Source organism: Chiloscyllium punctatum, chromosome 15 (assembly GCF_047496795.1).
Source record: "Chiloscyllium punctatum isolate Juve2018m chromosome 15, sChiPun1.3, whole genome shotgun sequence".
Lineage (NCBI taxonomy): Eukaryota > Metazoa > Chordata > Chondrichthyes > Orectolobiformes > Hemiscylliidae > Chiloscyllium > Chiloscyllium punctatum.
In genome coordinates, this window is record NC_092753.1 from 69,810,761 (window position 1) to 69,861,778 (window position 51,018).

General features: G+C 40.3%; 1 protein-coding gene across 2 annotated transcripts; it reads left to right on the forward strand.

Annotated features, from left to right (window-relative positions):
- Positions 1–421: 421 nt before the first annotated feature.
- zbtb11 (zinc finger and BTB domain containing 11) lies at positions 422–38,934 on the forward strand. Of its 2 annotated transcripts, none has more exons than XM_072585399.1 (11): positions 422–971; positions 3,796–4,034; positions 8,910–9,141; positions 10,461–11,365; positions 14,115–14,291; positions 16,861–17,067; positions 24,412–24,556; positions 26,669–26,786; positions 31,059–31,217; positions 34,869–35,044; positions 36,700–38,934. In XM_072585399.1, exons 1-11 carry the CDS (start codon positions 662–664, stop codon positions 37,350–37,352), a joined length of 3,321 nt encoding a protein of 1,106 aa, XP_072441500.1. In that variant the 5' UTR covers positions 422–661; the 3' UTR covers positions 37,353–38,934. The 2 variants fall into 2 exon arrangements, with proteins under 2 accessions (XP_072441500.1, XP_072441502.1); XM_072585401.1 differs by lacking the exon at positions 422–971 and adding an exon at positions 1,134–1,292 and having other exon boundaries at positions 36,700–38,933.
- The last annotated feature ends 12,084 nt before the right edge of the window (positions 38,935–51,018 follow it).

Genomic DNA, 51,018 nt, shown 5'->3' on the forward strand with positions numbered 1-51,018 from the left:
AAGAATGGGCCATTCGGCCCGTTTCTCCTGCATCCGCAGTTCTTTTGTTTCATCCCGTTCTAACAGATTTCTCAAACTCTTCAGCCCAGGCAACATCCTGGTCGGGAGAGACAAGGTAAGAGTCATAGGCACAATCCTCCAGTGTACATGGGGTGGGGAGGGGAGGGGAGGGGGGTGTTAAAATAGAGTTGTCATGGTCCCGGAGGGCTGTTCTCTCGTTAGAGAGAGACCGGGGGGGGGGGGGGGGAGAGGTTAACCCGGCGGTCTCCGCAGCTCGGGAGAAGTGGTGGGGTGAGGGGGAAAAGAACCTACACGGTAACCGCAGCCGGAACCGTGCACCAACCGCTGGCCCAACGTGGTGAACGGAGCCAGCAAGAGTACATCCGGTGCGGAGGTCACGGCCTGATGTCATCTCCGGTTGTGCAGCAGCCATTTTGTCAATCCGAGGAAACCTTTCCCGCTCCGTGCGTCCGAAACCGAGCCCCCCTTCACAACACCCGAATATATTTTGAAAAAAATAAATAAAAGCAACCACTGGAAAGAACTTGTTGGTCGGAGAAAAAAACCTCCTGTTACTTTCCTTTCTCTTTGTTTGACTTTAGTCGACCGCCCCAGCGAGGCCTCGGCTGGTAGCCACAGTGGGGGACGGTGGCTGAGTGACATGTCGAGCGAGGAGAGTTACAAAGCCATCATCCGCTACCTGACCAACGAGAAGGAACCGTATGCGCCGGGGACCGAGGGAAACGTCAAGAGGAAGATCCGCAAGGCCGCCGCCTGCTACGTGGTGCGGCGGGGGACCCTGTACTACCAGAAGAAGCGCAAGGACCGCGACGAGTTCGACGAGCTGGAGGTGGTGCTGGAGGCCAAGAGCCGGCGGGAGCTGATCGCCTCCTTCCACCAGAGCGCCAAGGGCTTCCACCTGACCCGGGAGCAGACCTGGAGGAACATCTCTCAGAACTACTGGTGGAGAGGTGAGCGATTTTATATATTTTTTTCCCACGGGAGATCCAGCCAGCCATCCCTCCCTCCAAGCCGGCACGGCGCGTCCTCCCCGAGCTGTGGCGGAGGGCAGTGGGGAAGCTGCAGCCAGGGACACTTATGGGCGGGGAGAGCAGGAAGAAGAAGAAGAGAGGACGCGCACATTAATCAAGCGGCGGGGCCGCCGAGTGCGTGAGAGACTCCGGCCGTCCGTCCGCTCCGTCCCCCCCCCCCGTTCAGCAGAAACCTCACTCCCAAAACGCAACGAGCCTATTGTTCCGCCCGACCCACACTGACCAGGATTAAACATTTATGTAAGATCATAAACAATCATTTCACATGGTACCGCTGAACTGCCGACATTTTAATTTTTCCATTGTGTTTCTGCACAAAACCTTTCTTTCAATAAATTAAAATAACTGGTATGAATGCTGCTAACGTGTTAATTTTTTTTAAAAAATCAGATCAGCTTTGATCGGTCGATTTCTTCTATTTATGTTACTGCGTTAATGTTGATGATTCTTAAAAAAATGCTTGTCAGCCTGCTTGAAACATAATGATTGCTAGACAAAAAAAGCAGTCCAAGATTGATCTTATTTTCTCTGCCCACCGTCCCAAAACTGTCATGGTAAAGTACTAGTTTAGTTATTGACTGTTCTAGGATTATCTGAAAGTGTAAAGGTAATGTCAGAATGCTTTCCTTTATTTGAAACCATCTGAAATCCCTCTCCTAAACTCTCCTCCTCTGTTTCCTCTGCCCTGTGAATTGTTGTCTTTCAAACTGGAACGAGTTACTCAGGAATTAGTAGTTGTTAGGTCAGCATTTTTCTTAATTTATATTGATGAATGGGCTGAGCAGAATTTCAAAATTCACAGATGAGACAAAGCTGTGAACTGTGAGGTTTGTGATCGTCTTTCAAGGGTGTGGTCACATTGCACAGGGCAGATGAGCTTAATCCAGAGAAATGTCAAGTTTTATCTTTTGATAAGAAGACTGAGGAAAAACAAAATCAAATATCAAATACAATTCTAAAGGGTATATAAGATCAGAAAGACCTGGTTTTATATGTAGAAAGGGAGAGCTGGGTATTGTTTGTGTACTTGTGAAAGCCAGGCGTGTTTACCCTGAGGAGCAGCAGGTACTCAACAAATAAGTGAGCCAAGCATAGATCATTGTCGAACGTGGATTCCTTCCAAATATATTATGGAGACAGTGGCAAACTTTGGTAATACCACCGGACTTGTAATCCACAGCACCAGGTTAGTGTTCTGGAGATGTTTGTTTTCTACCATGGCAAATGTTGAAATTTGAATTTAATAAAAAAAACTGGCCTAATGGACACCATGTAACCATTGTTGATTGTCATAACAACCCATCGGTTTCATCAATGTCATTTAGGCATGAAAATCAGCTACCTTTATATGATCTGGCCTGCATATGACTCTAGACCCCAAAAAATATGATTGACTGTTCTCTGGACAGTTAAGAATGGGCCATAAATCCTAGCTACTGATGTTCACATCCTGTGAAAGAATTAAAAATTTATATAATTTATTGGTAAGTGGGTATTGCTGATGAGGCCAGTATTTGTTTTGCTTCCCTAATTGCCCTTGGAAAATGTGGTTAGTTAAATGCTATCACATTGGAAAATAGTTTGAGAAGCACTATTGCAGACCTTTGCTTCACATATGGATAATCCAGGCAAGGCCATGTTCTGTTGTTAGTATGGAGTTCACTCTTTATTACATGGACTAATTGTGATAAATGTTGATGAGATGAGATCACTTTGGTTTGATACAATGCATTGTTCCATAATCTTTTTGGTAATAAATGGGGAAACTGCTGTTTCCGCCCACTTGAAGTCTAATAATTCCATCGATGTGAAATGGCTGAGAATCATTTGCAACTATTACAAATCATTAAAAATGGTGTAATCATACAATTTCTTGTCATAAAAACCTTCAAACTTTTAAAAAATTTTTGGCCACTCTCATTCCTGTTCTACAAGGGTCTATGCTTGACTCACTTTTATTTGTCATATATCTGTTGCTCCTCGGGGAACTTAGCCCTGGCTTCCACAAGTACACAGACAAGTACCCAGTTCTCCCTTTTACTACTCTTTCTGACCCCTCCACTGAATCTTAACTGTCCAATACTTTGAGATTCGATTCTGGCTGAGCAGGAATGTTTGTCAGAGATTATAAAGGCTGAAACCATTATTTTGATCACAAGTCCAGCTCGGTTATCTCATCAATGCCATATATGTTCATGGTGACTACCTTTGGCTGAACCAAATTGCTCACAACCTTGGTGTCATATTTGATCCTGAGATTAACTTCTAACCAGGTGTCCACACAATCAACAGTTTAACAATGTTCAACTCCATTCTGCCTCAGATTATGTGCTGAAACCCTCAAGCCTTAGCTTCTTGATTACTATTCCAATGACATTACCACCATGCCATTGTCTTCCGGGATTTGAGGTGGAAAAAAGAATATTTTGCATGATTGTGATTAGGTTATTGAAGTGGTATCGTCCCATACAATGTAATTTGCAATCTAAAAGGTTTTGAAATCACATTATTACTTTTTCAGTTATCCAGCCGGTAAAGAAACTTGTGCTAAATATTTCTACTTGTCGTCATTACATTAAGTTGAAGGAGCTTTGAGAAGTTAGGATGTGCTAAACCAACTGAGTCTGTTCTTTTAGATCATTTTTTTAACCTCTTTCAAACTAATTTAAATCTGCCTTTCAAAGGCAAGTTGTCAGTAAATCATTTTTGTTTTTATTAATTTTAACTTGCATCTTATTTTCAGGTATATTTAAGCAAGTGAAAGATTACATCAGAGAATGCATTCAATGCAAAGAGAAGGTCGATCGAAACAAGGCAGTATCTGCCGATACAATGGAAATCCTGGAGCAGTTGGGAATAGATACTCCAGTAATGGAGGATAGCAATGAAACTGATGATGATTTGAGTAATTCTGAGGGAAGATCGGGTGCTCCTCCAAGGCCTATCAGAAAAAAAAACATCTCAAAGCAAGAATTGGTATTTGTAAGTAATGCTTTAATAGAAAACATAGCTGTTAAAACATCCTTTAATAACTATTGCCATGAAGATAGTCCAATTACAATATGGGAAGGAGATTAAATAACTTACAAACTGCCGAGCAAAAAGAACCAGGAAGTAACAAATGTGCTGTTGATGTGAAGAAAAACTGCTATTTCTGCTTGATTTGTTTGCAATGTCAAAACACGAAGGTCCTAAGCAGGGTGTTAATTAAACTAGAAAGTGTACAAATACTCTCTAGTAAAAATGCATTTTTCTTTCTTCAACCAAATTTCCTAGCCTATCCTTTTTTCTATCCTCTCATCGTATGATCTGACAAAGTCTAATATAGTTTTACAAACAGGAAGTAGTGTTTGACAGACTTTTTTGAGAATTTTATCAATAGAATAGTTAAAGAGGAACCACTAGATGTGGTATAACTGAATTTCCAAATGGCAATTGAAAAGATACTACACAAAGTCATTAGGTAATATAACGACTCATGGAATTCAAAGTAATGTATTATAGTAGATAGAGAATTAGTTAACAGACAGGAACCAAATAATGGGCATGAATGGAACATTGCTGAAAATGTGTTGTTGGAAAAGCGCAGCAGGTCAGGCAGCATCCAAGGAACAGGAGAATCGACGTTTCGGGCATAAGCCCTTCTTCAGGAATGAGGAAAGTGTGTCCAGCAGGCGAAGATAAAAGGTAGGGAGGAGGGACTTGGGGGAGGGGCGTTGGAAATGCGATAGGTGGAAGGAGGTCAAGGTGAGGGTGATAGGCCGGGGTGGGGGCGGAGAGGTCAGGAAGAAGATTGCAGGTTAGGAAGGCGGTGCTGAGTTCGAGGGATTTGACTGCGACAAGGTGGGGGGAGGGGAAATGAGGAAACTGGAGAAATCTGAGTTCATCCCTTGTGGTTGGAGGGTTCCTAGGCGGAAGATGAGGCGCTCTTCCTCCAACTGTCGTGTTACTATGGTCTGGCGATGGAGGAGTCCATCGCCTGACCTGCTGCGCTTTTCCAGCATGCTGCCTGACATGCTGCGCTTTTCCAGCAACACATTTTCAGCTCTGATCTCCAGCATCTGCAGTCCTCACTTTCTCCATGAATGGAACATTCTCAATTTAGCAGACTTTGACTAGAAGAGTGCCATAGGGCTAGTGCTGCGGCTGCGACTATTTACAATTAATGATGGACAGAGAGGACATAATGCATCTACATTTGTTGGCAATACAAAGCTAGATGGAGACAGAAGTTGTGACAAAGACACGCAAAGATGTAGACAGGTTAATTGAATAGGTAACATGGCAGATGGAGTATAATGTCATTTTTCACTTTGATCACAATAAAGTATTTTTTAAAAGGTGTCAAATTTGTAAATGTTAATGTTCAGAAAGACTTCAATGTAATAGTTTAAGGAACTCAATGTCAGCATTCAGCTTTTTTTTTCATTAGTCACAGGGTGAGGGCTTTACTGGCTAGGCAGCATTTCTTGCCCATCTCTAATTGCACAGAGGGCAGTAAAGAGTCAACCATGTTGCTGTGGGTCTGGAGTCACATGTAGGTCAGTTAGCAAGCAAATAAGGTGAATGGCATACTGATCTTCGTTACAAGGGTATTGGAGTACAAGAGTAAGGAAGTCCTGCTAAAAGTGATGCAGAAAAGGCTCACTTAATTTTTCCCAATGATGAAAAAATTATCTTACGTTGTGAGATTAAGTATGTTCCCTGGAGTTTAAATGAGAGGCAAACTCATTGAAATATACAAGATTCTTAAGAACCTTGTATATTTCTCAATTTAGAGAAATTGTTTCTCTAAACTGAGAAGTTGTTTCTGCTAGAAAATCTAGAATGCAGAAATTAATCTCAGGATAAGATGATGATTATTTAGTATTGAGGCGAGAAATAATTCATTCACTCAAAAGGGTTGTGAATCTTTGGAGTTCTGTATTCCAGGTGCACCATTGTTCACTACATCCAAGGCTGGGACAGGCAAATATTGTAATCTCTCAGGAAATCACTGGATATGAGAAATGGATGGGAAAATGTAGTTGAACCCCATGATTGTGCTCAAAGATAAAGCAAGTTTGCTGAGTCATATCATCATCTGTTACTTCTATCTTGTGTTCTTGTATTTTACTCTTATTTTCCTGGAAATAGTGTTTCTCTGACTTATGGTTTTGTAGATATTCAAATGATAATTCTTCATTTGTAAGTGTGACCAAACATTGTGTCAGCCACCAGTATGGGCAGGAAAATTTCAACAAAGTGTGTGTGTTCCCCCCCCCCCCCCCCCCTCACTTGTCAAGGTAAGAGTTTGGGGGCAGGAAGGAAAGAATTGCTCCAGCTGAAATGTGTTAGTAGAAACTTAAATACAATCTTTTTGCATGTATTTACGATATTGCTGCTCATAAAACATAGTAGTTTTCTTTATGTCCACATTTATAGATTTCAAAAGAATCAATGTTCAACAGTCAGGAGTTGGGATAATTTTTTTCCTTCTCTTTCATTATTCTTGGTCAATGTGCAGTACTAAAATTTAATACTCCTTTGCTGACCCAAACAACATTTAACTATTTCTCTGAACACCCAAAAGTTTTGTAATGTATATAACTTGGCTTCCGACCACATGATTCATTTACCTAGCTAGCAAATTTAGTGAAGGTCAAGAAACAAAATGTTTACAAATTTGTTTCTTTGAGTGAAGTTTATTTATTGAACCTGAGATATCTCAAATAATATAAAGCATTTACAAACGAAACAGGTGAAACTGAGGAAAACTGTTTTGAGTTGCCATTCTAGAGTTACTGTTCCAAAGTCTTTATCTAACCTGTTAAAAAAATCTTATCACAGTGTCTATATGTAATGTGCTGTGTTTGACCAGGTCACTATTTGTGCATGTACAATTTTTCTGAATTAGAGGTTATAATCAATGTATAATTTACAACATTTTTGTTGATTGATGGAAAACAACATCACTTTTAGTCATTTTTCCTCACCTTCACTTTTCATCCAATGTCATCATCCCATAAATAAATTAAATCTTAATGAAAGTAGTGCCTAGCATTTTCATATATGCTTTCGTGCAGGGATCTGAATTGTGATGAACATTCACAGGTTCTTGATGAAGCAAACTCTTGTATTTCATCATTTCTGCTGTTTGTTGTTTTATTCAGGTCTGCAATATATACTTTAAATTCTGTTCATCTGTATCTCTTAACTTCATATGAAACAACTTAATGCAATGCTATGATGAGGAAGAATGCTATTCCGCCTCAATTGGCATTTATGTTCCACACAGACCTCCTTCGCTTCAATTTATCTAACCTATCAGCATTTCCTTCTTCTCTCTTCTCTCTCATTTACTTAATAGCATTCTGTTGTGGTTCTGTTCACCGAGCTGGGAATTTCTGGTGCAGACGTTTCATCCCCTGTCTAGGTGACATCCTCAGTGCTTGGGAGCCTCCTGTGAAGTGCTTCTGTGATCTTTCCTCCGGCATTTGTAGTGGTTTGAATCTGCCGCTTCCGGTTGTCAGTTCCAGCTGTCCGCTGCAGTGGTCGGTATATAGGGTCCAGGTCAATGTGCTTATTGATTGAATCAGTGGATGAGTGCCAAGCCTCTAGGAATTCCCTGGCTGTTCTCTGTTTGGCTTGTCCTATAATAGTAGTGTTGTCCCAGTCAAACTCATGTTGTTTGTCCTCTGAGTGTGTAGATACTAAGGATAGCTGGTCGTGTCGTTTTGTGGCTAGTTGGTGTTCATGGATGCGGATCATTAGCTGTCTTCCTGTTTGTCCTATGTAGTGTTTTATGCAGTCCTTGCATGGGATTTTGTACACTACATTGGTTTTGCTCATGCTAGGTATCGGGTCCTTTGTCCTGGTGAGTTGTTGTCTGAGAATGGCTGTTGGTTTGTGTGCTGTTATGAGTCTTAGTGGTCACAGTAGTCTGGCTATCAGTTCGGAAATGTTTTTGATGTATGGTAATGTGGCTAGTCCTTTGGGTTGTGGCATGTCCTCGTCCATTTGTCTTTCCCTTAGGCATCTGTTGATGAAATTGCGGGGGTATCCGTTTTTGGCGAATACATTGTATAGATGTTGTTCTTCCTCTTTTTGCAGTTTTGGTGTACTGCAGTGTGTTGTGGCCCTTTTGAACAGTGTCTTGATGCAACTTCTTTTGTGTGTGTTGAGGTGGTTGCTTTCGTAGTTCAGGACTTGGTCTGTGTGTGTGGCTTTCCTGTATACCTTTGTGGTGAATTCTCCGTTCGGTGTTCTCTGTACCATCACGTCTAGGAATGGGAGTTGGTTGTCCTTTTCTTCCTCTCTCTAGTGAATCGGATTCCTGTGAGTGTGGTGTTGATGATCCGGTGTGTGTTCTCTAAACACCGAAATAGAGAACACACACACTGGATCATCAACGCCACCCTCACAGGAAGAACGACATCTGAGGATCCAAGCACTTAGGATGTCACCTAGACAGGGGATGAAACGTCTGCACCAGAAATTCCCAGCTCGGCGAACAGAACCACAACAACGAGCACCCGAGCTACAGATCTTCTCCCAAACTTTAATAGCATTCTCTTAGCTATATCTACACTATTTGTCTCAGCTTTGCCTATTCTCACCTTGCTAAATATAGAAACTTATCTAAATTTCTAATTGAATTTGTTAGTTACAAAATTACACTTAACATTCCCAGTTTTGTATTCCATCGCAAGTGAAGATATCTTCTCTAAATCTATCCAATCGACCTCTAATGGAGCCAGATGGATGATAGTTAAAGATGGCATTATATTCTTCAAATAGTTGTTAACTAGTCAGTTATTGATTGACTTAAATTATTGCAACACATTTTAATATATATAAATAAATCAATTTATCCAGGTGGACAGCAAAGGACTTGTAAAACAGGAATCTGAAAAGCACTGTCAAGTAGTGTTAGAGCAATTGAATGTTCAAAGACTGTTCAACCAGTTCTGTGATGTCACGCTGCTGATTGAGGGAGAGGAGTACAAAGCACATAAGTCCATTCTTGCAGCAAGCAGTGAATATTTTCGAGAACTCTTCATTGAAAAAGGGGCAGTCTCCAGTCATGAAGCTGTTGTCGACCTTTCAGGTATGAAATCATTGAGTAATTTTGTAAGTGACAATTATAACTATTAATTGAAGTGTTTATTATCAGTATAACATAAAGTATTTCCACATTTACTAAAGAATGAAGGTAAACTTCACCTAATGACGTGAAACAAGTTTTTTTTCTTTTACTCCATCATTGCTCCCTTTTACTTGATCTATCTTGGTTGCCTTTCTATCCTGAAGATGTTAACATTTCCAAATGACCTCGGTATAGTATAATTTCATGGAGGCTGATCACCCTCATGTGCTGCATCCAGATAACCTAATGACAGCTCAGCTATTCATTTGTAGACTGAACCATCCGAAGCTCACTCAGTCACTCCTTGGCTCCTTGTTGCAAAGTTAGGCAGAGGGGGTGTGATGAATCCTATATTATTGTTCAATTTTATATTTAATATATGAGGTTTCCTTTGTAATAACAAGTCCATTTCTTTTGATAACTCGTTTATGTGTAACTTTTTATGCCTCTGATGAATTCCTGCTTATTAATTTTGTTGTCCTTGGGCTTCTAAGTTTAGCAGCAGTCCTCTCTGTTTAGCCGATAATACCTGAAAGAATTTGATGATCAGTCTGATTTCAAAGATGAATAGTAATGCTTTGAAGTTCATAGTCTTCCTGTTTTTCATTGCCATTTCTTACTAGAATAAATTAAAATGATTGTAGAAACTGAGGTTTGATAGGTCATTAATTTTTAAAATTGTGTAATCTTCCAACTTAATTGCATAACTGCCAAAATTGAACAGAACTCTTTGAGAATTGAATTACGTACTTAATTTTATTTCCGTGTTATAATCTGTTCTGGTTACCTTGATGCATGCGCAATATATGGTGTAGAGCCATGTTGGTTCTTGGTCAGTGATTTTTCTTTCTTATTATGCAGTGATTTCTGCAGTGTCACAATTGAAATTGAGATTATCAAATCAAACCAACATTTTTTGTTAATGCTGTTAAACACAGCCCCCATCTAATTTGAACTGGTGTGTATATAAAATTAATTCCAATTTGACATGGTGGTTTACATATCATTCCATTTATGTTAAACAAATTCAACTTTTCTTCATATCGTAAAGTGAATTAGGTTGTTTTCATAACTTGCTGAAATGCAGCATTTTTTTCCCCACCTGGTAGATGGCTGCTCATTAATTTTGTTGTCATCAAGTTTCAACATTTTGGCTTTTTGTGTACTGCAACAAATGTCCCTTAGTTTATATCCTACGCTACCTGAATCTGATGATCGCTCTGATTTTATAAAATGAATGATGATGTTATTTGAAATGCTGTATTTTTCATTCCTTCTAGGGTTTAGTAAGACAAGTTTTTTGCCATTATTGGAATTTGCCTACACATCAGTCCTGGCATTTGATTTCTGCCACATGGCTGATGTTGCCACATTGGCACGACATTTGCTGATGCATGAAGTTCTGGAAATATGTGAGCATATACACAAACAACTGGAGGAAAGAAAAATTACAGTCTACCAAAAAGGAGATGTGAAAACTGTCAATTCTAGAGACAACACACAAGATGTGGAGATTCCAATTAATGTTAATGCCGTAGAGCATCAGGAGCTTGAAACTAATGAAAACACTGATGGCTCCATAACAATGGTACTTCAGGAGTCTGAACAAATTCCTGTATCTGCTGAAGGCCCTCCATCGAAGAGGGAAGATGAGACCCCAAATGAAGCAGTAATGCACGATTCAGAAGAGGCACAGACAGCTGAAGAATTATCAGTTCAGCAAAACCAAGATATTCTGGACTGCCCTGCAGAATGTAGTAGTGATGAAAACCAGGCTAATGTTAATGAACAACCTGAACCCATGGAGTCTAGTGTAAGTTTGCCAGATCAGGAAAATACAGAGACTAAAGTTGAGGGTGTGACAGAAATTCCCACAGCTGATATGCAGATGGACATACCAACTGTTAATGGAAATGAGAATGAAGACCAAGTAAAAGAGGAGTCTGCAGATGTGCTCGGTAATAATGTGCCAAAACGAAAGCGTGGTAGGCCACCAAAATTACATGACAAACAGAAAGCTACAAAGGTTGCTGTTGCTTCTTCTTCCAAATGTCTCTTAGATGATACTTACAAAAGCAGATTACGACAACGTACGCTAGCTGAAGGTGGATACATTCGGTTACACAAAGGTACAGAAAAAAAGCTGCGAGCCAGAAAAACTAACCTAAAATCTGCAACACAGCAGGTATGAAATTTCAACATGAAAGTTTTGCAAAATAGGAAGTTGAAAATGAAATGTTGATTTAATATCCCAGTCTAGAATCATGTTTGCTGGATTTTTCTAGTCTGATACAGAAACTCCTTTGCTGAGTTTTGGAGAAAATAGGACTTAGCAATATTTAGATTCTTAATACTAAGTTATAACAGTGAATGATGGGGTATATTTGATTATAAATGGTACAGAATTGATTCAGTTAGCTGCATCTTGAGATTCTCAGAACTTGGTAAACCTTTTCGACCTAAAGTATTTATTACATCAGTCTCAAATATTCACATTTCCATGTTTCTTGATTTCAGGATTAATATCTTTTGTCATCTAGATTGGTGGTTTTGATTAACTTATTGAAAGTTTTGTAGCTTTAGCTTTACTTCATTCTCTGCACCTGAATCTCATGTTAGCTTGACAGTGGGAGAATAGCAGATTTCTTGACCTGTTCTCAAATTGCTGTGGTGGGGTTTGAATTCTCATTTTCTGGATTATTAGTCCAGTTGTACAATTGCTATGTTAAAGTGAGATGATTTGCATATTAAAAAAATTGATGATTATCAACTAAAATTAACAAAAGCGTGGATTCTCTATCAGTGCTTCCATGAAATATTCATGAGTAGCTAAGCCACACACCAGGAAGACCCTAAAGTTACTAACTGAACGTGGGTGGATGTCACAGGTTGCGTGACTATCATATGCTAAACAAGAGAAATTAGTCATGATTCTTGCTGTTGTTCCAGTTCCTTTTGTTAGAATAGCACAAAAAATAACTTCCAGAGAGGAAAGTATTAGTTTCAGTAGCTTTACACACACTGTCCAATAATTTTAACAATGGATATCGATAACCTGTGACATGAATAAAAGGCACTGAAATGAGAGAAACTGGACAGCGCCTTTGCAGTTGGAACTCAAAGATGCAAAGCTGATAACACACCAGTAAGACACTTTTAGTGAAGCAATGTTTGTACTTCCTTCATCTTAGATGTCAGTGGTTGATTGTAAGGGCAGAGGAAAACATGTGATATGGATTACTTTATTTATTGACATATTTCACTTCTAATTTATTTGAAACCTTATCAGTGTTTTAGCGAGCTCCTCAGTCTTTTATAAGATCAATAGTTTCAAAAATTAACTAAGAGATAACTAAAAAGGTTTGTTTTGTGAACTTTAAATGATCCAGTGTGACCTTTTTTTTGTTCAAAGGCAATAAATCCATTGAAGCAGAATACATTTTTTGGGCAGCTTTTTTGCAATTATACGTGTAGCTGAGTAACCACTTCAAAGAATGTCCATAATCATATTCCTTTGATCAAATGGTATAATTTAAAGTCAAAGAACCTGTGGAATGGAAACATTTGATTGACCATAACAATGTAACATATTTTACATAGGCACTTCAAAATAGTTTGATTTTTGAGAAACTGTTTCAGTAGAGTTGAAGCAAGAACATAAAATATAAAGTGTAGTATAGGTTGATTCTGTTGCAATACTGGCTCAGAGTCAGAGGCTTGTAGCTTGAAGCTAAATTAAATGATTTTAGTATGATATTTTAATAATGCAGGTGCTCTCTTTCTGATGGTTAAGCCATCTTTGTGTTGAGAAAATTTTGTGGTGCCTTTTGAAAAAGAACAAAGTGCTCTTGACAGTAAATCTCTGGCTGAACCAGACTTCAAAAATCTGGTGTCATGCTTGATGTCAAAATGAACTTTAAACCAAGTCCCTAGGCAATATTTCCACCTTCTTGACATCTCAATGTCTCCACTCTTCTCTTAGTTGTTATGGTGCTGAAGCCATTATCCATGCCTTTATTAACTCATTTGTTTATTCATCAAACCCCCGTGGTTCATTGACCTGTACAGGTTCCTGGTTGAGCAACAATTGAATTTTCAAATTCTCCTAAATTCAACTATTTCCATGGCCTGGACCTCCTCTCTATTCTCTCACCTATAAACCTCCAGATATCTGTTCCTCTAATTTAAGTCTTAATCTCCCAAAACTTCTACATATCTGACTAGGAAACTAGATTTTCCATAATCACCTGAGTAGGCCGAAAGGCCTCTGACAGTGCTCTGCTGAAATATCGTATAAGTTGATGTGCTTATTCTGATATAGATTTTACCTGCAGCCTTTTGACACTGACGCTATTGTTTACATTATAATGGTGAGTCTTATGAGAGTGGTAAAGAAATGTCATTTAAGATCTTTGATCATTTTCACTCTGTGGAATGAATATGAAAGAGTCTGCATTCCGGTCATGTCCTGAAGAAAAGATTGATCCTACTGAAACTAATTTTCCTCTTCCATTATGAAAACGAGCTAGCACCATTTTTGTTTTCAGCAATTCTTTTTTAGTTATGGATGGCATTTTAGATTATTGTGTCAATGATTTCCAGTTTTCAGCAAAGTTGTTGCAAAGAAGCATCAAGCAAACAGCAGAGATCTCTCCCTGCAAAACAAAGCATCATTTATTCTCTGACTGCTATTGCAAGCATCTCTGGGGAAATTCTGAGCAGTATTCCACAGGCTTGGGAATAGCTTTCTGCAATCATCTAGAGATAATACTTGGCCTTGAATAAAATAGGTACTAGGTAAATTATATAAAAATGTATGTCATCTCAAGAAAAGATTATTAGTGTGCTCCAAAAGCTTATGAAATGACCCGTATGACTGCTTTACTGGTCTCTGTACTTCTTAATTCAAAAATGCTACATTATTTCCTCCACAGGTTGCCCAGAAGTTGGTGAAGAGAGGGAGAAAAATGCAACCAAAACGAACCCCAATGGAGGGAGATGATGTAGAAATGGAACATAAATGTAATGAATGTGGAAAGGCATTCCCAAAACGTTATACTTTGATGATGCACATCATGACCCACAATAGAACCAAAGAATTTAAATGTCCGGTAAGAATTCTGAGGAATTGAGAAATCAAGTGAAATATTCCCTAATTGTTTTATGTTACTAATAGGGCCAGTTATTTTAGTTTTTGTGTAATGTATATGTACGCTGAAATCAAATTCTAGACTCAGAATAAAGTTGTAAAATAACTTTACTGTCCTTAGTCCAATGGAGCTGGCAATTTGATGTAATTATTGTTAACTTAGCAGCGCTGCAATAAAAGGTGTTTTTTGCACCAATTAGTTGTTAAAGCCTGTTACACAAAATCTGCCTTAGGAATGGCAAGAAAGAGGAAGATCTAAGGAGATATTTCAAATTAGAAAAATCAGAAGTTAAGTTTTGTTAATGGCTTAGCAATGGAATTCACAGCTTGTTGTGGTCATAATCCATAAAGATCTAGACCTAGTTTGTTCTGATTTAACTTTTCTTAACCTGGAACGAAAACAGTGTGTATTGGAAAAAAAAACAAAGCAGGCCTGCAAATATCTGTAGAGAGAAAAACAAAATTAACATTTCAAGTCCAATGGTTTACTGGATCCAAAACATTAACTCTGCTTTTCTCTGTACAGACCTGCTGTCTTGCTTCAGCACTCTCATTTCCAGCACCTGCAGCTCTTTGTGTGGTTCTCTTATCATAGTTGGTCATATGTGTTAATATCAGTGACTAGATTTGTCTCTGATGTCTTCCTATGATGAACCAACTCTCACACTTCATGTCCACTAGTAAGGAATGGCCACTTGAATTAGGTATCAAAAGATTATTGATCTTTCTGGAGGTGCAATCCATTATTGAAAGGAGGAAAGATGGAAAAAAGGAACAAACTTAGAGTCATAGAGATATACAGCACGAAAACAGACCCTTCGGTCCAACTCATCCGTGCCCACCAGATATCCCAACCCAATTGAGTCCCAACACCAGCACCCTGCTCATATCCCTCCAAACCCTTCCTATTCACATACCCATCTAGATGCATTTAAAATGTTGCAATTGTACTAGCCTCCACCACTTACTCTGGCAGCTCTTTCCATACATGTACACCCTCTGAGTGAAAATGTTGCCCCTTAGGTCTCTTTTATATCTTTCCCCCCTCACCATAAACCTTCCCACTCCAGGGAAAAGACTTTGTCTGTTTATCCTATCCGTGCCCCTCATGTTTATAAACCTCTATAAGGTCACCCCTCAGCCTCCGATGCTCCAGGGAAAAAAGCCCCAGCTATTTCAATCTCTCCCTATAGCACAAATCCTCCAACCCTGGCAACATCCTTGTAAATCTTTTCTGAATCCTTTCAAGTTTCACAACACCCTTCCGATAGGAGACCAGAACTGCACACAGTATTCCAAAAGTATACTTAAGAGAGAAATCAGGAGGGCAAAAGACAGAGGGTGGTGGTGGAGGGTGGTTTTTCAGACTGGAGGCATGTGACCAATAGAGTGCCACAAGGATCAGTGCTGGGTTCACTACTTTTTGTCACTTGTATAAATGATTTAGATGCGAACATAAGAGGTAGAGTTAGTAAGTTTGCAGATGACACCAAAATTGGAGGTGTAGTGGACAGCGAAGAGGGTTACCTCAAATTACAACAGGATCTTGATCAGATGTGCCAACAGGCTGGGAAGTGGCAGATGGAGTTTAATTCAGATAAGTGTGAGGTGCTGAATTTTGGGAAAGCAAATCTTAGCAGGACTTTTACACTTAATGGTAAGGTCCAAGGGAGTGTTGCTGAACAAAGAGACCTTTGAATGCAGGTTCATAGTTTCTTGAAAATTGAGTCTAATTTAAATAGGATTATGAAGGAGGTGTTGAGTATGTTTTCCTTTATTGGTCAGAGCATTGAGTACAGGAGTTGGGAGGTCATGTTACGGCTGTACAGGACATTGGTTCAGCTACTTTTGGAATATTGTGTGCAATTCTGGTCTCCCTGCTATAGGATGGATATTGTGAAACTTTAAAGAGTTCAGAAAAGATTTACAAGGATGTTGCTAGGGTTAGATAACTTGAGCTATGGGAGGAGGATGAATAGGCTGGAGCTGTTTTCCCTGGAGTGTCAGAGGCTGAAGGGTGATCTTACAGAGATTTTTAAAGTCATGAGGGGCATGGATTTGGTAAATAGTCGAGGACTTTTCCCTGGAGTTAGGGAGTCTGGAACTCCCTAGGGAATAGGTTTGGAGTGAGAGGGGAAATTTTTAAAAGGGACCAGGGGCCACGTTTTCACACAGAGGGTAGTGTGTGTATGGAATAAGCTGCCAGAGGAAGTGGTGGAAGCTGATACAATTGCACCATTTAAAAAGCTTCTGGATGGGTACATGACTGGGAATAGTTTAGAGGGATATGGGCCACATGCTGGCAAATGGGACTAGATTAATTTAGGATATCTGGTTGGCATGGACAAGTTGGACCGAAGGATCTGTTTCTGTGCTGTACGTGTCTATGACTCTAATGGCCTAACCAATGTCCTGTACAGCTGCAATATGACCCTTGAACAGTAACATTTGGGCAAACGGTGAAACTTGCACTCCCCTTCAAGTCTTTACAATGACAGTAATCTTGGTTCATTATTTTCCCCATGGTTTAGCTCTGTGAGAAGGAGTTCCTTTACAAAGCCTCTCTGCTGTCTCATCTTCTACGACACAAACGGAACAATGAGCAAATAGATGAGAGTCCTGGAGGAAGGACAAAACGACAGTTTATCTGTGATATATGTGGAAAAACATTACCCAAACCCTATAACTTACGACTTCATATGCTTAAACACACAGGTGTGAAGCCACATATGTGCAAGGTGAGAATTCATTGTGATTTAGCTGTGTTTTAAAGTTAAGTTTTCAGATGTGGTTAGATATTCTTCTTTGTTAAAAGTATTATATAAATGCATATTATAGGTATTGTCGAGAAAAAGAAATGAGAGAGGCATGAAACCAGGGACTAATTTCAAATTACAAACAGTTAACGTGTTCACTGCTGGCCCAGTAACTATGCCACTGAGCTTCTCAATTTTGTTAGTAGTCAGCTTAACTATTGATTTGAGCTCCCTTGTGTAATTAGAATGGATCGTTTTACCATGGCTTTTTCTAATTGAATATCCTTCTCAGTAAACAATGAATTTATTCACAACTGAATAAATTTGTGTAATGTTAAATTATTATCTCTAATTACTGTTAGTAGAGATGCTGCAAAACTACAAAAAAATTATTCTGTTGACAGAAAAGTAATTCCTGAGGTCAGTGATTCTGCTGCATGCAGAATATCATTTTGCATTACAAAAACTCTGTTCTGACAAAGTAAGAATATATGTTGCACCTATTTATATGACGAGCTTTAGTATGCTTTGAAATATTTATAATTATTTACTGTAATATTTATTTATTCCATGAATTCTAATGTCTCATTACTGTCATCATACTGATATCTTTCAACTTATTATATACACTATTTATGCCACATATCGGGTGAATAATGGAAGTACGTTAAACTTAAAATATAATTACAGGCATGACTACCCTAGTTCCAATGACACAAATTCATTGGCACATAGGTCTACAGCGTAGAAAAAGGCCCTCAGCTCATGAAATCTGCGTCGGTCAAAAACGAGCAACTCACTCTTCTTGTACTATTTTCTAGCACTTGGCATATAGCCTTATATTCCTTGGCACTGCAAGTGCACATCTAAATACCACCAGCACAATTACAAGGAATAAGTTCCAGATTCCACCATCCTCTGAGTGAAAAAGATTTCCTCACATTCCTTCCAAACTTCCTACCTCTGACCTTAAATCTATTCCCCTGGTCATTGATCCCTCTACCAAGGGAGCAAAGTTACTTCCTGTCTACCCAATTTATATCCCTCATAAGTTTATGCATCTCTATCATATCAGTCTCCTTTACTCCAAGGAAGAGAAGACTGCAGATGCTGGAGAGATAGAGTTGAAAAGTATGGTGGTGGAAAAGCACAGCAGGTCAGGTAGCATCTGAGGAGCAGGAGCGTCGATGTTTTGGGCGTAAGCCATTCATCAGTAATCTGAAGGGCTTATGCCCAGAATGTTGACTCTGCTGCTCCGCGGATGCTGCCTAACCTGCTGTGCTTTTCCAGCGCCCTGCTTTTTGACTTGACTCCAGTGAAAACAACTGCAGTGTATCTGATCTCTCTTCATAATTACAGCTCTCCAGCCTGAACAATATCCTGGTAAATCGCTATCACATCCTTCCTGTGAATAAAGTGAATTCCTGAACTGCATAAGTATTTTAGCTGTGGCCTAACTAACATGTTATACAGTTCCAGGATCACCTTTCTGCTCTTAAAGTCTGTGGCTTGGCTAATAAAGACAGATATCCCATATGCCGTCTTAGACATTTTATTGTGTCTCTGTTCGCCGAGCTGGGAATTTGTGTTGCAGATGTTTCGTCCCCTGTCTAGGATGCTCAGTGCTTGGGAGCCTCCTGTGAAGCGCTTCTGTGATGTTTCCTCCAGCATTTATAGTGATTTGTAGCTGCCGCTTCCGGTTGTCAGTTCCAGCTGTCCGCTGCAGTGGCCGGTATATTGGGTCCACGTCGATGTGCTTATTGATTGAATCTGTGGATGAGTGCCATGCCTCTAGGAATGCCCTGGCTGTTCTCTGTTTGACTTGTCCTATAATAGTAGTGTTGTCCCAGTCGAACTCATGTTGCTTGTTGAGTGTGTGGGCGGCACGGTGGCACAGTGGTTAGCACTGCTGCCTCACAGCGCCAGAGACCCGGGTTCAATTCCCGACTCAGGCGACTGACTTGTGTGGAGTTTGCACATTCTCCCCGTGTCTGCGTGAGTTTCCTCCGGGTGCCCCGGTTTCCTCCCACAGTCCAAAGAAGTGCAGATCAGGTGAATTGGCTATGCTAAATTGCGCATAGTGTTAGGTAAAGGGGTAGATGTAGGGGAATGGGTGGGTTGCGCTTTGGCGGGTCGGTGTGGACTTGTTGGGCCGAAGGGCCTGTTTCCACACTGTAAGTAATCTAATCTAAGTAATCTAATCTAATCTAATCTACTAAGGATAGCTGGTCATGTTGTTTCGTGGCTAGTTGGTGTTCATGGATGCGGATCGTTAGCCTGTTTGTCCTATGTAGTGTTTTGTGCAGTCCTTGCATGGGACTTTGTAGACTACATTGGTTTTGCTCATGCTGGGTATCGGGTCCTTCGTCCTGGTGAGTTGTTGTCTGAGAGTGGCTGTTGGTTTCTGTGCTGTTATGAGTCCTAGTGGTTGCAGTAGTCTGGCTGTCAGTTCGGAAATGTTTTTGATGTATGGTAGTGTGGCTAGTCCTTTGGGTTGTGGCATGTCCTCATTCCGTTGTCTTTCCCTTAGGCATCTGTTGATGAAATTGCGGGGGTATCTGTTTTTGGCGAATACATTGTATAGATGTTGTTCTTCCTCTTTTTGCAGTTCTGGTGTACTGCAGTGTGTTGTGGCCCTTTTGAACAGTGTCTTGATGCAACTTCTTTTGTGCGTGTTGGGGTGGTTGCTTTCATAGTTTAGGACTTAGTCTGTGTATGTGGCTTTCCTGTATACCTTTGTGGTGAATTCTCCATTCGGTGTTCTCTACCATCATGTCTAGCCACACACTCAGATGACAAGCAACATGAGTTCGACTGGGACAACAATACTATTATAGGACAAGCCAAACAGAGAACAGCCAGGGAATTCCTAGAGGCATGGCACTCATCCACAGATTCAATCAATAAGCACATCGACCTGGACCCAATATACCGGCCACTGCAGCGGACAGTTGGAACTGACAACCGGAAGCGGCAGCTACAAACCACTATAAATGCCGGAGGAAACGTCATAGAAGCGCTTCACAGGAGGCTCCCAAGCACTGAGGATGTCACCTAGACCGGGGACGAAACATCTGCAACACAAATTCCCAGCTCGGCGAACAGAACCACAACAACGAGCACCCGAGCTACAAATCTTCTCCCAAACTTTAGACACTTTATCTATCTCTCTTGTAACCTGAAGTGACTGGTAGGCATGCACACCAAGGTCTATTTGTTCCTTGATGCTTCCCATGGTCTTGCTATTCATCATGTCATCCCTTGTCTTGTTTGTCCTGCTCAAGTGAGGCCACTTTTAGAATGCTGCATACAATTCTGGTCATCCTTATAGAAGAATGTTGTTAAACTTGGGAGGGTACAGAAATGACTTACATGGATGGTGCCAGTGCTGGAGGGTTTACGTTATAGGGAGAGGCTAAATAGGCTGGTGCTTTTTTCTTTGGAGTGTCAGAGACCCAGGGATGATCTTAGAGGTTTATAAAATCAAGAGGGCCATGGATAGGGTAAATAGCCAAGGCCTTTTTCCGAGGATAGTGGAGTCCAAAACTAGAGGGCATGAGTTCAATGTGAGAGGGGAAAAACTTAAAAGGGATCAATGGGCAGATTTTTCGTGCAGAAGGTGGTGTATGTATGGAACGAGTTGCCAGAGCATGTGGTGGCGATGGGTACAATTACAACATTTAAAAGGCATCTGGATGGATATATGAAAAGGAAGAGTTTAGAGGAATATGTGCCAAATGCTGACAAATGGCTAGGTCAGATTGAGATGTATGGTTGGCATGCACAAGTTGGACCAAAGGGTCTGTTTCTGTGCTCTGTGACTCTAAGCGCATCATTTCGCACTAACATGGATTGAATTCCATATGCCATCGATTAGACATCTGCCTAGCCTGTTTGTATCCTCTTGTAGTCTGAGGCTATCTTCCTCACTATTTACCACTCCCATCAGTTTTGTATTACCCACACACTTGCTAATCAACCTTCCTAATTCAAACCTTTATCATTTATTTATACCACAAACACCTAGAGCGCCAGCATTGATCCCTGAGAACCCCACTGGACACAGGCTTCCAGTCACATGACATCCCTCGACCATTACCCTTTGTTTCCATACTGGATTCAATTCGCCAAAATTCCTTGGATCCCTGGACTCTTTACCTTCTCTCCCATGTGGGACATCACTGCAATATCTTTCACCATGCTTTCTCTTTTAATTATAGCATCGTCTCCATGAGATGCTATGTATATTTAACTGAAGTTATCACAGTAGTAATACAAATGGAATATATAAATATTATTAATTACTTCATCCTTCAAAAAAGGAATATGTAACTTTCTTAAATTTTCAAGGAGCTATGAACCTGCACTCCATGGTCTCTTTGTTCAGCAACACTCCCTTGGATCTTACCATTAAGTGTAAAAGTCCTGCTAAGATTTGCTTTCCCAAAATGCAGCACCTCGCATTTATCTGAATTAAACTCCATCTGCCACTTCTCAGTGCATTGGCCCATCTTGTCCAGATCCTGTTGTAATCTGAGGTAACCCTCTTCGCTGTCCACTACACTTCCAATTTTGGTGCCATCTGCAAACTTACTAACTGTACCTCTTATGCTCACATCCAAATCATTTACATAAATAACAAAAAGTAGAGAACCTAGCACCGAATCCTTGTGGCACTCCACTGGTCACAGGCCTCCAGTCTGAAAAAAGAACCCTCCACCATCACCACCCTCTGTCTTTTACCTTTGAGCCAGTTCTGTATCCAAATGGCTAGTTCTCCCTGTATTGCATGAGATCTAACCTTGCTAATCAGTCTCCCATGGGGAACCTTGTCGAACGCCTTACTGGAGTCCATATAGATCACATCTACTGCTCTGTCCTCATCAATCCTCTTTGTTACTTCTTTAAAAAACTCAATCAAGTTTGTGATTCATGATTTCCCATGCACAAAGCCATGTTGACTATCCCTAATCAGTCCTTGCCTTTCCAAATACATGTACATCCTGTCCCTCAGGATTCCCTCCAACTAACTTGCCCACCACCAAGGTCAGGCTCACCGGTCTATAGTTCCCTGGCTTGTATTTACCGCCCTTCTCAAACAGTGGCACCACATTTGCCAACCTCCAGTCTTCCAGCACTTCACCGATGTGACTACCAATGATACAAATATCTCAGCAAGAGGCCCAGCAGTCACTTCTCTGGCTTCCCACAGAGTTCTTGGGTACACCTGATCAGGTCCTGGGGATTTATCCACCTTTACCCGTTTCGAGACATCCAGCACTTCCTCCTCTGTAATCTGGACATTTTGCAAGATGTCACCATCTATTTCCCTACAGTCTATATCTTCCATATCCTTTTCCACATTAAATACTGCTGCAAAACATTCATTTAGTATCTCAACTGTGTAATGGCTCCACACAAATGCCACCTTGCTGATCTTTGAGGGGCCCTATTCTCTCCCTAGTTTCCCTTTTGTCCCTAATATATTTTTAAAAACCCTTTGGATTCTCCTTAATTTTATTTGCCAAAGCTATCTCATGTCCCCTTTTTGCCCTCCTCATTTCCCTCTTAAGTATACTCCTACTTCCTTTATACTCTTCTAAGGATTCACTCGATCTATCCTGTCTATACCTGAATATGCTTCCTTCTTTTTCTTAACCAAACCCTCAATTTCTTTAGTCATCCAGCATTCCTTATACCTACCAGCCTTTCCTTTCACCCTGACAGGAATATACTTTCTCTGGATTCTTTTTATCTCCTTCCTGAAGGCTTCCCTTCCAGCCGTCCCTTTACCTGCGAACATCTGCCCCCAATCAGCTTTCAAAAGTTCTTGCCTAATACCATCAAAATTGGCCTTTCTCCAATTTAGGACTTCAACTTTTCGATCTGGTCTATCCTTTTCCATCACTATTTTAAAACAAATAGAATCATGGTTGCTGGCCCCAAAGTGCTCCCCCACTGCCACCTCAGTCACCTGCCCTGCCTTATTTCCCAAGAGTAGGTCAAGTTTTGTACCTTCTCTAGTAGGTACATCCACATACTGAATCAGAAAATTGCCTTGTACACACTTAACAAATTCCTCTCCATCTAAACCTTTAACACTATGGCAATCCCAGTCTACATTTGGAAAGTTAAAATCCCCTACCATTACTACCCAATTATTCTTATAGATAGCTGAGATTAGATTAGATTAGATTACTTACAGTGTGGAAACAGGCCCTTCGGCCCAATCTCCTTACAGGTTTGTTTCTCAATTTCCCTCTGACTATTTGGGGGTCTATAATACAATCCCAATAAGGTGATCATCCCTTTCTTCTTTCTCAGTTCCACCCAAGTAACGTCTCTGGATGTATTTCCGGGAATATCCTCCCTCAGCACAGCTGTAATGCTATCCCTTATCAAAAATGCCACTCACCCCTCCTCTCTTGCCTCCCTTTCTATCCATATGTATAACACAATATTTCTCCAATCCTAGTTTGATTTCTGGTCTCTATTGGTTATATGGTCTCAGCTGAGAATCAAGTAAAACTATTATATTTGGCCATAGCACCACTGTGTAATGGAAGGAAAAAATATCAGGATTCCTCTTCTGATTACTGTACAGTGATCAATACAGCCATTGGGTGAGAATAGGATCCGGTTTGACCTGAGTGTAAATAATGGTTGTCGAAAAATGCAGTGGTGGAAAAGCACAGCCAGTCAGGCAGCATCCAAGGAGCAGGAGGGTCAACGTTTCAAGCATAAACTGTTCTTCAGGAATGTGGGGGAGGCTGAGAGATAAATGGGAGAGGGGTGGGGCTAGGGGGAATGTACCTCGGAATGCAATAGGTAGATGAAGGTGGAGGATGATGGTGATAGGTTGGAGCAGAGGGTGGCATGGAAATGTGGGAATGAAGATGGACAGGTAGGACAGTTCAAGAAGGCAGTGCCACATTGGAAGGTTGAATCTGGGAGGGGAAATGAGAATACCGGTGAAATTAACTTTGATCCCATGTGGTTGGAGGGTCCGAAGGCAGAAGATGAGGTATTCCTCCTCCAGACGTTGGTGGCTAGAATCTGGCAGTAGAGGCCCGAGGACCTGCATATTCTTAGCGGAGTGGGAGGGTGAGTTGAAGTGTTCGACCACAGGGCAGTGGGGTTGTTTAGTGCATATGTCCCAGAGATGTTTTCTGAAATATAAATAATGGTTGGTTAAATGAAATGCCAGAAAGTGTGCAATACCCATTTGGTGGTAACCCAGTCACTGTTTTCAGGACCTAATTGCAGCATATTATGTTGTGAAACAGACATAAATATACTAGTATTTTTACGTTCTCCTTTCTGTAGATATGTGGAAAGACGTTTGGCTATAAACATAGCTTAAGACTACACATGGCTCATCATGAAGGTAAAAGGGAATTCAGTTGTGAAGTGTGTGAAAAATCGTTTGCTACAAAGCGCAGTCTTCAGGAGCACAACAGCGTTCACACAGGTAAGGTAATAAAGCTGAAATACATAACAGTTTACAGTTGATAGATGTTGCGGAATAAGCAATTTCTTTTTTCCTGTCCCAGTGTAATTTCGCCAGTAACACTCCGGTCTCAGAGTGACACGAACAAGAAATCCTGGTTCGACTCCACTTGGAGTATTTTGAGTAGATCTGGGTGCTAGTACACCTTAGGAAGAATATATTGGCCTTGGAAGGAATTCAGGATAGGTTTGCAAGAACATCTTGATATCAGGGGTTAAGTTATCTGAGGAAATTATATAAATTGGTCTGTATACACTAGAATTTAGAAGGTTAAGGGGTGATCTGATCAAAGTCTTCAAAATATTATCAGAAGAAGACAGGATAAATATAGATAAATTATTTCCACGGATTTAGGACTCTGGAATTAGGGAGTATGGTCTGGTCTTAATTTTTAGACTGTGCAAGAGAGATGTTAGAAAACATTTGCACACACAAAGGATGATAGATATTTGGAACTGTCTTCCACAAATGGCAGTTGATGGTAGGTCAGTTATTACTTTTAAATCTGAGATTTCTTTTTTTAAGCTAATGCATTGAAGGATATTGGCTAAAGGCAGGTATATGGAGTTAAGTCACAGATCAGCCATGATGTCATTGAATGGCAGAACAGGCTCAAGGGGCTAATTCCTGTTCCTATGTTCCTATAACATAGAAACATTTATTATATAGAAGGAATCCATTTGGCACAGAACTCTGAAATTTTCTCCCTAAACCCACCTCTACATTTTTCTTAGAGGCTCCTTACCTATTCAACCAAGCCTTTGCTCATATACCTTAATATCTAGTTATATGGCTCAGTAAACAATTTTCATCGAATCATGGGATCCCTACAGTGCAAAAGCAGGCAATTCAGTCATCGAGTCCACCCTGACCCTCTAAAGAGCATTCCACCCTGACACAATCCCTCCTCTATCCCTGTAACATTGTATTTCCTGTGGCTAATCCACCTAGATACTAAATGGACAATTTTAGCATGGCCAATCCACCTGACCTGCACGCCTTTGCACTGTGGGAGGAACCGGAGCACCGGGAAACGCACGCAGAGGGCTTATTTGCTACCACTCCTGTGAAGCGTCTTGAGTGATTTACTATGTTAAAGAAGTTGTATGGATCTGTTGTTGTGGACCAGTAATGAATTACCTTTATCCGGCTTCAACATAGTTGATTGCATCATTGTCCTCTAATTCCTGTCCTGCACTTTATGGAACAGATTCCCTTCCCACCTTTGCATAATTTTCTTCTAAGTGTGTCAAGGATCCCTACCCCCACCACTTCCTCATCTACATGTGTTCCTTGACAGCACTCGCTTGTTCAGGTGTTCACCTTTACAGGTAAGTTGATTGTATTCCATTCTGCTTCTTGAACTCTCCATGGTCGCAAAGTTGAACTTTAATGAGATTTTGGAGGAAGAGGGAAATGGAGAGGTTTTGAGATTGGGAAGACTGAAGCTGACATTTTGCTCTTCTACAAAATCAACTCAACACTTTCAGCTTTGACAAAGGGTCAGTTAGACTCAAAACATCAGCTCTTTTCTCTCCTTACAGATGCTGCCAGACTTGCTGAGATTTTCCAGCATTTTCTCTTTTTTGGTTTCAGACTCCAGCATCCACAGTAATTTGCTTTTTGTTTTCAACACTTTTTGCTGTTGACTCCCATCACGTTTCCTGCTAATTGCCTCATTAAACCAGACTGCAACCTCAATCTGAACTTGCAACCCTATGTCCTGTCCTTCATGAGGATTATCTACTCCTGACTACTTCCATCCTATCTCAGTCAATCTCCAGTTAAAACCCCCTTTGTGGCTTGTTTCTATTTTCTTTATTTGGAACATTTCATTTAAAATACTGCATAAATGTGGTAGAACAAAACTAGGAAAATATTTGAATGATAAGTATTTATCCTTGATTTTCCTATCCTCTTAATCACTTTCTTAGAAAACTGAAAGATGTTCCATAAACATTTGATTAAATATGTTTTATGTTTGTGTCGATGTATTCATTTATAACATTTGTAGATTTGTGTTTTAAAGGCATTCTTTAAGTTTTGCAAGGTATGTTGTTTTAATTATTTCAGGTGAATCTAAATACCTCTGTTCAACTTGTGGAAAATGTTTCAAGCGCGCCTCTGGTCTTAGCAAGCACTTAAAAAGACATTTGCCAAAGCCAGAAGTCAGAAACTTTCAATGCACCCAGTAAGTTGGAAAAATGAATTTTTAAAATATACTTGTTATGCAATTGAAAGTATATTAGAAAAAAATGAATACCAAGAAGTTCCACATTGACTGGAATAAAAAGTCTGAAGACTTGAATGTATAACACTTGACACAAATATTTAATGTGTAATATTTGCACTTAAACAATAAATTTGTTTAACATAGTTGCTCTTCACTGGCCAGCAACCACTAGTTACAACTTGCATTTCTATAGAGCTGACTTTTGCTTTCATGGCTGGGATAATTTGTTCAATTCACGTTCAGAGAAACTACCTGTTTTCGTTCTGTTGAATGGACTTATAAAGTGCAGATGATGCCATTCACATTACTGATCAAGTACAATACCTTTTAATGTGTGTAATGGTGAATTTGCCCTGCAAAATGATCGGTTATACAGTATTTAATTGTTACTTTGTGAAAATTAGGCAAGCGTGACCTCAGGCCTGGCTTTATACTAATCCAATTTTAGATTTGAGGTGTTCTGAACCTCAAGAATTACAATCCAAGTGCATCTTTGCTTGAATTCTTAGCATCATTGGGTAATACAGCACAAAAGAGGCCCTTTTTGACCATCAAACCTGTGCTGACTATCTACATGAATCCCAGTTTCCAGTACATGGCCCATCACCTTGAACATGAGACTTTAAGTACTCATCCAGTTCTTTTTTTAAATATTCAGGTTTCCTAAATCTGCTGCACTCCAAGATAGTGCATTCCACCTTCCCACCACCCTCTGAGTAAAAGTTGAAAAATGTGCAGGTTAGGAGGAGTTTTCATGCTAAAGTCATAGAATCATGGAATCACTACAGTGTGGAAGCAAGCCATTCGGCCCATTGAGTCCATAGCACCCCTCAAAAAAGCAGCCCTTCCCCCTCCTCCCCCCCCCCCAAAAAAAAACTCTCCCTGCGCACTGTGAACAATTTAGCACACCCATTCGATATAACCAGTACATATATGTTTAGATCATGGGAGGAAACTGGAGCACCCAGAGGAAACCCACCCAGACGTGGAGAGAATGTACAAACTTCACACAGGCAGAGATCTGAGGTTGGAATTATATCCAGGCCTCTGGAACTGAGGTAGCAGTGGTAACCACTGAGCCACCATGCTGCCCAAAATTGCCCACATTGTCCAGGTATGTGCAGGCTAGTTGGCTTAACCAGGATAAGTATGGGTTATGGAAATAGGTTGCGGGGGAGAAATGCTGTAGATTAGATTAGATTAGATTACTTACAGTGTGGAAACAGGCCCTTCGGCCCAACAAGTCCACACCGCCCCGCCGAAGCGCAACCCACCCATACCCCTACATCTACATCTACCCCTTACCTAGTACTACGGGCAATTTAGCATGGCCAATTCACCTGACCTGCACATCTTTGGACTGTGGGAGGAAACCGGAGCAGCCGGAGGAAACCCACGCAGACACGGGGAGAATGTGCAAACTCCACACAGTCAGTCGCTTGAGGCGGGAATTGAATCCGGGTCTCTGGCGCTGTGAGGCAGCATTGCTAACCACTGTGCCACCGTGCCGCCCTGTAGGCTCAGGGTGGGATATTCCTAAAACTTAAGACCTCACTACTAATCACTCAGTCAACACACAGAAAATTACAGCACAGGAACAAGCCCTTCAGCCCTCAACCTGCGCCAATCCAGATCCTCCATCTAAACCTGCTGCCTATTATCTAAAGAGCTGTATCCCTTTGCTTCCTGCCCATTCATGTATCTAGATACATCTTAAATAATGCTATCATTCCTGCCTCTACCACCTCCACTGGTAATGCGTTCTAGGCCCCTACCACCCCCTGCATAAAGAACCTTCCACGCATATCTCCCCCTAAACCTTTCCCCTTTCACTTTGAACTTGTGACCCCATGTAATTGAGTTCGCACTTGAGAAAAAGCTTTTTGCTATCCACCCTGTCTATACCTGTCATGATTTTGTAGACCTCAATCAGGTTCCCCCTCAACCACCTTCTTTCTAATGAAAATAATCCTAAACTATTCAACCTATCTTCATAGCTAGCGCCCTCCATATCAGGCAACACCCTGGTGAACCTCCTCAGCACCCTCTCCAAAGCATCCACATCCTTTTGGTAATGTGGCGACCAGAACTGTATGCAGTATTCCAAATGCGGCCGAACCAAAGTCCTATACAACTGTAACGTGACCTATCAACTCTTGGACTCAATACCCTGTCCAATGAAGGAAAGCATGGCTGTATGCCATCTTGGACACTTTACTGACCTGCATTGCTACCTTCAGGGAACAATGGACCCGAATACCTAGATGTCTCTGTATGTCAATTTTCCCCAGGATTTTTCCATTTACTGTATCGTTAGCTCTTGAATTGGATCTTCCAAAATGCATCACCTCGCATTTGCCTGGATTGAAGTCTCATCTGCCATTTCTCTGCCAAACTAGATACATCATAAATGACACGATCCATCCTGCCTCTACCATTTCGGCTGGCAACTTAGGGGCGGCACGATGGCACAGTGGTTAGCACTGCTGCCTCACAGCACCAGGACCTCTGGTTTGATTCCAGCTGTCTGTGCGGAGTTTTCACATTTTCCCCATGTCTGTGTGGGTTTCCTCCCGCACTCGAAAGATGTGCAGGTCAGGTGAATTGGTGCTAAATTGCCCATAGTGTTACGTGTATTAGTCAGAAGGAAGTGGGTCTGGGTGGGTTACTCTTCAGAGGGTCGATGTGGACTTGTTGGGCCACATACTGTAGGGAATCTAATCTAAACTTTCCATTGTATCTATATTCTGCTGTATTCTTTGACATTCCCCTTCACTATCTGCTACTCCACCAATCTTGGTGTCATCTGCAAACTTGCTACTCAGGCAACCGATACCTTCCTCGAAATCATTTTTATATATATCACAAACAACAGTGGTTCTAGCACGGATCCCTGTGGAACATCACTGGTCAAGGTCTCCATTTTGAGAAACTCCCTTCCACTACTTCTCTCTTGTTTCCTGTTGCCCAGCCAGTTCTCTATTCTTCTAGCTAGAACACCTGGACCCCATGTGACTTCACCTTCTTCATCAGCCTACCATGGGGAACCTTATCAAACGCCTTACTGAAGTCCATGTATATGACATGTACAGCTCTTCCCCTATCAATCAACTTTGTCACCTCCTCAAAGAATTCTATTAGGTTTGTAAGACATAACCTTTCCTGCACAAAACCCTGCTGCCCATTACTATAAGCATATTTCCTTCCAAATGGAAATAGACCCTATCCCTCAGTATCGTCTCCAGCAGCTTCCCTACCACTGACATCAGGCTCACTGGTCTATAATTACCTGAAGTATCTCTGCTACCCTTCTTAAACAAGGGGACCTCACCCATATTCAAGGATGCTGCAAAGATATCTGTTAAAGCCTCAGCTATTTCCTTACTTCCCTCAGTAACTTGGGCTAGATCCTATCCTGATCTGGGGACTTGTCTATATTAATGCTGTTTCGTGTCTACCTTCATGACTTTTACCAATCTTAATGTCATCTGCAAACATATCATCACGCCTATATATATATTATATATATATATATCACAAACATTAAGGGACCAACACTGATCCTTGTGGTATGCAAATTGACACAGGCCTCCAGTTACACTTCTCCCACCACCCTCTGTTGACCACTATGAAGCCAATTTTGAATCCAACTTCCCAAATTACCCTGGATTCCATATGCTTCTATTTTCTTTCTCAGTCTCCCATGTGAGATTTTGTCCAAGGCTTTGTTGAAATCAATGTAAACTATCAACTGTATCTATACACCTAATCACCGCTTCAAAAATTTCAATTATATTTGTTTGTCCTGACCTCCCTCTGAAAAAGCTATGCTGACTGTCATTGATCAAATAAATTCTCTTCTTCAGAATTTTCTCAAATGATTTCCCTACCACTGATGTGAGACTCACTAGTCTGTAAAAGCCCTTCAATTCTTGTGCACCTAATGTTCAATGATTTCTGTAAGTTTTGTTTTTGTTGCCACTGACATCTGATTATGTTGGACCAAGCAATACTATGTGTAAATTCTGGGTTCAATTGTATTTTTTCCATTTAACTCTTCAGCCTGGTCATAGTCAGGTTGTAGTCATGCAGATCTAGATCTGATTAAATATTTTGACTTTGAAAATGATTGAAATTAGATTCACATGCAATAGCTTAAACAGCTGACAGTACTAATTTGTGCAAAGTCTAATAAGAAAAGACTTATGACAAGTTCTCTTTCTTTGGTAGATGTGAACGAAGTTTTTATGAAGCACGGGATCTGCAGCAACACTTGTATAAGCACCTCGGGGTGAAGCCATTTCAGTGCCAGATCTGTGGGAAGTGCTATAGCTGGAAGAAAGACTGGTATTCTCATGTAAAAGCACACTCTGTTACAGAGCCATATAAGTAAGTGATTCTTCTCCAGGAAAAATAATCTTCATCCCAAAAATGTTTTAAGTCCATTCAGTATCCCCAGTGGTTAATAAAATCGTGTTTGGTTTTGGTTGTCAAAAATAAAAATTGGAAGCAAGTTCAAAAAAATCAATTGAGAAGACATGTATATTGTTATTTCTGGTTGAGTGAGCAGCATATTCTTTTTCCAGTTTTCTGAACTCTGATTATGAGGGCCAATTTTAGCACTATCACTGTTGCTGTGATCACTTAACCTGAATCTTTTCCTGGCTGTAAATTTCAATACCTCATCATAATTTAATTTAGTGTTGAACAGAATATTAATTAGAATTTTAAACATTATTCTGAGAGTTGAATTTAAGGAGTAGGATTTTTAGTGTTAAATAATTCCTAAGTCATCCCACAATATCTTAGTGATTCATTATTTAAAATCTCAGGTTCTCATCAAGCTATTGTTATTTGTGTTGATTTTTTTTTACAGACAAAACACACGCACTGTTTCTAGTCATTCGGTAGTTATGTACACATTCCACTTCTGTATTTTGTCAAGTTATTTTTTGAGACTGTTTAGATAAGCAGCCATTTCTTGGGAAAACTGAATTGGTCTTGAAAGGAATATTGTTGAATTCAATTTAATTTCTATTTGCCTGGTTGCATGTCTGTTTAAAACCCTTCCAGGCATTAATTAATTTGATTTAAGTTTACTTACCATTTGGTACCCAGGTAAGTTTTAGATAAGATAAGGAAGGAATGTAAAAGAAACTGCACTATATTTGCATCCCCAATCTTTTTGCTCAAACAATAGCACTGAACATTTATATAGCAGATATCATGCAATTTGGATACCAGTTCTGAAGGAGAAACAGTGGACTCCATGTTAACTCTGTTTTCTTCTTCACAGATATTGCTGAGCATGCTGAGTTTCTCCAGCAAATCCTGTTCTTGTTTTTCACATCTCCAGCATAAGTAATTCTTTATTTAATTTTGTTGAGATATTTGAAGTGGCATGCATGGAGGCCAGAAGTTTGATTTTCTTTTTCTTTTTCATCAAACATCTAATAAAGCATTGAATAAAACCAAGTACCACTGGGAAGAAACTATATACAGCTTTTGTGAAGACTGTGTGCTTTCAATATCTCTGATTTGCTACTTGGGAGTGTTAAGCAATAAACTGGCTTGATTTAAATATAATAGAATAGATGTGGGCAAACTAGTGGATGTGGTATGTTTGTATTTTCGGAAAGATTTTGGTAAATTGTGCAAAATCAAACTACATGTTGACAATATACTAGCTTGGATTGAGAATCCGTTAGCACACAGGAAACAGAGTGAGGAATTTATTCACAATGGTAAGTGCAGTACTGCAAGGATCAGCATTTGTGCCCAGCTATTCATAATCTATAACAAGGATTTGGGAATAAATTGTAATATTTCCAAATTTATTGATGACATGAAGTTAAGTGAGGGTATGAGTGGTAGGAAGAATGTAAAGATGTTTCGGGGCAATTGAGACAAGTTAAGTGATAAATGATTTAAATGTGAATATAGGAGGATGGTAAGTAGATTTGCTGATGACACCAAAATGGTGGGGTAGTAAACAGTGAAGAAGATTACATCAGAATGCAACGGGACCTTGATCAGCTAGGTAGAGGAATGGCAGGCAGAGTTTAATTTAGATAAATGTGATGTGTTGCATTTTGGTAAGGCAAATCAGGGCAGGATTTAATGGTAGGGTCCTGGGGAGCGTTGTCGAACAAAGAGACCTTGTGGAATAGGTTCATAGTTCCTTGAAGGTGGAGTCACAGGTAGACAGGGTAGTGAAGTTGATGTTTAGTATGCTTACCTTTATTGGTCAGTGCATTATTGAAGACAGAGGGGTGACCTTATGGAAGTTTGTGAAATCATGAGGGGCATGGATGGGGTGAATTTCCAAGGTTTTTTTCCCCAGAGTAGGGTATTTCAAAACTAGAGGGCATAGGTGAGAGGGGTAAGATTTGAAAGGGACCAAAGGGGCAACTTTTCCATGCAGAGGATGGTGCGCATATGGGATGAGCTGCCAGATGAGGTGTTGGAGGCTGATACAGTTACAACATTTAAAAGACATCTGGATAGATACATGAAAAGGAGGGGTTGAGAGATATATGGGCCAAATGCTAGCAAATTGGACTAGATTAATGTAGAATCTCTGGTGAGCATGGAGGAGTTGGACTGAAGGGTCTGTTTCTGTGCTGTACGACTCTGACTCTGAGTAGGCAAGTACATGACAAGTGCAGTCTAACGTGAATGGGTGTGAAGTTGTCCACTCGGTAAGCAGAACAATATAGTGATGTATTATTTAAATGGTGATAGATTGAGAAAGCTTTATGTACAAGGGGACTTGGATTTCTTTGAAAGCAAGCATGCCAATAAACTGGAAAGCCAATAATATATTCGTCTTCATCGCAAGCGGATTTGAGTACAGGACCAAGAAAGTCTTACTGCAGTAATACTGCTCCTTGGTGAGATCAATTCTGGAGTATTGTGTGCAGTTTTGGTTTCTTTTCCTTAAAAAAAAGATATATATTCCAAAGAGGGAATGCAGCAAAAGTACACGAGGCTTGATTCCTGGGATGGCAGGTTTGTTGTATGAGGAGAGATTGAGTCAATTGGGCTTTTATTCACTAGGGTTCAGAAGAATGAGAGGGGATCTCATTGAAATGTATATTATTCTGGCAGGGCAAGAGAAACTGGATGCAAGGTAATGTCTCCCCTGGTAGGAGGTCCAGAACAAGAGTTCACTGTGTCAAATTATGTGGTAGGTCATTTTGGAATGATGAGACATTTGTTCACTCCGGGTGGTGGAATTCCCTCCCACTGAAAGCTGTGGAGGCAAAATCATTGAATAAATTTAGGAAAGAAAAGACATTTTTATTAGCTAAAAGTGTTGAGGGGCATGAATAGAGAATGGGAGTATGATTTTGAGATAGATTAATCAGTTATGATTAGGTTGAATGGCAGAGTTCAAATAGCCAAATGGCCTATACATTTTCCTATTTGCTGTGTTTCTATTTCAGGTCTTAAACTTAATCATAGAATAGAGCCCCTACAGTATGGAAGCAGGCAACTTGGCCCATCGAGTCCACGTCGACTCTCCAAAGAGCATCCCACCCAGACTCACTCCCCATACCCTATACCTGTAATCCTATATTTACCATGGGTAACCCCCCCTAGCTAGAGGTAACCCACTTAGCTGAAGGAAACCCATGCAGACACGGGAAGAATGTGCAAACTTCACACAGTCACCAGAGGGTAGAATTGAACCTGGGTCCCTGAAGTTGTGAGGAAGCAGTGCTAGCTTGTCAGCTCAAGATAACAGGTAATTCTCAAGCAAAAACGGAAATTGCTGGAAAAGCTCAGCCAGTCTGGCAGCAGCTATGGAGAGAAATCAGACTCAACATTTCGGGTCCAGTGACACTTAGTAACCGTCCAAAGAATTACTCCAATTCCGCTCATTTATTGAAGATTAGATGTGACTTTAAATGTTTAAATGTGACTTTCTTTGACTAAATAGAAATTCTGGCTCACTTCAATATTTCCTCACAGAAGAAGATAACCATCTGAGACCAAAGAAGCAGTATGTACACTATTGATATTTTCTACTTTCAGGTGTAACGTCTGTGGAAAAGAATTCTTTGAGAAGGCACTTTTCAGGCGACATGTAAAGAAGGCCACTCATGGCAAAAAGGGCAGAGCCAAGCAGATGCTTGATCGTACCTGTGAGCACTGTGGGAAAAAGTTTTCCCAACTTAGAGAATATAGGAGACATATGAACAATCATCAGGGTAAGTTTTATGTTGATTTTAAATTTGCTTTTCAGCCTGACATGGACAAATTGATTATCACATTCCTAAGATTTTCAGGTACCACTGTGGTGGAAAAGTTGAAATCTCATAATATGACTCATTTTCAAAATGATGAATATTTAGGAAAATAATCCGTGACATACATTTGCCTTTCACTTTGCCTTGCTACTCAGCTGATCATTTCCTCTATCCTCCTTTTGCTCCTCTCTTCCTTAATGAAGTGGCTTAATCCTCATTTGGCAGGTTAATTGGCTAAGAATATCCAGCGATATTTCATCATTTGTAGTGTATTGTACTTCAGTTGAAGTGTATGATCCTTTATGTTTGAAATACTTTATTCCTATTTTGTTTGCAGCTACTGTTTCCTTTTGCAAATAATTTGGAATAATACAATTGACTTGGAGTACAGATGTTCTTTCTGAGGCAGATGATTACAGAGAGCTTGCTGCACAGGGAACAAACGTTCCATTATCCTAGTTTCTCCTTCTCTAATGCATCTGTGTCAGTACTTCTGATTTGTCAATGTGTTTCATCAACCAAGAATTCCATTCCACTGTGGTTGACTATGTCTGGCCTAATTCCCACCTCTTCTCCATCATATAATCATAATGATTCACCTTGTTCTCACCCTCCACCCCACTCATCTCTGAATTCAATGCATCATCCTCTATTTCCATCACCAGCTGCATGATTCCACCACTGAAGACCTATTCCTCTCAACTCCCTTTCCTGCCAAAAGGACTGTTCCTCTGCAACACTGGTCCAGTCTATCACTCTACACCCTTCCCATTCAATTTTCTACACAAGTCAGAATATGCAACACCTGTTTTACTTTTTTGTTTCTTCATTGTAGAAGACCCCAAATATTCCCTGCAGTGATGTGCAGGTACATACTTCAATGTAGAATTCTGTATTCACTGCTCTTAATATAATCTATTCTGCATTGACAATGCAAACACTTGACTGCTTTGCGAATACCTACAGATGTATAGAACTGAAGTTGCTGTATTAAAGTACAGATGGATATTCTTTTTCTGGATAATAGATATCAAAAACTTTGTTTCTTTATTGAAGAGTTCTTACAATTTTAGGAAAGAAAATAGAATTAGTTCAATACCTACTGGGAAAGTGAACAAGGTCTTTCTTTTCTACCTTTAATTTTCCTCTTGGTAGGGAATTGTTTTCCAGCACCATCACAAGCCAACAATTAAGAATGAGAATTCTGGCTACGTTGTTATCCTCTACCCTAAGTGGGGATTCAATTCAATTGACTTACCTTCTAATGAAATTATAAGCAGCAAACCTAATATTGTATAAGACTACGATAATCTTGGCCTGTATCATATAATGTTATAACATACAATGCAGTTAATAATTGAATTATTGAGTTGTATCTTTCAATTTGAAATCATTTGTGAGAGTGCAGTTGGATATTCATGGAATTTGCTTATCACAAGATAGTCGCTCACTTTGACTTATGCCTAACGTTTTTGCCTCAAACAATACTACCAAATTTGGAACCTTGCTGTGTATTATAATTGTCCTCCTCAGGACGACAGAATATAAATGGAAATGAAATTTTATTTTAAGTAAAGCTGATGCGTTGCATAAATTATTTCTCTTTTTTTATTTAGGAGTGAAGCCATTTGAATGTTTGACCTGCGGTGTAGCCTGGGCAGATGCCCGTTCTCTCAAGCGGCATGTCAGAACACACACAGGAGAACGGCCTTATGTCTGCCCAATATGTAATGATGCATACATCGATGCACGTAGCTTGCGCAAGCATATGACTAAGTTTCATAAAGAGCAAGTTCCTGGCAAAATAATGCTAGAGAAAGACACACTTCAGTTCCACAATCAGGGGACACAGGTAGAACATGCGATTAGAATCTTAGCTGCTGATATGAAAGACGAATTGGAAAAATCGGATTTAATTGGTGAAGAAATTGAAACTGTCATAGTCACTGGAGAAACAATGGGAGCGGTGGAGGCGGTGGAAGCTGTGGAGGCTGTGGAGGCAGTAGAAGCGGTGGAGGCAGTGGAAGCGGTGGAGGCTGTGGAGGCAGTGGAAGCTGTGGAGGCGGTGGAAGCTGTTGCTTCTGTAGAACCTATTGAAGCTGTTGGAGTTGAAAGCCAAGATGAGGCATTGCCCACATTAACGGACCATGGAATTATGCAGGTTGTCAACTATGTACTGTTTCACCAGCAAGGCCAGAAGCTTACTGAAGTTGGGGAGACTGTGGAAGTTGAGGTTGCTCATACTGGAGAAGCTGAAGAAAATGCATGAGGAAATTGAATGATTTGGGACATATCCTAATAATTATTGACTGTGCAGATTACCCAACACCAATTAAGATTAGCGCTAAAGCGTTACAGGCAAATAACAAGATAATGGTCTTGCAGAGGTTGGAAATAAATAATCGACAGTCATAATAAGTATAGGTTGGAATCTTCACCAAATAATAATTAAATTTAACAAAGGGGAAATGTTTGAGATGTCAACCAGAAGATGTTTTGAACATGTTGATCTTTATATGAGAAGAGATGAGCTTGTAGCATTCTGCAGCAAAGTGTAAACTTTCACCCATTTTGGAAACAATTTACAATTTTCTTTCTTGCTTCCTTATTTTGAGCATAGGTCATTCTGCAAATAAATTACTTCAGTGGAAACATTCTTCTATCAGTACTTATATTGGAGATGAGCATTTGTAAATTGCAACATATACACATACAGATTTTTCAAAAAGTAGAAACAGATCTATGGTTGGAAACAATGGATCTTTCATTACCTGCTCTTAGGGGAAGAATGGGCAGGGAGTATGGATGGATTAATTTACTATTGTGGGTATAAAAATGTGGACAAGAAAATCTATTAGAAGGAATCAACAAGACTTGGAATAAGTAGCAAAAGGAAATTTAATAAGCACAATGTTTCTTTGAGGGAGTAGAAAATAAAGGCTGGATTTCCAAATTCAGAGGGAGCTTAACTTGTCTTGTTAGGGTTATTGAAATTTTGGATAAGTATTTCTTCAGTTCATGGTTTAAGAATACTAAGGATTCCATTATTGTCTTGGCCATAAAATCAATTAAAACAGCAATTTCATGTGCTGTCATCATTTTTAAAGATTCCCATTTGTGCTGAAGTGATCTTGAGAAAGCTTAACTTGAGTATGATTGGAAACACCTAAAGATTGTTTACATTCTTTTGTGATATACTGCAGACTTGAGTTGAAGAAGAGTAATGTAAACCTGGAAACACTAATCCCAGGTTACAAGGGAAAGTGCATTTCTGTCAAACAGGAGGCCTTCAGTGGGCATATGAACCTGAAATGTAATAAATGTAAATTAATGTGCATATAAAATAGGTTTATACATTTATTGATTTATGCATGTCTGTACCTTCATAGTCAAGTCACGTGCCTCTGTTAATCATACTATGTATGTAAGTGTGACTTTAAAAATAAGAGTATTTTCAAATTGCGCCTATTAGACCACTGAAAGAGTGATTGCTGTTTCTGAAAAACACACCCAGAGTCATTCCAGAAGTTTATTAGGGAAAAATAATTTAAACGTGCAATCAAGAGCTTTTTTTTTGTTTTGGGTTGTAAGATATCTGTCTTGTCTGGCTGTAAGCTTTCATGCAGAATTATTAAATTACAAAAAAAACTATGCAGTCTTGTTAAACTGAACATTGCGTCAGAAAATACTTTTGTATAATGCAGTAAAACTGGAATTGTTGCTTAACTGTCAGTAAAATCTTTGGTTGCCATGACTGCTGAATAAAAGGATTTGCATAATGTTTTAAAATAAATGAACTACTTATTGTTATTTTGGGAAAACTAATAAAAGAGTTGAAAGACTGAAAGACTGGAGCAACTGGGCTTGTATACCCTTGAGTTTAGAAGACTGAGAGGGGATCGGATTGAGACATATAAGATTATTAAAGGATTGGACACTGTGGAGGCAGGAAGCATGTTACCGCTGATGGGTGAGTGCCAAATCAGAGGACACAGCTTAAAAATACGGGGTAGACCATTTAGGACAGAGATGAGGAGAAACTTCTTCACCCAGAGAGTGGTAGCTGTGTGGAATGCTCTGCCCCAGAGGGCAGTGGAGGCCCAGTCTCTGGATTCATTTAAGAAAGAGTTGGATAGAACTCTCAAGGATAGCGGAATCAAGAGTTCTGGAGATAAGGCAGGAACAGGATACTGATTAAGGATGATCAGCCATGATCATATTGAATGGTGGTGTTGGCTTGAAGGGCAGAATGGCCTACTCCTGCACCTATTGTCTATTGCCTGTTGTCTATTGAGTTTTTTCAGATTGTTACTACCTTTTTGGGAAAAATGAATACTATTATTTGTTACTGAATTCATAGTTTCTTTTATGTTCAAAACACAGGAGACATAAAGACCCAAAGGCACAATAGGGAATTGAATACATGATGTTGTACATTAATTTTAGTATCATACTGTATCAATTGTATAGACCAGTTTGGAATTACAATGTTCTTGAGCCAATATCATTCTTAATTGTTCAGCCTCCGCCCTGCCTTCTAGATGAGAGAATTGAGGTATGATCAGTTGTCAATCCTATGTAAGCAGTGGATAGTTTTATGTTTTTTAAAATGATATTAAAGATGAGACCATTTCTGTAAATTATACAAGTAGTGTGTATGGGAAAGTGACCAACAATCCTAAAACTTAACAAATATGAACAAATACAAAAGTCTGTTTGATTTAATTCCCACTTCTCTCCACCCATATATCTCAACAAAAGATTTATCTTTAAAATACATGAAGTTGGGGTACCAACCTAGTAAAGACAGCCTAGTGTATTCTGATGCAAGTAACCTTTTAATGGTATAAGCCCACAGGCTTAATGACTTGAGGATTGGTGAGTAGACATTGTCTGAGCAAGAGAAACTGACAATGGTGCTTATGATTTTCCAACTGTGTCATTAGTAGATATCAGCTGGAGGACCATTTGTGGGATTCTTCCATCAGTTGCCCATTCCTGCATCAAGCAAGTGATATATGCATTGTTTACAGGGACAGCAGAATATATTTGACCAATAAGATGGATAATGTCAGGCTTTCCTCAAATGCAGAGTGTATACAGAACGCATGTATGTAGCCATTAAATCATGTTCAGAGAGGTCAAGTGTATTTGTGAACAGGAAGAGGCTAGTGAAACTGCTCCAATGACAGCTACAGTGTGGAAAATTGCCTATGAATGACCTGTATACAAAAGTATGACAAATTCAACTCAGCCAATTACTGACCTATCACTATTCCCTCAATTATTGGAAGAGTGACAAAAAGGATCATCATGAGTGCAATCAAGCAGCACTTGCAAAGGAGTAACCTGTTTACTGATACTCAGATCAGCTTCCACCAGGGTCACCATTGACCAAAATTTTAACTGGACTAGCCATACAGGTACTGTGGCTACAACAGCAAAACAGTGGGTAGGAATTCTTCATACGTAACTCAGTCCCCAAATCCCCAAAGCATTTCCATTATCTATAAGGCACAAGCTAGGAGTATAATGAAATACTTTCCACTTGCCTGTATGAGTTAGATTTGACAACACTCCAGCTTGAAACCATCAGGACAAAGCATTCGAGCTTTAACAATGCCACCTCTCTCCCTGGCAATTGTATCAGGTTAAGTGAGTCTGTTTACAAACTGGTTTTCATATTTGATACTCAGTTGGCTATCCAGTCACTACTTCAAATTCCTATTGGTATCTCTGTATCATTATTATTGGACTCTGATCCAAGTTTCGCTGATCTCCTGCTTAAATTGTTAGACTTCTGTACCATAATAGAAATCAACCTCGTGCACCTTCTCTGGACTTCTTGTTGACTTACTCCTTTTTGCAACTGTATCAGTCTCCGACTGATGTATTTCCTCATTATCTCCCCTGGGTCCTTCCTCCAACACCAAACCCCATCCCCAACTTAAACCCTCCCGGGGAGATTTGCTAGAGCTGTGTAGGAGAATTTAAACTAGTAAGTGGGGTTGGACTTGGGGGGATAGTAAGGAAAGAGAGCAATCTGAGACTGAAACACCTGGCAAAAGGAGTAAGTCAAACATGCAAGGCAGGCAGGAACAAAGCAGAGAATGAGGTAGGACTGATAAAACTGCACTTCTTTCAAAGCAAGAGGCCTAATGGGTAAGGCAGATGAACTGAGGTCTTGGTTGGGTACATGGAACTGAGATACCATAACAACTACAGAGATGTGGCTCAGGGATAGACAGAGCCATCAGTTCAATGTTCCAGGTATAGATGCTGTAGCAGGGATAGAAAGGAAGCAAGAGAGGAGGGAGAGTGGCATTTTTGATTAAGTATAACATTACTGCTGCACTTAGGGAGGATATTCCTGAGAATATGTCCAGGGAGGTTATTTGGGTGGAACTGAGAAATAAGAAAGGGATGATCACCTTATTGGGAAAGCACTATACCCCACCCACCCCCACTATTAGTCAGTGGGAAATTGACAAATAAATTTGTAAGGAGATCTGAGAATTCTGTGAGGAATAATAGCATCGTATTTTGCATTAGTGTTTATTGTGGAGAAGGATATGGAAGATATAAAACATGTGGAAATAAATAGCAATGTCTTGAAAATATCCATATTAGAGAGGAGTAGGTGCTGGACATCTTAAAAACACAAAGGTGGATAAATCCCTGGGACCAAATTAGGTGTGCCCTAGAATTCTGTGGGAAGGGAGATAAGAGATTGTTGGCTCCTGTGCTGAGATATTTGTATCTCCAGGAGCCACAGGTGAGATGCCGGAAGACTGGAGATTGCCTAATGTTGTATCACTATTTAAGAAAGGTGGTAAGGAAAAGCCAGGGAAGTATCGACCAGTGAGCTTGACGTCAGTGATGGGAAAGTTGTTGGAGGGAATCCTGAGGAACAGAATTTACACATATTTGGGAAGGAAAGGACTGATTACGGATTGTCATCATGGCTTTGTGCATGAGAAATCGTGTCTCACTAACGAGATTTTTGAAGAAGTAACAAGGATTGATGAGGACAGAATGGTGGATGTGATCAAGTGGACTTCAGTAAGGCATTCGACAAGGTTCCTCATGATAGACTGGTTAGCAAGGTTAGATCACAAGGAATAGAGAAACACTAACCATTTGGATACAGAACTGGCTCGAAGGGAGAGGACAGAGAGGTGGTGGAGGGTTGTTTTTCAAACTGGAGGCCAGTGATCTGTAGGGTGCCACAAGGATCAGTGCTGGATCCACTGCTTTTTGTCATTTATATAAATGATTTGGATGTGAACATAGGAGGTATGGATGTGTAAGTTTGTATATGACACTAAAATTAGAGATGTAGTGGACAGCGAAGAGGTCCAACAGGATTTTGATCAGATGGGCCAATGGGCTGAGGAGTGACAGTTGGTGTTTAATTTAGATAAATGTGAGATGCTGCATTTTGGAAAGGCAAATCAGAGCAGGACTTGTCCACTTAATGGTAAGGTGTGTTGCTGAACAAAGAGACCTTTGAGTGCAGGTTCATAATTCCTTAAAAGTGGAATTACAGGTAGAAAGGATAGTGAAGAAAGTGTGGTTTGCTTGCCTTTATTGGCCAGTGCATAGAGTATAGGAGTTGGGAAGGCATGTTGTGGCTGTACAAGACATTGGTTAGGCCACTTTTGGAATACTGTGTGTAGTTCTGGTCTCCCTCCTTGAGGAAGGATATTATGAAACTTGAAAGGGTTCAGAAAAGATTTACAAGGATGTTGCCAGGGTTGGAGGGTTTGAGCTATAGGGAGAGACTGAATTGGCTGGGGCTATTTTCCCTGCAGTATTGGAGGCCAAGGGGTGACTTTATAGAGGTAAAATCATGAGGGGCATAGATAGGATAAATAGGCAAGGTCTTTTCCCCAGGGTGGGGATATCTAAAGCTATTTGGCATAGGTTTAGGGTGAGAGAGGAAAGAAATAATAAGGAGCTAATGGGCAATCTTTTAACTCCGAGGCTGGTGTGCATACAGAATGACCTGCCAGAGACCATGTGGAAGCTGGTATGATTACAATATTTAAAAGGCATCTGGATGGGTACATGAATAAGAAGGGTCTAGAGGTTTCTTCACTCTTCAAGAAACTTTCAGCTGCTCTTAACCATTTGTTTGTGGAGACACATCAACCCTTATTGATGGATTTAGAGTCATAGAGATGTACAAACATCCTTCAGTCCAACTCGTCCATGCTGACCAGATATCCTAACCTAATCTAGTCCCATTTGCCAGCATTTGATCCATATCTCTCTAAACTCTTCCCATTCATATACCCATCCAGATGCCTTTTAAATGTTGTCGTTGTACCAGTAGATCTATTTACCTGATCCATGCCAATCATGACTTCATAAACCTCTATAAGGTCACCCCCCAGCCTCCGTGCTCCAGGGAAAATAGTCCCAGCCCCTTCAGCCTCTCCCTGCAGCTCAAACTGTCCAATCCTGGCAACATCCTTGTAAATCTTTTCTGAACCCTTGCAAATTTCTTGTACCAGGTTTGAGAATTCTGTAATGCCTTTAGTCTTGCTAAATCATTATCCAGGAGTCTACTCCATGAACAGGGAATGCTTTTATTACTCCAAGAATTACCTCTCCTGATAAATTATATTCCAATTATACTTTATATAATGGAACCAGAACATACTCTTCACCAATTCCATTTATTAACACCTGAGTTCCCATTGAACTCTGTGAAGGGAAAACCAATTCTTTCTCCAGTAAATGTGATTGTGCTATCCCTGTGATTCTTATTATGGTTACAGGTTTAACTACCTCACCTGAAGGAAAAGGAGTCACCTTTCCACTCGACAAAAATCCTCTTGTCTACTTTACAGATTTCTTCACGAATGATAGAATTCACCTCCACTTTTTTTCTTACAGTTACAGCTACAACCTGGCCCTTGATATTATATTTTGTGTTCCCTTCTCCCAATTATTTTTACTAACTCCTCTGGGTATAAGAAATTACAAGGATTCACAAAAACAAAAACTGCCAGAAAGGCTCAGCAGGTCTGGCAGCATCTGTGAAGAAAAATCGGAGTTAATGTTTTGAGACTGGTGTTCACAGTTCGTTTGGCTTTTATTTCAAATGCTTTTTTAAACTTGCAACTTCCAACAATACTAAACGTGCACAACCCAACTTATTACAATAGAAACATTTAAGATTCTGAACCTCATCTCCATTCTCAGCAATTTCTTCCTTGCTCTGAGGAGTACTTGGTGTGTTCCCTACTGTCGATTCCCTACCCTGGCTACCCATCTTCCTTTCATTCTCCCACTTCCTATTTATCTCAAACATTTGGGGTACAGAAACCGGTTATGGATCAGTTCATAATTGCCAGCCATTGTAGCAGCTTGTCTTGCCATTTGCTATCCTTTGGTCTTCATGAGTTCTGAATCCAGAATGTTTTAAATTTTTCTAAAAGAATAATTTCTCTATGAGCTTTTGGTCCAACTTGTCTATGCTGACCAGATATACTAAATAAATCTAGTCCTATTTGGAAACGTTTGGCCTATATCCCTCTAAGCCTTTCCTATTCATATATCCATCTCTTATCAAAATTATTCTATTTAATTCTTTCAAAATCAATATACATTTGTGCAGACTATGTCCTTAAGGTCCAAAACCTCTGACTGCACACTTCTGGGACCAACCCATATGCTTTTCACCTCATCATTATCCCCAGAATATTCTTCCAACATGGATGCATAAATCTTCTGTCTTTACCGGTTAATTCATTTTGCATGTGCAAGGTCCAATCTGTTTTTGGCACCTCATTTGGGTTGCTATGTTCTCAGATGACATGAAAAATACATTCACATCCTTTTCTTCAGATGTTGGCAAAGCCTACACAAATTTAAACATCTCCTTACTGAATTGTGGATTGTGACTAAAACTTTCCTCTAAGTCTTCCCAAGTCTCTGGTTTAACTTGCCTAAACTGCATCACCTTTAATTTAAATACCAGTCCTCTCCTTTTTATCCTGTTCTTTTTCATCTCTTCCTTCTGCCCCAATTCCCCCCTTTTTTTGGAATTCCATCTCCAGTTTCTTCATTTCCAATTGCCTTAATTCCAACTTAAAGTTTATTGATGCATCCAATCTCTATTTCATTAAACCCGATGCCCGAAACGTCGATTCTCCTGTTCCTTGGATGCTGCCTGACCTGCTGCGCTTTTCCAACAACGCATTTTCAGCTATGATCTCCAGCATCTGCAGTCCTCACTTTCTCCTCCTGCTTCAATATTAAACCTATACTGTCTGCTTTCTTACCTTGCTCTTGCAACTTTTTTTGCAGTCAGCTGGCCAACCCTGCTAGTTTAACTTTAGTTGCACCCTGCACGGGGAAATTCTGACACTTAAGATGGCATTGGAAATTGTTAAACTTTTTTAAGTCCAAGTACAAACTTGTTGACCAATTATTCACTCCACACATCAAAATCCAATTTGAGACCTACAGGGAGATCCAGGATTAGCCCCCAGTTATGTAATGACACTAGGGCAGATGGTCAAATCAAATCAGTCTCCCTATCTCTGTATTCATAATGTAGTAAAATTAAAATACTCAAATGATTCTCAAAATTGACTCCAATGTTTCCTAAGCAGCCTGTTTGAATAACCAGTACCAGATTTTGTGAAAAATTGATACCAGACACCAGGTTTATAGTTTATACAAAAGATTTAACAGTAGCTTTAGCAGAGCAATTATCTAAATAATAAAATGTAAGAACTAGGAGCAGCAGTAGGCTGTCTGGCGCTTCAAACCTGCTCCACCATTCAATAAGATCATGGTTGATCTTATCACGGCCTCAGCTCCACTAAACCCACCCTCTCATCATAACCTTAATTCCTTTATTGTTCAAAAAATTATCTAACTTAGCTTTAAAAGCATTTGTGAGAAGATTTGTAGCTCGGGTGCTCGTTGTTGTGGTTCTGTTCACTAAGCTGGGAATTTGTGTTGCAGACGTTTCATCCCCTGTCTAGGTGACATCCTCAGTGCTTGGGAGCCTCCTGTGAAGCGCTTCTGTGATCTTTCCTCCGGCATTTGTAGTGGTTTGAATCTGCCACTTCCAGTTGTCAGTTCCAGCTGTCTGCTGCAGTGGCCGGTATATTGGGTCCAGGTCGATGTGCTTATTGATTGAATCTGTGGATGAGTGCCATGCCTCTAGGAATTCCCTGGTTGTTCTCTGTTTGGCTTGTCCTATAATAGTAGTGTTGTCCCAGTTGAACTCATGTTGCTTGTCATCTGCGTGTGTGGCTACTAAGGATAGCTGGTCATGTCATTTCGTGGCTAGTTGATGTTCATGGATGCGAATCGTTAGCTGTCTTCCTGTTTGTCAACAGATGCCTAAGGGAAAGACAACGGAATGAGGACATGCCACAACCCAAAGGACTAGCCATACTACCAAACATCAAGAGCATTTCCGAACTGACAGCCAGACTACTGCGACCACTAGGACTCATAACAGCACACAAACCAACAGCCACACTCAGCCAACTCACCAGAACGAAGGACCCAATACCCAGCATGAACAAAACCAATGTAGTGTACAAAGTCCCATGCAAGGACTGCACAAAACACTACATTCGACAAACAGGAAGACAGCTAATGATCCGCATCCATGAACACCAACTAGCCACGAAATGAAATGACCAGCTATCCTTAGTAGCCACACACGCAGATGACAAGCAACATGAATTTGACTGGGACAACACTACTATTATAGGACAAGCCAAACAGAGAACAGCCAGGGAATTCCTAGAGGCATGGCACTCATCCACTGATTCAATCAATAAGCACATCGACCTGGACCCAATATACTGACCACTGCAGCGGACAGCTGGAACTGACAACCGGAAGTGGCAGATTCAAACCACTACAAATGCCCGAGGAAAGATCACAGAAGCACTTCACAGGAGGCTCCCAAGCACTGAGGATGTCACCTAGACAGGGGATGAAATGTCTGCACCAGAAATTCCCAGCTTTAAAAGCATTTACTGAGGAATCATTGAATTCCTACAGTGTAGAAACAGGCCCTTCGGCCCAACAAGTCCACACAGACCCTCTGAAGAGTAACCCATTCAGAGCCATTCCCCTACCCTATCACCCTGTACTTACCCCTGACTAATGCACCTAACCTATACATCCCTGAATGCTATGGGCAATTTAGCATGGTTAATTCACCTAACCTGCACATCTTTGGGTTGTGGGAGGTAACCAGAGCACCCAGAGGAAACCCATGCAGACACGGGGAGAATGTGCAAACTCCTCACAGACAGTCACCCAAGAAGCCTCAACCACTTCACTGGGCAGCGAATTCCATAGATTCACAATCCTCTGGGTGAAGAAGTTCCTTCTAAGTTCAGTCCTAAATCTGCTCCCCCTAATTCTGAAGCTATGCCTTCTTGTCCTCGTTTTATACACCAGTGGAAACATTCTCTCTACTTCTACCTTATCTATTCCCTTCATAATTTTATATGCTCCTGTAAGATCCCCACCACCCCCCCCCCCCAACCGTCAGTTTTCTAAATTCCAATGAATATAATCCCAGTCTACTCAGCCTCTCCTCGTAAACCAACCCCCTCAACTCCAGAATCAGCCCAGTCAACCTTCTCTGCACCCCCTCTAGTGCCAGTACATCCTTTGTCACGTAAGGAGACCAAAACTGCACGCAGTCTTCCAGGTGTGGCCTTACCAGCACCCTATACATCTGCAACATAACGTCTCTGCTTTTAAACTTAATCCCTTTAGCAATCAAGGACAAAATTCCATTTGCCTTCTTAATTGCCTATTGCACCTGCTAACCAACCGTTTGTGATTCATGTACAAGGCCATCCAGATCCCTCTGCAGAGCAGTGTGCGACAATTTCTTACCATTCAAGTAATCGTCCTTTTTGCTGTTATTCCTACCGAAATGGATGACTTAACATTTACTAACATTGCACTCCATGTGCCAGACCTTTGCCACTTAAACTATCTATGTCCCTTTTGCAGTTTCACAGACCCCTGCACACTTTGCTCTATCACTCATCTTAGTGTCATCCGCAAACTTTGACACATAACACATAGTTCCCCCCCCCACTCCAAATCATGTATGTAAATTCTGAATATTGCAGACTTAATACTAATCCCTGAGGCACACCACTATTCACTAATTGCCAACCAGAATAGCACTCATTTATTCCCACACTTTCCGACCTGTTGGTTAACCAATCCTCTATCCATGCTAAGACATTGCCTGAGATGCCTTGCAACTTTATCTTATGCAGCAGCCTTTTGTGTGGTATCTTGTCAAATGTTTTTTTGGAAATCAAGATACACCACATCTACTGGGTCCCCGTGGTCCACCATGTTCATAATGACTTCATAGAACTCCAAAAGATTAGTTCAACATGACCTGCCCTTCATGAACCCATACTATCTTTGCCCAATGGGACAACTTCTATCTTGTTATTTCTTCCTTGATTATAGATTCAAGCATTTTCCCCACTACAGAGGTTGAGCTGACTGGTCTATAATTCCCAACTTTTGTCTACCTCCTTTTTTAACAGTGGAGTCACATTGGTTGTTTCCAATCTGCTGGAATTGCCCGAGTCCAGTGAATTTTGGAAAACTACCATCAAGTGCATTTGCTGTTTCTCCCACCAGATCTTTCAGCACACTAGGATGCATTCCATCAGGGCCAGGAAACTTGTCTACCCTTAGCTCCATTAGTTTGCCCAACACTACCTCTTTCATGATAATGATTGTTTCCAGGTCCTCACCTACATTTGTCTCTTTGTTGATTACAGACATGTTATCCATGTCCTCCACTGTGAAGACTGACACAAAATACCTTTTCAATGCCTCAGCCATTTCCTCATATCCCATTACTAAATTCTCCCTTCTTATCCTCTAAATGACTAATGTTTACTTGAGCCACTTTTTAAAAATTTTATATATTTATAGAAACTTTTACATTCTGAGCTGTTCTTTTTCATAATCTGTCTTACTTTTCTTTATAGCTCTTTTTGTGGTTTTCTGTTAACCTTTAAAGATTTCCCAATCTTCTAATTTCCCACTGATCTTGGCCACTTTGTAAGCCTGCTCTTTCAATTTGATAGCCTCCCTATTTCCTTAGACATCCATGGCAGATTATCCCTTTTCCTACAGTCATTTCTATTCACTGGTATATACTTTTTGCTGAGCACTTTGAAAAATTACTTTGAAAGTCCTCCACTGTTCATCAACTGTTCCACCATAAAGTCTTCCCTTCCAGTCTACTTTAGCCAACTCCTCCCTCACCTTATTGCAATCTTCCTTGTTTAAGCAAAGGACCCTGGTATTGGATTTTATCTTCGCACTTTCCATCTGTATTCTAAATTCAACCATACTGTGATCAGTCCTTCTAAGAGGATCCCTGACGATGAGATAATTAATTATTTCTGTCTCATTACATAGGACCAGATCTAGGATAGCTTGCTCCCTTACATACTGTTCAAGAAAACTAACACGGATGCACTCAATGACCTCCTCCTCAAGGTTACCCTAATCAACCTGGCTCAACCAATCAACTAATGAGTGTGAGTGAAACTCAAACCTCTTAGATTCTAATCTCACCCCCACTCTCATAAAACAGATGCGATTAAGGGATACTTCAAAAATAAGAAAGAAATGACGTGCGATTAGCCAGTTCACTTGAGTAATCTCCATGATCCATAGTCTCACAGACATATGTACCTTGCTGGGTTTCTGAAGACAGCAATACATGCAGATAGCTTCCAGTAGGCTGAGAAGTATTTACTTAATTATTGTAACAGATTTTATTCTCTAAACTTTCAACAAGTTGATTATGAGAGGATATGTCGAGTGTAATAATTCTTGCATCCTGTAGCTTACACAAAGCTCCTTTTGACAAAACCAGAGTTCAAAACCCAGCTCAAACTTTGGTTTCTTTGTTTATTATTTTTCATTCAATTTGTTGGGGACCATCACTCCCTTCATGGGCCATTAGTTTTCCAACATTTACCCTTGGAGCATAATGACTGTCCAGGGTCAAAACACTCTATAAAGTACTTTGAACAAGAACCAAACCACATTTAAGTTCCAGGCCTGCTCTTAAACAAATAGCAGTTTGTTAGGTTTTTTAAAAGACAAGCTGCTACTTTAAATCCAAAGGTCATCTTAGCTCAGCTTCAAAGCAAAAATGATAAAAACTAAAACTAAAAATCAGTTAAGGTTCTAGCACATACTATGCTGTTAGGGAAAGCATTCCAGGATTTTGATCCAGGGATACCTAAGGAATAGCAATATATTTCCAAGTCAGGGTGGTGTGTGACTTGGAGGGGAACTTGCAGACAGTGACCTTCTCATGTATCTGCTGCCCTTGTCCTTCTAGACTGAATTGGTCATGGATTTGGAAGGATTTTGGAAGAACTTCATTTAGAAGAAAATTAGGAAGAATGAGGATGAAACAAAACATGGGGACATAGAGTTAAGACAGCTTGAAATAGAAAGGGAGGGTAGAGAAAAATAGAGGGATGGGGATTAAAAGAACTTAACCTCCAAAGAGGTGAGGGAATTAAAGTTGGCCATGGAACCATTTGGAGTAAAGAATGGTGGAAAAGGTGTTAGTTTTAGAGAACAGACAGAAGTAAGCCAATATAATAAAAGGCTGGATCTAAAAGTGATACAAAGAATAGGATTCCACTATCATAAGACTGGACATCCCAAAGTCAATTATTCCAAGTTAATTGGAAGACCAATTTCAGTTGTAGGCATGTCTGAGGTATCTTTTCAAACTGAAACGTCAGGAAATAGGTTTTAAAACTGTGGTGGCACAAAAAAAAGTTTTCCTTAATTGGACATAAATTTAAGGTGAAGGGTGGAATGTATAGGGGGGATGTCAGGGGTAGGTTCTTTACCCAGAGAGT

Coding starts and splice junctions, on each gene's coding strand:
- zbtb11 (XM_072585399.1), top strand. CDS start 662: ATGTCGAGCGAGGAGAGTTACAAAGCCATCATCCGCTACCTGACCAAC. Junction 9,142..10,460: donor AGCTGTTGTCGACCTTTCAG/GTATGAAATCAT, acceptor CATTCCTTCTAG/GGTTTAGTAAGACAAGTTTT. Junction 31,218..34,868: donor TCTGTTACAGAGCCATATAA/GTAAGTGATTCT, acceptor TTCTACTTTCAG/GTGTAACGTCTGTGGAAAAG.